At 46.6% G+C, this 71,043-nt stretch overlaps 1 protein-coding gene and 2 long non-coding RNA genes across 3 annotated transcripts; all 3 read right to left on the bottom strand.

Moving 5' to 3' along the window:
* Positions 1-13,265: 13,265 nt before the first annotated feature.
* Positions 13,266-49,756, bottom strand: LOC136290045 (uncharacterized). Its single transcript, XR_010720940.1, has 6 exons — positions 49,669-49,756; positions 40,895-41,049; positions 33,735-33,859; positions 26,517-26,588; positions 25,472-25,712; positions 13,266-17,734 (listed from the first exon to the last, which is right to left on the bottom strand). It is a non-coding gene; the product is annotated as an uncharacterized lncRNA (long non-coding RNA).
* A 2,528-nt stretch (positions 49,757-52,284) lies between these two features.
* Positions 52,285-56,438, bottom strand: CDKN1B (cyclin dependent kinase inhibitor 1B). Its single transcript, XM_066184487.1, has 3 exons — positions 55,519-56,438; positions 54,872-55,002; positions 52,285-53,511 (listed from the first exon to the last, which is right to left on the bottom strand). Exons 1-2 carry the CDS (start codon positions 55,991-55,993, stop codon positions 54,881-54,883), a joined length of 597 nt encoding a protein of 198 aa, XP_066040584.1. The 5' UTR covers positions 55,994-56,438; the 3' UTR covers positions 52,285-53,511; positions 54,872-54,880.
* Positions 56,439-57,733: 1,295 nt separating this feature from the next.
* LOC136290043 (uncharacterized) lies at positions 57,734-60,243 on the bottom strand. Its single transcript, XR_010720939.1, has 2 exons — positions 60,001-60,243; positions 57,734-59,571 (listed from the first exon to the last, which is right to left on the bottom strand). It is a non-coding gene; the product is annotated as an uncharacterized lncRNA (long non-coding RNA).
* Between the last annotated feature and the right edge of the window lie 10,800 nt (positions 60,244-71,043).

Raw genomic sequence — 71,043 nt, 5'->3', positions numbered from 1 at the left:
AAGCAGTCCCCCACCCCCAGGCTGTCCCACTGGGTGATGCTGAGGTGAGTGGGAGCCATTTGCAGTGAAGGCAAGCCCTACCAGCACAAGGGGGTAATATACTGCTATGTGCTCCTAAAAAAGGAACAGAACTTAAAAAACACTAGGAAGCATGAGTGCAGCTTCCCTTTAAAAATCCGTATTTGCCTTTCCTCGCTTAAAAGTAATAATAATAATAACAACAACAATTAGGAAGGGAGACCTAGGAACACCTAGGGACTACAGCTGAGAAATTTCAGCTAGAAACCAAAGAAATGAGAGAAGGAATTAGCATGTCTTCCTATAGAATGGTTGGGGGTTTTTGGTGGGTTTTTTGGGTTTTGTTTGTTTGTTTGTTTGTTTGTTTTGGGTTGTTGGGCGTTTCTGTTTGTTTGTTTTTGTTGTTGTTTTGTTTGTTTGTTTTTTGTTTGTTTGGTTTGGTTGTGTTTTTCTTTTGGTAATGAAGTCATTGGTGTTATTATGTGGTTTTTAGTAGGCTGTCCTCCTAAAAATGCATAGGAATAAACACCGTATCTGGTAAGATCTCTGACTGTAACATGTAACACTGAGGCATCTATTTACAGCGTGAAGGGAGGGGAGGCAGTTTCATTTCCCAGAACAGCATGATGTCCTACAACCAAGGGTGGTGAAGGCTGGGAGAGGTACTGGGAGAAAAACATTCACAATTAACCGAAGAGTGAAAGAGAGTTTCAGGGCAGATATTTGCAGGACTCATCATCATCAACCCTGGGAAAAGGTTGAGAGACAAAGTGGTTGAATCGAGTCCTTGGGCCAGCAACATCCTGTCCTTCTGCTGCCATTTTCCCTGTAACTCTTCAGTGTCATCTGGTCTAGATGATCCAGCAGACTGGACAAAACTCAGTGTGGTTCTCAGATGCCCATGCTCCTTGCCAGGCTTTTTCCTTGCTTTTGGCCTCGGAATACCTCTCACCAGAAGCATTTGCAACCATCTGACAGCTCTTCCGCTCTCTGATTCCTTCACAGGTCGTGCAGATGGACCAGAAGCTGGATGACATCCTGAGCATGCTCCAGGCTCAGCTGGGGGATCAGCGCCAGGCACAGATGCCAGGGCCAGCCACCCCACCTGCCAGACATCCACAGAGAACCCCAGAGTCCCCCCCAGTGAACCAGAAAATGTGAAATCTAGTGCCCAGCCACATGTGACCCTCTCACTCTTTCATGTCTGGGTGTTTCTCAGCTTTGGTGTCCTCAGCTGTGTCGTGAGTGAAATGAAATATTTGGCAGTAGTAGATTAATGAGGCAAAAAAAAAAAAAAAAAAAAAAAAAAAAAAAAAAGAAAAAAAAAGAGAGAAGAAACAGCAAGGAGCCAGTCACGACCTTAAGAGAGCACATAAGTTTTGCACCTGTTTTATTTTAGCCATTGTTAGCTAAACTCTGCCAGCCCGGCAGCCGTGATCCCACCCCCCCTGCCCGTTCGGGCTGAGCACACAGGCACACGGCACGCTGTCGAGGGAAGCATCCCAGCCAGGGTTAGGATGACCCATTTGTGGGCACGGAAAGGGGAAAGAACTGTTCTTTTGGCATTTAATCACCAAGTTTAATGCTCACAGCATGCCAGAAAGGGGGAAAGGAGCCAGCATTTGAACATGAAACAAATGGAAATCAGTGAACAGGAAAATTAAACAGCATGTTTTGACTTCTCCCAAGCAGTGAGGATCATAAGAAGGGCAGATTTATACGCTAGTGCGAATGACAAAGTAAAGACAACAGGCTACTGATTAAAAATATGGAAGTGTACACAGGCTGGTTGGCATATGAAAGGCTGAAGCAGAGGCTTCAGCTAATTAAAAGAAAGGGTTGCCAGTGAGATGAGATGCATGTTGGAACAGACAGGCAGGAGAGATAGGATCTGCGTAGGCTTACTTTACCAGAACACTGTAATAGGTATCAGCTACGCTGATGACTGTTATGCAAAATATTCTCAAGCCTTTACTTTCATTCAGCAGCGGTTGTTGACTCCAGTTGCCTTAATTTTAACATAAGAAACCTGTATGGTAATTGGCTGTGAACTACTTGTGAAGCTGAGTTCAAGCCACCGAATAGCAGGGTGCTGCAGGAGGGCTGCAGCTGTGATTGAGTGGCAGAGTTCCTTAAAGAAAACAGAAATGCACACACTGTTGATGAAAGTTGATGGCTGTTTAAATAAACTGCTGTATATAATTTTAAACGCTGGATTTTGTTGGTGGGTGTTTGGGGGGTTTTTTTGTTGTTGTTGTTTGTTTTGGGTTTTTTTTTGTTTTGTTTTTGGTTTTGTTTTTTCCTTGTAATCTGGCTGTAAATCGAGTGCACATGCCGACTGATGTGCTGCTGTTGAGGAACACATCTAGTGCAGGTAGCTGGGCTGGTAAACTGCTGATGGAAATACAGGTTGAAATGCAGATTTAAATGCAGACTGTAGTACAGGCTGAGCCCTGGGTGGGAGCCCAGGACAAGAGGGTGAACTGCTGACCTTTGGGATGACAAATGACACAAAGACAGGTGACATCCAGCCAGGTGAATGGACACTGAGACACAGCAGCAAGAAGGGAGATGAAAACGAGTGATGCCATTGAGGTGGATGGACATGGATATGGGGGCAGGAAGACTCGGGAGGAAGAGCAAGACTGGCCACGGGGAGACTGTGATGGGATAAAATCCCAGGGCTTCCTTTGCTGGGGTTCCTCCTTGGAAGCACCGGCTGGGGCTGTTTCTGTGTTACTGCCCCAGGAATAAATGGCTTTATGGGATGAGACATCTGGGACTCTGCCACCTCTACCTGGCAAAGCTGGTGTGATGTGAGTGGGGTGTGAAGCAAGCCAGGTGGGGACCCATCAGTCACTGGAGCCAAGGAAGGGCCTTCAGTCCCAGAAAGTCTCTGACCTTGGGCGTGCCCCTGTCAGAGAGTCCTGGGAATGGTCTGACTGGGGAGTTTCCTCAACACTGCCACCGTGAAATGGATCTTACCTGGCACTTCAGAAAAGGGACAATACAGCACTGTTGCTAAAGACCTAAATAATAAACCAAGCTAAAATGGGTGCAATGTTACTTACTCGAGTCTTTTTAATATATTTGCATAACCAACAATTTGAATGAGCAGAAGACTGCAGAGCAAAGACATGATTCCTGGGAAATTCTAAATATATTCTATTCCCACTCATATCCATGAAAGCCAAGCCTGCATTGCATTTAAAAGCAACCTGAAAGACTGGTCCCTTAATAAGCATTTATTTGGACAAATGAGTGGTCCATTTCAATGTAATCAAATTAGTTTCTAACTATTACCTGTCCTTTTAAAACTCTTTCCCAGGTTTGTGTGTCTGGGAATTCAAGCTTGGAAAGAGCACAATGAGACTGATTCCAATCTTTAGATTGCAGGCGCGTCTTAGACAGCATATTAATGATGTGTGAGAGGGTATAAAAAAAAAAAGAAACAATGTGGTTTTAATTAAATCAGCTGACAAGCTGTTCCATCTTGTCTGATTATTACAGAGTTACTGAACATGACCAAATACAGCCTGTAACATGGGAAAAACAGTACATAATCATTGCCAGAGCATTGAGTTGCTCCTGGCTTTCAGTTCAGGGTCATGAGCTTCTGAAGTGGTACTTCATAAAACCTCCCTGACTCTGGCCAGCCAGAGCTAAATGGGCAACTGGACACCAAATAAGGGTTAAGACCTAATTTGTATAGCACCAGCCACAGGTAAAAGAAAATAAATCTGCTTGGAGATCCCTTTGCCACAGAGGTTCTTAAGAGGGGCAGGGCAGCTTTCAGCAGAAGAGCTCAGGGACAGCTGTGGCCAGCACAAGGTGACACTTCCCTCTGCAACACTGCAGATATTTGTGTGAGGGATATCCTGATCACTTGGTGGACCAAGTAATGCAACAGTGTTTTACTTACTATTCAGCCACAACAGAAGTGTTTAGGCACTATATATATAGCAACACCTACTACTCTGAAGTGCCTGGAAAATCCAGCTAAATAGAATACAAGAGGTCACAGCTATGCTGAGTGTCAGAAGGGATGAGTGGGTGGGAGGAAAAGATAAAGAGGCACGCAGTGGCCCCTCCAGAAAAACAGAATGTGTGCCAGAGTGTCTGTATGCATGATGTGTATGTGCACATGTGTCTTTTTTAAACTCGAGCCAGGGTTTCCCCAGCAAGTCTTGAGTGAGGCCAGAGCCTGAACCTGCACAAGTTTTAAAATCCAGCAGTGCTGGCCATACATCCACTTTACAGATGGCACTGTGGACACCACAGTGTGGCAGGACCTATGACCACGACACTCCTCATTGCTAGAACGGAGAGATGAGGGTGTGGCTTGAGCAAATTGCAGGGAGGAAGGAAGAAGCCTGATGAGAGACACCCATTTTCACACCATATGAAGAGATTAATGGTAAAAAAATTCAAGCAACATAGAAAAGCCATGCTTAAGAAAATCTCCACAGCTAAGAGAGAAGTTGCCATCCAGCAAAATCTTTCTGATTGTTTAGGGCAAAAAGTACACAGAATTAGCACTGATGTGACCGTGTGGTGACACTTCCTGACCCTTCCTCTGACCAAAGATGGTTTAGTACAGGTATACAAACTCTATATTAATACATTTGCACTTGGCCTTGTTGAACTTGATGTGGTTCTCATGGGCCCACTTCTCAGGCCTGTCTAGGGCCCTCTGGATGGCATCTCTTCCTTCAAGCCCATCCATGCCTAGCTCAGCTTGCTGTCACTTGCAAACCTAATGAGGGGGCACTCCCTCCCACAGATGGGAGCACTGAGGAAGATATTAAATACTGTTTTTCCCAATACAGACCCTTGAGGCATGTCACTCATTGATGGTTTCCATTTTGACATGGATCTGTTAACTGAAACTCTTTGGATACAACCATGCAGACAACTCCTTGTCCATCTAACTTTCCATCCATATCTCTCCAATTCTGAACTAACAATGTCAAGAGGGAGGCTATCAAAGGCCCTAAAGAAGTCCAGGTAGTTGATCTCAGTTGTCACTGTTGTAGAAGGTAAGTAGATTAGTCAGACATGACTGCACTTGCTGAAGTCATGTTCAGTCTCATTAATCTCCTCCTTGTCTTCCATATAATTCAACAGGATTTCTAGCAGAATCTGTCCCATGATCTTATTGGGCACTAAGGTGAGGGGGACTGGTCAGCAGTCCCAGAGTCCTGCTTGTTCCCCCTTGTAAAAACATGTGTCACCATGTGTTCCCCCTTGGAAGTGGCTCTAACACAAGCCAAAATTACAGAAAGCGTTCCCAGGGAAGTCCATGTATGTGTTTTTATCTCCATTTGTACTGACACTGGTACACTGGTGTTCACCCTATTCATTTCTGCTGGGTGAGAGTGCAGCTGCTGAGCAGGGAGCACTCAGCAAGGTCACTCCTGCAGCACCTCCTCTCACACCAGTGGAACAGTGACAGTGCCATGAATGGACATGGCCCATGAAGTTGTCAGCACTGTGCAGCCACATCTGCAGTGGTCCCATATTGCCTTTGGACTCAGAACAGAGGCACAGTCCAGGCAGTAAAAGTCTCCCACAGCCACAGGATCAGCAGGGGCAGCTGTCAGGAGTGCATTTTACCAGTGCATCAAAAGACAAGAGTGCAGGAGATCAAGTAAAGATGAGATACTTTTTTTCCAAAAGATCACATGGTTTTCTACCTGATCCAATTTCACTGTGGAAGATACATGGTGTCCTCCCTTATCAGAGACATTGACACCAACCCAAACAAGATTTTCCACATTCTTTCTAATAATGCATGGCATCCTGAAGTCTGCTGTCTGCCTGTGATGATGCAAGATGCTCAGAAGTCATTACAACAAAGCCCAAGGGGATTGTTTTCCCATTTCCATAATTACACAGTCAGTAATAATATCACAAACCAATCTTATCTCAAAAGGTGTACTCAGATTTTAATGATGATATTTCTTAATTGATGTGTGGGATTAAAGTCCTGTGTATATTCAGGCTGCGGCAGTGAAGGAGATAAAAGTTCAGCTTCCATCAGATGGGGGCTTTAATTACTGAGAAAAGTAACTATGCCCCCAGAACAGATGATATGGGTGACAAATCACAAATTTGCTGCTTCATCTGGAACACTCTCTTCATCTCTGGAGAGTAAAATTGAGAAAAGATCCTCCAGGCACAGCTGCCCATTTCAGAAGTAGACCTGTCTAGTAGCCCTGGATGTTTTCCATCCCACTGCCTTGATGTGGTATCACCAGAGGAACCTGTGCTGGAAGTCCTTCCAATCTCTGTAGGACCAGGACAGCTACATTCCCAGCTCAATAGCTATGGTGAATAAGCAGGGTTATTTGGTGCCTCTTTTCTCAGTAGCTCAAGCAGTTTTCTCTTCTCACTCATGTTTCCAACCTAAGCCCTGAAGGGTCTGGACTGACAATACATTTAGGATGTGTTATAGCTCATACAGCCCTAAACAGCAGAGCCCATTCAGCATTCTTCTGAACAATCTGAACAATGTGTCTAAAAAGAAAACCATGGTTTAGGGAGTAAAGAATCCCAAACATCAAAACTGCCTTATTCAGTATTCTGAAGGAGTACCTGCTAGAATCGTTGTAATAGCAAAGGAAAAGCCTGGTGAAGGGCCCAGGGCAGATCTTCCTCAGACATCATTTCTAGCTGCAGCATAGCCCAGTCAGCAGAACTAAAGAAGATGGTACTGTGCCACCTCCATGGTAGGAAAAGTTTTGAGTCCCTCTCAACCAGCCTGAAGAGCAACCTCTCTTCTCAGTTAAAGCAGCCTCTGCTTAGTCAAAAAACACTCCAAGGTAGCTGGAAATATTAGACACCAAAAGGGAGAAAAAAAGTCTAATTAACTAATGGTCATTATCCCTTTTGCCACATCTTTTTCTAACCTCTAGAGGATCCTAAGCTCTGGACTGGATTTGTGTTACTGGCGCTGGGGATGTGCTCCCTGCAGCTCCCTCCCTGTCATCCAGAAAACAGTGCCTTGTCAGACAGGAAAGAAACAGCAAAGAGCATCCTCCGTACAAGGAGCTGTTTTGTCAAAACATTTACTACTTTGTGTTTAGCCCTCATTGTGGGTTACAGTGGCTCCCAAATGACTCTGTAAAACTACAGTGTCTCTGCTTAGATTCCTGGCTGAACACACATTCCTCTCAGGGCTTGGATTTGGCACACGTGGGTTTATGAACAGAATTTTAACTCATCTTCATTATGTTGTTTGATCTCCCCCTGGGGTGGGTGGAACTGCGTGCAAGGGACTGACCTGACATAAGCAGTGAGGGGAAGAGAATTTTTGAACTCCATGATTAATGGAACTGCTGTGTCCTGTCTGGCCAATCAGACATGCAAAGGTTGTTCTTTGTTTAACCAAAGAATCATAATTTTCAACAACAATGCCTTGAAGCGTTTGCCTGAGACTCACCTCAGCCTTACAGGGGAAAACTGACATTTCAAAAATACCTGTTGAGCATTACTTATGCTCAGCTAAAACGCAGCTTTTCTTCTTTAGTGCTGTGTACCTTGGGTTGTCACACCTCTTGTTAGCACCCTGGTCACCAAGACCCCTCAAGCAGCCAGTGTTCGTGGTGTAGTGGCTGGGGTTTAGATCATCAACCTGAGGGGGAAGGGGGACCACTTGTGCACAGTTACTGTAGCAGAAGAACGATTGCCTGTTTCAGTGTCCTCATTCCCTTTGTTTTCTTTGTTGAGAATTTTCCCCTTTCTGAAACACTAAACAGCTCATTTCTTCCAACCTAAACAAATTATCCTGCCAGCTGCTGATTTGTCCCTCCTTTCTATTTCTAATGGTTGGTATTGTAAGTACAAGTTTCCATTTGTTTGATAGCAAGTCAGGAGGCCAAGAAGTGCGAGGGACAGCTCCTGTTACACATCAATGCTGTGCCAAACTCTTCAGTTTGGCCACACCATGAGTGTCATCACTCTTGGACTCCATCAACCCCACTGGCCAACTCCCAGGGAGCTGCTGCTTTGGCTGGAGACAGGCAGAGTGCAGTAAGAGAGAAACAGTCTCCATCCTCAGAGCCATGTGTGTCCCTTTTACTGAGCTGGTGCATTCTCCCCACCGTGTTGCCATGTTATTCCCCACACCAAAGTCCATTTAAGCCAGTCCTCCAGATAAGGAAGGCTATTGCTTAGGAAAGCTGGCAATGAACTTCAGCATTAACCCAGAACTAGTCCAAAGGGCTGCAGCTGACAGGCTACAGCCATTCCTTCCCATGGAAGAGCATCAGGGAAAAGAGGGAATATTTCTGCAGATGAAGGCCACTGAGGGGTTTTGTACTTGATGGGTTTGTGCTCAAAGCCGGTGAAATTCAATGCAGACATGAACCTACTGGAGTCATAGACTTACACTATGCATGAATTTGGCTTGAGCTCTCTTCCCACCTGTCTGAAAAAGCAGTTGGTAGGTTTAAAAAAGCCCCTGGTTTCACTAACCTTACTGGAGCTCTGAATTGGAGTAAAAATTTCCCAGTGACCTTCAAACCCACATATTACATGGCAGACAGTAGTTTTCATTCCATGGAAGACCTGAGTTTGAACACAAATAAAGACAGGCATCACAGAGGTGCCTAGTGACTGTGATCCATTTTGTGAATGGCACTACTCTGAGTGGGTTCTCAGATCCCTAAGCTTCCCTCTGAGTTTAACGTATGAAGGAACCCAAAGCAAAAAAAAAAAAAAAAAAAAGAAAAGAAAAAGGCAACTGCAGCAGAATCTGCACATTCTGCCTGACTTGGATCAATGTGTGACAAAGCTGCTGTGTGTTCAGTGCTGAATTAAGATGGCAAGTTATTGAAAATATGTCATTAATTATAAGGTGGGGGAAAACTCCCAGATTATTTGGGCCTCACCCATGTACCCATTTTGCAAAAACAACATAATTTTCACTGGCAACGTTTTGTGTGAGGTGAAAATAAGGTGACAGTGAAAGTGTTGAGTAAGCATAAAGCCAGCTTATCCCTTCAAGCATAAACAGCTGTAGGAGTGGTTTGTGGCAGGAATCACCTATGACAATCATGCTCTTTCATGTTCTGGGACGGAGCTGTTGTGTGTGCTCCCCCCTCCACCCAACCTGCTCTCCAGTTTGGGTGAAATAACATTTTTGGCCTTCAACAGGCAGCCCTGTTTGAAATGACAGCTGTGGAGAGCCTGGAGCCACAGGCTGGTGGAAATAAAGAGCAGGCTGAGCTTGCACAGCTCCTTCTGGCTGCTCCTGGCATAAGCTGGAGCAGGGAGTGAGGGATATGAGGGCTGACGAGGTAACGAGGCCAGCAGAGACCAGGGCGTCACTGACAGGGACCCAGTCCCACTGGACTAAATCCAGGCTCAAGCTATTCATATTCCCTGCAGGAAAGAAAAGCTTAAAACAAAAGGAGTAGAAAAGTAGCTGAAAACTTGGCAAAATGCATACAAAAGAGTCAGGGAAACTGGATGAATAAAATGCCCCCCACTCCCAGGTGCCAGCAGTGTAAACATTGGAAATGCTGGAGTGCCCAAATGGCTTTGCTTTCATAAAGTGCCTTTTTTTTTCCCCCAGACTTTTTTGGTTCTGTTTTTCCTCTTTATCTCTCCCCAGCAGTGGCTGACAGATGACCTTTAAAGCCCTGGAGAGCCGCCCCAGCAGGTGATTTACTAACAGTTGTGCCAGTCAGCAAACTGGAGGGGCAGAGGTCAGGGCTGCCCAGCCAGTTCAGGGTGGGATTTAATTAAGGAAAGATGCATTACACTTTTTATTGATTTGTGTGCATGCACATGCAGGCCTTTTCTTCCTTTTTCTTTTTTTTTTGTTTATATCCCTTCTCCATGCACCTGGACATTTTATCCTGTCTGTGTCAGCCTTGCTGCCTCACCCCCCAAGGACACTGCTTCCTGAAATCCCATCTCACACTTCCAGAGGGGCTGGGAAAAAGTGGGGAGGAGGCAAGTGGAGGGGAACCCAGCAAGTAACAGCACATGACATCCTTGCTTTCCCCTCGGTATCCATGGGGTGCTGGATGGGTATTTGAGGGATGCTGGTTTTCCTTTCTCTCTCCCCTTGTGGTAAAACTCTGCCATTCTTCTATCTTCCAGATGATCCGTTGGGAGAGGGGGAAGAAAGGCATTAAAAGGACAAGTTTTTCCTTTTCATCTAGGATTGAAGGCTTTTCCACTAAAGACAGTGGGCATTTTTGGAGCAGCAAAATGCACTGTAAAAAGGCAGAATAAAAATTCTGTGACTGTATTCACACACCAGTGTAGTTCATTACTTTCACTCATGCACCTAATCCCCTTTTTTTGCTAACTCGGACTTTTACTATTACTATTATTCTGCTGTTATTTTAATCAGATTTTTAAAATATATAATATTCACATATAAACAAACTTCAATTCAACTTGTGTGTGAGTTTAAAAAGTGCAGTGATCATCATGTCTGGCTAAGTCTGCAGCTTGGAGAAAAGCTTTTGATTTGCTGTCAAATCTTTCGGTGATGAACAATCCACTGTTCTAGTGGTGACATTAATCCTTCACAAAATAAATAAGATTTTGTGACCAAGTTTTTACAAAGGCATTTTTCAGTCACAGAGTCTTACAGGGAGGAGTCAGATAAATTAAGAGTAAATCATCTTGCTTTTTCTCAGAAGTCACTGTCCTGACAGATGTTTCTACCAAATCACTTCGCAGTCTTCCCTTGAGTAAAATACATGGAGCTTCTGATGAATCCCAACACAGGGCAGATTTCATAGGCTCCCGATCCCTTGGTGAGCTTTTTTCTGAGCCCTTTCCAATTTTCCCAGCTCTCTTCTTGGCCCTGTTGGTCTCTTTCCAAGGCATGGTGGTTGTCATTAGCCTCGAAGTCCCTGTGACAGGTGAGGTTTCTATGGACTGAGATGCTCCATGCACAGCTGCCAGATTTCCCTTAAAATGACCCCTACAGCTCACCAGCCTGGGCTCAGGTACCAATTTGTGACACATCCAAGCCTTGGTTGGGTTCACACGGCTTCTGAAGAGGCAAGAAGGGGCAGCCACCTGTTCCAAAGACAAAGGAGGTTTCAGAGTAGTTGAGGATCTGAGGGTTCCCCTTTTCCCTCTCACTCTGGTTTCTACCATTATAGTTTTACACCCATGCACTGACAGCAGCCTTTGTCTGTAGGTTAGAATTCTACAGCCCTAACTTGAGGCAAACTCTTTCCAAAAATGGATGCTTTTGGTGTAGCAGACTTGCCTGGAATGTCTACACATAAACTAACTACACATCTGCCACAGACCTCCCATCATCCCGCCAAAACTGGGATGCCCGTGTTCGGCTGAGCCTTTCAACACCACCAAGGCATCTGCACGTCCAATTCCCTTTAAAATGCATGGGAAATAAATACCCAGCATCACTATGTGACTTTGAAAATGCCCCTGCAATCTCCAACCCTCACTTCCCATCTGTAAAACAGGAATAACTGCAATTCCTACCCCATATCTGCTTTATCAGTCTTGTCTATGCAGACCACAAATTCTGAGACACGAACTGGCTGCTACTAAATATAGGTACAATGTCTAGCACAGTTTTTATTAGAGCCCCTAGGCACTACAGTTCCATAAATATCCATGTTGACTTTTTCCGGATTAAGAACACATCAATGAGAGCTTTGCTCAAGTAAGAACTGCAGGATCTGGCACTGGTGCTCTTAAACCCTAATAGGAATGAGAGAGTCTGAAGCTTCTTCCAGGCTCATTCACTGGTATCAATGCTTTTAATACCAAGTCAGCTGTTGTGACATAAAGGGTATGTTTCTCTTGGTGCTGTTTCTTGGAACTGAAGAGCCCTCCTGAAGTTTTAATTTTCTTTACTGAAAAGCCCTGCTATGGTAAATCATCAACTCACCAAATTTATAGGAGGCACAGCGCTTAGTATGTCATGCCTCTGAGCCCAGCCTACTGATTCATTTACTTAAGCTTTTGTTCTTTTGCTTTGTAGCTCTCTTGATTTCTGCAACTGTCTATCATTTTCATGTGGGTTGCTGGCTAGAATGCCCCCTACTATTCCAGTAATCATTGCCCTGCTAGAGTGTTTATTACTGACTGAATGGCTGCACAGACTGGTAAAATGACCTGAGCTGTTTGAATTTTCCCTCAGGTTTCTGGGGCCTCACAATTCTTGAAAGAATTTAAAGGAAGGGGGGAAAAAAAAGAGAGTTTAGTTATGGGGAAGGGTCAAAGTCAAGTTTCTCTGCAATAGCAGATTTCTTCACTGCCTTCGGTGCCTCTGACACTGAGCACTCACCACATCACCTTCAATACTCAGGGAGCAGCTGTGAATTTGCCATCAGATGAGAACTGAGCCAGGTAACCTTGGGCAGCCCACTGTGCATCAGTGCATCAGGAGACTGCTGCTTCAATCCTGTGTGCTCCTCCCTTCCAAAACATCCCCCCTGGATGGCAGCCCAGCACACTGGGGGCTGCCTGGGTGTTTGGGGTGTATTTGAGTTGAGGTTTGTGGTAGGTGCACTGTAAAAACAAAACAAAACAAAACAAAACAAAACAAAACAAAACAAAACAAAACAAAACAGAAACAAACCACACATACACATACAAAAAAACCCAGTGACCAATAAAAAATAATACACAGACGTGTAAATAACTGTGGGTAGGTTTCCAAAACACAGACTCTGTCTAACTTTTATCAGTGGTTTGTTTCCCTTCGGGCTGAGACTCTCAAAAGTGGGTGCCTAAAATTAGTCTCCCCTGGGTGAAAGCTTCAAAAGCATTTTAATAACATAGGAATCTAAGTGCCTCATATAGCACTTCTTAAAGGCTCTGGAAAATCTCAGCCTTCCATACACATCCTTAGTGATATGATTTTTATATGCCCAGAGGTCATGGTAGCTGCTGTGGCAGCTGAGGGTGAGGATTCTTCCAAGGAAGTGGGATATCCATCACACTTTGTCTGCTGGCCTGATCCTGCTCAAAGAATCACACCTAATATGGATTCCCACGTCTAACATGACTCTAAACTTAAAACAGTTTTTAAAGCCTGGAGTCAGTTTCTGTGCCATGGATCCCACACCAGAGCATTTGCAGTTATGAATCAGACCACAAATGCTGTTGTTTTGGGGAAGATTTCACAGCACTGTTATTCCCATATCCACAGCTCATCATTGCTGTCAGATGTGCTAGCTCTAGGCCATAGGGGGTATAAAGGGCACCAAATAAACAAGCACAATTTCTTCCCTCATGCGAATTTTATTACAGTTATATGGGAGACTGTAAAAGATTTCTGTGTTTAGCTGCTTCTTATGGAAAGGGGATTTTTTCCACAGTATTAAAACAAAAACAAAGAAAACAAAAACCAAATTACACCCTGAAAGAAAGGCCAAAGGACTCCTGGCACAGCTATATCAGAGTAAGCTGTTCCACAGTCCTAATTCTGCAAGAGCTCCCCATGGAAAACATGGAACAAAAAGCAGTTTTTCCTTCTAGGAGAGTTTCAGTTACTGAGCAGACCAGCATGAGCAGCAGAAATCAATCAGCAGAGGAACACCAAGGTCTTTCCTATGTAACTCTGAGTATGTGTGTGCAGGATCCTGATCTCTGCGATCTAATGGCACCCAGGGGAGCATCCCATCATGGAATACACACTTCAAAAATAGAGGGGGCAGCCTTTGCCATTCCTAGCTGTCTCTCTCACAAGGACAGAGAGACACAGCTGAAGGAAACCCAGGCCAAAGACTGGAAGGGACCAATACAGCCACAGAATCCCTGGCAGATGCCAAGGGAGGAGAGTCTTCAGAAGCCTTCCTCAACCACGGTCCCAAATCACTGTTGATCGTGGGAAGGGAAACTCTGCTGCTGACCAAGAAATCGAAGAGAAGCAGTGAAAAAACAGCCAGGGCAAACCTTAAGTCAGTGGAAAACCTCTTTGTTACAGCTAGATCTCCGCCATAATTTTACTCCCTGAACTTACCCTTGCTCTTGTTTCTATATGGGTCACCTAGAGGTTATGGCTTCCTAATCTTATGTATCGATCTTATGTCTGAGCTGTTTTCAGGACATATCATATGTCTCTGCACTGCTTGTTGAGCATTTGTTATGATATCAGAATTCATGCCATGCCAGTCGGCCTCACCACACACAGGGTCACACACAGTGCAACATCTGAAGTCTCCAAATGTGGTTTTCTGATTAAATAAAAATCTTTATTCACAAGGTGAAAATCTTCCATGCAAGTCGTCTCTATCATTAACATTTCTTTTTGCTATTAATATTGTTGCCAGTGAGCTATTCACTGGGGATTAAGTACAATGAAGGAGAAGCACTGGAAGGTCAGAAGGAATCAATATTAATGAAAAGTAAACATACAAGTCAGGAAGGAATCACAAACCCAGTTTGAAGCTAATTTGGTTTTTTATTCCAGCAAATATGCATGGTGGCTTTTGCATTGTATTCACAAAGTTCTTGTTTGGAAGTGTTGTTAGGAACTTTTGAACTCGCTTCAGTTCCTCAGCTGCTGCACTGTCAGCCAAACATTTCTCATTCAACCGGGGCCCCAGTGCAGGCTTAATTCAAGAAAATAGCAAATTTTCCTTTGGTGTCCACAGGGGAGCTCCTGATGAGCAGTCCCCTAAGGGCCTTAGAAAAGACACCAGCCATGTTTCCAGCAGCATCAGAAGCCCTTTTCCAAGCTCTCCTTCTGCTTGGATGTAGAGCAAATCCTCCACATACGGCTGTGCTTCACGCTAAATATGGAGCAGCAATCAAACATCTGTGGAGAGTTCATATTTGGCATGTTTACATGAGTATTTATTCCTCCTTTGTCTTCAGGCAGCAACTACTTCATAGTGTATTTGGTATGATTAATTGTGGGAATGTTGTTCATCCCAGCATAGCATGACATCTCCAATTACACAACATCTTTCTCTCATTTATAAGGGAAGAAGTGATTTCTGTATCTTGACATGTTTATCATTGTTAGGGTGAGCTAGTTATCCTATATGGGCCTGCTCCTGGGTTCTCAGGGCTGACAGATTATGGTTTCACATTAAAATCACATATGCCTTGTTATTGCAGCTGCATCTTGAAAGGAAAGCAAATAGAGGAATCTCCACCACACAAGAGCTGTAAGATGATGTTTTGTTCAACAAGCCAGTGGTTTGCAAGGTTGTTCTAGGCTATTATCATTTATACAGTCATTGGGTATTTGATTTTCCCAGGTTTGTTTTTTTTTTTTAATCTCAACAATGGAAAATGTAACACACATTTCCATAGCCTTGCACAAGCTTCAACTGATCACAAACCTTCCCTGTGGGTAGGATTTGCCTCACCTATTTTGAGCCATCTATTTAAAAGCTGGGCATCTGCTCTAAATCAAGCACTCTGTCATCAGTGACAGACAGATGCTTCTTTAGAGATGATTTGTCCCACCTGGTTTCAACATAAAATTTCGAATATGAGCAAAGTCGAAGTATTCCAAATTTTTGCCCAATTATTAGTTAAAAAAAAAAAAAAAGAGTAATACATCTTTGTAGCTCTGCTTCAAAAGTTACAAAACCTTTTATCTTCAGCATTTTTCAAATGCATTAATGCAAAGATGTATTCAAAAATCTCTCAAGAAAGCTGTGAGACCCAGGGTAAAATTCTCATGCTGGTGGACTCCAGAGAACTTTGTACAAAATTCAAGATACCAGGTAGCATGAGAAAACTGGGCATCTCTAGATTTCACGTTGTGAATGGACAATTTAGCTACTGAAGCACTTGTCATGCAGTTTTAGCTGGGGCCAAGCATCAGAAGGATGTAGAGGACCAACCACCCAGTCATGGAAAGAGGAAAATAAGCCTTAATCATTGGATACGCAGAACATTCCTTTCAGTTCCTTGCAGTAGAACTCCAGACAATATAAATGTATTTTATTTAAAGCAAGGTGCCGCTTGCCTGCCCTGGAGTTTGCAAACTTAAGGGGTGAATGCAAAGGTCCATGTGCAGTTTAGTTCATCCACTAATGAACTAAATGAAAATCAGAGCTAATGAAAATCTGCTCAGCAACTTGCATGCCAACCTAAATTGTCTCAGGAATGTAAAACTTAGTATTTTAAAGAAAACTTAAGAATCAGATATTTGGGAAAACATGGAAGTCCAACACGATGGTCTGAGAAAAGTTTCAGCAATGAACAAGAGGGCTTCTGGTGTCCTGATAATTTTGCTGTTTGTTGTAGATGTTCTATTGCCTCTGAGCAGAAGGAGTGACCCTCTGCACACATTCAAATAAGATCCAAACATGGGAATGGTTTCTTCTAGAGGTGCCTGAACAGGAAAACAGCTCCACAAAGAAACTGAGGGATAGGTGTTGCTATTTACAAGCACATCAGCATTTTCCCTCACCCAACTCATTCCAAAGTTGCTTTTATTGGTGAAGGCAGAGCTGCAGAGGCCAAGATCAAGTGAACATTCACTTCAGTAGTAGCTGAATTCCTCAATCTTGAAACTGTATTCTGTAAGCAAGGGCAATGGACTGCATGAAACCTCTTTCTATCTCTGCAGAACACAATCTACTGGAAGCACGACCTTGTGTTTTTCATTAGAGTTACTGGTATGATAATTACTTTGTTATTAACACTTAATGCAAATTCTTGCAAACTGTTTCAGCTGCAGTGCTTCTGCTTTGTTTCTGCTGTTGTGGGAATGAGAGGGAAGAATTGGTAGTCCTTCCTTTCAAAAGATGGGTCTGTATAAATTATATTCCAGTATATAATTCTTTGTTGAACTACCCACAGGGTTGGAAGACCAAGTCTCGAATTTTCCATTAACCTGCATTTGCCACTGGTAAGTGTGCAGTTTCTTGAGTTAATGATTTTTGTATAGACACAAAAAGGCAAGACACACACACAAACAGAGCACTAATGTCCAAGGCAGCAGCAGCAGCAGCAGCAATATAGATAAGTTTTCTCTTCCATAGCTTACAATTAAGGGTTATCATTAATGGACCTGGAGAAATTCCTAAAAGGACTAATTAGTGTTTTAATTGGTTCTCTCACCATCATATTTTTGTTACCCATACCCAGAGGATCTCCAGCTGTGTTAAGCAGTTTTTCAATTAATAACGCATTTGAACTTAATGGCCCAGTTTTTCTGACTCAGACATTTTTCTGCCTGGTTTATTTAGCTGACTTACAGCATGTAATTTCCACATATTTCTCAGCAGCTGGAACCCACTGAATGCTGCCACTGTCCCTGGGCAAGTGCTGCCTGGCACCTTCCATGTCCTCTGTGGGAGTCCTGGTAGCCGTCTTGCCAGATGGAGAAATGCCTTTGTAAAGGTCCACTGCTGCATTTGTGGTTTCTCTCAAAGCTTCATGGCCAGCCCCTCCTAGTCCTCCCATTCTTGTAGGTTTTTGGTTGGGTTGGGTTTTGGGGTTTTTTTGCAGCAATGACTCAGCTGTTTATTTTCCTCTTCCAGCTTCTTTCACTCTGTGACCGAGCTTTTTTCACCTGCTGGGCAATAAGAGGAAGGTGAGGGACTCCTTTTTCTTGTACAAGCAGGAGAGGCCAGGGCATGACTGATAACATAAGAGAGAGAAAGGTAAAAAAACAGCCTGTATCCCCAAGCTTCTTCCTTCTAGCCCTAAGAAGAGTCCTTTAGGAGAGTTGATCTCATTGGCCTTGCTGCATTGCCTTCTCATTCAGTGCTCTCTGTGCATCATCTGCTCTCAGCTGGTGGTGGAAGAAAAACCAAAAAATATCACAAAAGAGGCAAGTCTCATGGCTGAAACAAAGAAGTATGCAACCCAAAATAAAGGATGAAACTGCTCAGATACACTCTTGAACCAACCCAGCTGTCAAACCAGTCCTTCCTCACTTAACTGGAAGAAGATGCCAGGAATCTTTAACCAACCATTTCGCATGTCCTGAGGAGATGAAGGTTACCCCAACCTAAAATAAGGGATGTCATGAAGCAAAATAATGCATGGGAACATGAACCACAAAAAAAAAAAAAATCTATATCTATATCTATATCAACAAGCACAGTGGCTCCAGCACACCTGTTTCAACTTCCACTGGAGTAGAACTGCACAGAGATGAGCTTTGCAAACCCCTGCACAAAAGCTGCTCTGTCCAATTCCATCACCTGGATCAAAATAACATGTGAGGGAGCCTTGCAAGTGAGCACCAGGCGGATGGGCAGATCTCAGCTCAGAGCCCACTGCCAGCCTAGCAAAGCACAGTTAAGAGACACCCTGTTCACTTCTCTCCACAGTAGCTCTTGGCATGTCTAAGAAAAGAAGATGCTTCAACACAGCAGCAAAAAGTAGGACTAAAAAGAACTCTTGTGTGCTAAATCATCAGGAAAAAACCAATTATTATCATTTTCTTTTTTGTGTTTTGTTTTCCTGCCAAATACCAGAGAGAATAAAATAACAGGTTTTTTGCTATGCAAGGCAAACTTGTAAAATCAGAGGGAAGAGAAATCCTGAGCAAATAACTCAAAGCAAATAGCTGGAGGAAGTGAGGGTGGGGTGGTAGGCAGTGGGAGGACCAGCTGATACATTTTCAGAGTTTGCTGTATTAAGCCTTGAAGGAGGAAGATAAACAATGAATGGACATCTCCACAATCAAGAAATGCCCCGCTTTGTTTGGTGAGAAACAAAATGCTCAGAGTTACATCCCAAGCCTAGCAGCTCCACACTCTCATGGGGCCCTCACACCAAAACACCCACAGAACTGGATCTGACTGGAGAGGAGAACTTGTGCTTAGAGCGCAGTTCAGGATCTTATGTTGTAAACCTTCGAGACAGAGGAGCATGTGCAGCCAGGTGGCCAGCAGAGTCAGTAGTGGGAGCAGAGAGCCTGGGCATGTTCCTGAATCCCCAGGATTACCTGATGCTGCTGGTTTCTGAGCAGCAAAGCTGAGGGCTCCCCACAGCACTGAGGCCATGCTAGGAGGGAGGGAAGGCGAGGGGCAAGCAGCTCTTTTGGCATCATTGCCTCACCCCCTCTGGCCAGGACAGTGCTCTGGCCCTCAGTGTCACATGGGGAGCAGAGGCAAGCCATATTTTCTATCCCTGCACACATTCCTCTGCAGGACAAACCCCCTGAGGCTGAGCCAAGCCAGCTGCTCTTTTTTGTGGACTCTCCCACCATATTGGACTCTTTATCAGGGTCTCCTTTCCCTCTTTATTAATTCCTAATTTGAAAACTGAGTTCAAATCCCCACCTACTGGCACACAAAGGAACCTTTCTCTTTCTCCTTAACCTTGCTGTGACCACAACAGTTCTTACAACACAGAAGTACCTACACACCATGTGAGTCTGTTTTCCTACTCTTTCCTTAAAAAAAAAAAAAAAAAAAAAGTCTTCCCATGCAGCAAACTGAAAATCCTGCCTGTTTAAAACACAAAACAGCAGCAAACTGAAAGAGACCTGGAGAGGCCACTGCCTGCCATAATAGGATTAAGGGCTATATCTCAGGCAATGCTTTTGGAATCAGCTGTTGCTTATCTGAGCTTCTTTGTAGAAGCTACGATCTCTTTGTACCAGACTCAGTTACTGGGCTACCTAACAAATGCCTTTTTTTGGCTGAGTCTACAAAGCCCGTATATAAAACCTGAGTTTCTTGTCACTGAATAGCCAAAATGCAGGTGCTTTAACTGGTGAAATATCTGCAATAGCCTTTGCTAGGGAGGCTGTCTCAAAGAGCAGATTGCACTTTCTCCCAGCTCCTTTACACCACACACTGAATATTACTTGTTTTTACCACAATTAAGTCTCTGAACTATTTTGAAATCTCACACAAAGACAGTCCTGTACAACAGGCATTATACACACAGGCTCCCACATGCCTCCTGTTTACTACCAGGCACAACTACGTAAACCAGTTTCCTGATAGTCTCTTGACACATCTCCTGTTTTCCATCTTCAGAAATTCTTACAGAAAATAGGCAAGTGGGCTACAAAACAGTGGCAAAAAAAAAGACTTCTGAGTGCTCTCCTCTCTTGCTTTCCCAGAAGAGCATTTCTCCTCCACTCAATAAAACATTCAGACAGCTAATGAGCTCCCTCTCATCCCTGCAATTCTGCCCTACTGGGATCTGCTGGTTTCCAGAAGGAGCAGTGGAGAAGACTCCTGGAAACATCCCTGCCTCTCCTGCTATCAGAGCTGAGCATGTTCCCATTTTACTGTCATCAATCCCTGGAGCCCAGTGCAGACCAGAAGAGATAATGATAAGAAAGCGCCAAGTTTTTCAGTTCCCCTTTTCTCTTCCTGCACTCCATGTTTAACCTAATTTTATCAACTCAGCTGGGTGACTTTCATAGGCAAAAGCTGCCTGCACAATGATTTCTATTCCACTCACTCTCAGCCCTTTTCTTCCACAAGTGAGAGACGATAACCATCACTTGCAATTCAATAGGCTTCATATTGTCCCCAGGAAATAATTGAATCCTTTGTGGCATTCGGAGCAACATTTTGGTATTTTCCCTGGCATCGAAACACTGCTGGGTTCTGTTTAAATGGAAGAGATGGCCAGTCTGCATTAGCTGGGCAAAGAGAAAGCTGAGAAGAAGACAAGTCAGCTGCCTGCAAATAAACAGGGTAAGCAGGGAAAAACCAACAGCTCCCAACAGGAAGGACCAGTTCTTTCACCATGTATTAACTGGCCTCCCTCTTTGCCTCACCCTAAAAAAAATAGGTGCACTGGGAGCCTGAGCCAAAATCTGTTATTTAAATGGGACCAGTCCCCCACTTCACCTGGTTCCAGAAAAACCTGACATGTTTCTGTTCTGGCATGGGTTTCCCCCTGCCCCTATTCACTACAGAGCACCACCACTACTACACTCCTGCAAAATGAGTCATTCCAGCTGGTATAGAAATCCCAGATGACATGCACTTTTAAAGGAGAAGCCAGTGGATGGAGCTGGCCAGGCTTAACATGATTCATGCCCAAAGTAAAATCAGCTATTTATTTTGTGCACTTGTCTGGTGCTCTCCAGTGACAGTTTGTTGGGTACAGAAGGTTCCTGGATACTGTCAGCCCTGTAAAATCTTTTGAGCAGACACAGCTCTTGAGGTGAAATCCTTTCATCCGAGCTGTCTAATGGGACACAGCTCTAATGGGACAGCCCCACCAGGGCTGTGTAGCATTACAACCACTGCAAAACCTCCAAACCCTTTCCTATGGTGGTATTCAAAGACATTCCTGCAGGGCTTTCACATGCCACATCCTTCTCCCAGTCTGCCATTGGTTTTGTGCCCTGTCTCCTTGCTCAGTGCCCATAGACTTCTGCTGGAAGCGTTAATGAGAGCAAACAAATGTGGAAAATAATCTCTAATGCTGCAGGGGCAGAGGCCAGCGGAAACCAGAGGATGTTTTCTGGCAAAACAGCAGCAATAAGAGCTGTTCTCTATATAAATAACATCTCGATGCAAACAAACTTAGCATTAGCAAAGAGACTTTGGGCTGAAGGCTCTAACCTGTATTTCTCACCCCTCTTCAGGGAGGCACTGGTGCACGAGCCCCTTTCATGAAGCCATACACCCAGGTGGGCACAGTCACCAAAGTACACTAAACTCACAAAATTTCAGGAGTCTTCACCCTTCCTGTTCTCCCTGCAAAAAAGGCTTCATCTGGCTATATAGTAATTGCTATCACCTCCATTTTATATAGGAGAGAACAGTCCTTCAGAAAGGTCACAGCTGAGATCCCCCTCACCATGAGTGTAGGAGATCAGAAGCACTGCAAAGCTGTGAGCCTGGCATGACTCCCCTTGTGAATAAAATCCTATATAAGCCTGACTTCCAGGCCATTTCCTTGGACACTCCTGGGGGACAAGTCCACGAGAAGGCCCAAGAGTGTCCTGCCCCACAAGGACAGCTCCTGCCCACTCCCTGAGCAGACTGGGCCCCAGGGGCATGCAGACATCACACCCCACAGGCTTCTTCTCCCTGTGCTCCAGCCCTTCAGCTCTGCCCAGGGCTCCTCAGGAGCCACAGGGGCTGCTCAGGGGCTACCACACCTTGCACAGAAATGTTGTGACAGTTGTCTGGGGATTGTTACCACTGTCTATCACACTCTCTGGGGCTGGAGAGGCAGAGGAAGCCAAGACCAGTGGCCCATTTGTTGCCTGTCCTGATAGACATCCTATTGATAGCTCCATCTCACACTGGCAGAGCCCTTTGTACCACTCTGGGACAGCTGCTCCGATGCCAAGAATTCCTCACAGGCTGGCCAGCCCTCGTGGTGCTACCAGGGAAGCTCCAGTTTCAGCAAAGAATTTGATGGTTGCCTGGCAAGTGTTTAATCATAAAAGTAGCTTTGTTCTGCAACACTTCAAACCTTCTGAGCTTTCTCCTATGGCTGCAGTTTGCTGGCACTTGCTGTTCAATTTCTATAAGCTAAGCTATGCAAACTCATCCCTTTCCAGCCTGTAGGCAGCCTGTTACACCACACAGGGATGCTGCCCCACTATTCTGAGCTGCATTTTGCTGACAGCAGGGCCTTTTTTTGAAAAGGTGCCTACTCCTTTCAGGATTTAATTTCACAGGAAACCCAGTGGAATCCAGGATTTTAAAACCGATTCATTTCAATAAAATCAAGAGGCTGCATCCAGGCAAGCCCTGTGCCCAGCAAAGGAGAGCAAAGCTCTCAGTTTTGCCCAAATCAGCTGCAGTCTAGAACAAGTTGCCTTACCCTGGAAGATGGGGAGGATGCAAGGCAGACAGGGACTGGGAATTTTCCAACCCGCAGGTTAAAAAATGGGCGTAAACAAAGAAGATTTCAGACACTTCACACTGGATTCACACAAATCTGTAGGCAAAGTGCTACTGTCCAAATAGCCCCTGAAAAAGTACACTGTGTGGATACAGGAAAAGACCCTGCTGTTCCTGTCTGCAGTGTGTGGCATTTATTGCCAGGCAGGGCACTGCCAGACCCGAGGCAAAGGCAGCATTTGGGGCTGTGGGTGCCTCCAGCAGAGAGGCAATGGGGGCAGAGGCTGCCTTAATGAGCCACGGTCCCACCCTTCCTCCCACCCCACAGCCAGGTGGGAAAGCAGCATTACGTGGGCAGGGAATGGGTGTATCCCACGACGGCTGGGCCTGGCTTTTATCTGCTGTGAATCTGCGCAGGGCCTTTGATGTTGCTGAGTTTGAGTGGTAGGCTGTTGCAGGAGCCTCGTGATAATCAGGTGAAGCCAGTGGAGCCTGCTTAGACACTCAGCTCATCTGAAAATCAGGATTTTATGGAGCTGCTGAGCAAGGAGAGCTTCTGTGGAGTGCTACGTGGGGCTATGCAGGTACCCAAGCCAGAGGCAGCTAATAAATGAGTGAGGAGGGACTGGAGAGAAAAAAGCTTCAGTTTTCAGCAAAACTTCTGAATTTCTTCCCAGTGTAAAGCACTGAGTTTTGTGCTTCTCCAGTCAAGCCTTTTACTCAATCTAGGTCAGGTATTTACAAACTGTTTTTAAAAAAAGACCAGGTAAATATATGGAATGTCAGGATGAGGGGTGCCCTTAAAAAAAAAAAAGAAAAAAAAAAAAGAAAAAAAAAAAAGAGTAAACATCAATCCAGGTTGCTCTTCCCACCTCAGCAGTTGCCCCACTGGACTCTCCCAAACCTGCAGGTTTGCCAGAGCTCCTTCGTGGGCTGTGATTTCCTCTCTGCCACTCCCAAGCAGAGCAGGCTGTGGCACAGACCTGCTACAGCTTTTCCTCACGGTGCTGAGGTGAGCTCAGGGAATCAGTCAGCACAGCTGGGGCAGTCTCAGGCTCTGGTAGGCAGACCAAGACCCCAGAAAACCCCCATGCTCGGCTCTCTGGCTGGTGGAAAGGACCTCAGGAGTAGCAGGACAAGTGCTGGCCATGAGTCTCTTTGGAAGTGATGGTTAAATGCCCTGTGGGCCACGAGAGTCCTGGGGCAGGACAATTTTATGAAGTACAACCTTATATCATAAAGGCCAAAGCAATCTGTGGGTGGGAGTGAAATGACAAAGGAGTATCTTTTGAGATCCCAGATGGAAAAATTTGGGTGGGAAGAGATGCATTTCAAGGCTCAGGCTATGTGTATGCATTTCTAGATGTGTCTCTATGTGTGTATGGATATCCATACACCTCTTTAGACTTTGGGATACACAAACATGCAGAATACACACCCACATCCACGTATCCATCCCTTGCCCCTTTGGTAAGCACGGAATTTAAAAGTTTTCATTTCACTTCCTCCCCTCATCTAGAGTCTCCCATACCTGACAGACCATTAAATGCTGTGTGCAAGGATGCACTGACACTGAAAGTTTCCCAGCTACAAATATCAACATGGACAGGCTGTTTCACACTTACCAAGGAAAAAGGTTTTTCCCTCGTTTATCCAGTATGTGAATGAGCTCTAACACCACTGAAAACCAGTCAAGTAACATCCTGAAGTAAATGAGATCTAAAGGGGCTTGGGACCTTAAAAGGGGCAGTTTAAGGACACAGAAAAACTTTAAAGCTAAGGAAAAGCTTAATGGGGGAGGCAGGGGAGGGTGGAAAAAAAACACCTACCTGCAGGCGATGAGAAATGTTTCCCACAGGAAATTAAAACTCGTAAGTCATGCATGCCCACCTAAGTCATGCCAGGAAGGAGAAATAAAAGACTGGGGAAGGGGAGGGAAGCAGCAATGAGAAGCAGCTGTAGCAGGAACAGTTTTCAATAACCAATGGCTTGGACTCAGATTTCCAAGCCTCAGGACATTATCTGATGTGGAAAGGGATGGGAAGACAGCACTGTGGCTGATGGAGCTTATGCCAGCAGTGTGGATCTATGCAAAATGTCTGGATGGGTGATGTCCCAGCTCAGCCTCCAAATCCCAGGGCAGAGGAGAGGGACAACGAGCTGTTGGCTTGCAGACACTCCTGCCTGTAGCTACAGACCCTCCTGCAAAGAGAGAGGGGAGGTAGCAGTCATCAAAAGGAGAGGATCAAGGGAAGACTGCATAAAGGAGAGTGGCCAAAACCATGCAGAAGACTCTTTGTGCATCAGTGGTGCCCTGCAGGAGGGCAGGGAGAGGTCAGGGAAGGCCTCAAGAAGGACAGACCCACTGCACTGCAGGAGAGGCCGTGTCCTGTGGTCAGTGAAGGGACTGTGCAGAGTAAAGATGCTCACATGCCTTAAAAAGGCCAAAGTGGGTTTCCCTAGGGGAAACCCCTGATTCTTCCCACAACCTTTCCCACCAGGGTTTTTTGCAGTTTTCTCATTTTTTAATTAATTTTTTTAACACCTTCCTGAAAGCCTTCCCTTTCTAATCAACACTGCATCACCACCAGATAACAGGACAAGGGTTTCAGGGCCCAGCCTTGTCCCAGGAAGAAATGCCTTTGCCCAGCTGCTGCTACTTCTCCAGTGTGGAAAACCAAGACTTGCAAGGAGCAGCCCTGTTAGGATGAGTGGTCACTCCATGGGATGGGTCAGGTCTGCACCTCAGGTCTGCATCTCTTTCATCCATCTCTCTGGAGGCAGCCCTGGACTGGGAGATGGATGTCTTCCCCGGGTGGCCCAGCCCAGCCAAGCCTGATTCCCTTGTCTGAGGATCATCTTTTCTCCATTTCTTCTGAAACCTTATAGTCCGCGGAGGTTATTTCTGGGCTTTCTTGTTGATGGCTGTATTTTTGTCCCAAATGTGAATCCTGTCACCGAAGCTCTCAGAGAAGTGCCACACTGCTGTGGAGAGGAAAAGGAGAGGTACCAACATCACTGTCATAAAGGAGATAAAAATATACCAATTGCTTTGGGATTTTCTGATTTTCTAACTGTCTGGTTATTTAATTAATCTCATGTTCACTTTCTAATTTTTCCATGTATTTTTTCCCCCTGTGTGTTGTGTTTCTCTGGGGAATGGTTTTTCCCCCAAGACCCCTAATGCCTGTAACCACATGGTTTGACTTTTCCTTCCTTTCTTGACCTAATTGGCTGAGTGCCAGCCATCCTCCCTGAGTGGAAGACTAGATAAGACCCCTGTACTTCCTTGTTCTTCCTCCTGCCCCCTGGAACCCTTTGAGAATAAACGTCTTGGAATAATCCTGGGGTAAAAGCCTCTTTTGGAACCTTTTGTCCTGTCCCTCTGAGATATCCCTCCAAGGCCTCTCAAGAGCTACTCCCGGGGAGGGCTGTGATGGTTTGAGGGTTTTTTTTTCTTTCCCCTTACAAACCTCCTCATGCTCCCAGCACACCTGCTCCATTGGCCCTCACCTGGAGGGAAGGGAATCAAACACTCCTTTGCCTTGTTCATGGCAGTGTTCATAGCTGCACTTCTCCAGATCAGGGGCAAAAACTCTGCCCTAATCACAGCAACTGCTAAGCCTCAAAAGCAGACAGAGGAAGCAGCATTTCTGCTGATCTTGACACAGCTAATTTCATCAGACATCTCACAAAGAAACTTTTTTTTTTTCCCCCCTCACAACTTAAAAATGGGGAAGTTGGTGCACTGGAGTCCCCCCAAGGCTGATGTTTACTCATCTGACATACCAGGCTGGCGTCAGAAGAAGGCAGACACAAGTGTGGTCTGACTCTCGTTTGGCACCACTGCTGCCTTCTGCACTGGAAAAGACATCCCCCAAAATACAAAGAAAGTCACTTTTAATGAAAAGGTAATCCTTCCATTTAATGAGTACAGGAAAAATATACCCAGCAGAAGATTTTTAAGTATTTTTTCTGGCTCACCAGCAAGGGGAGATATGTCTTGTCGAGATCAACAAGGAGCATCTACAAGCAGTACTCATGTTGAGGGCAAGTACCTGACACAGCACTGGCCCTGTGCTCTTCTTTCAGCATTACTCACTCATGCACACCAGAGAACTAAAAAGAAATTTCAAAGGTTTTGCTTGTGCTTTGGAAAATGCTTGAATAAAACAGATTTTTTTTTAATTGAAATAGAAAAGAGACTGCAACATATCACCACATCCCAAGGACTCTTAGACAATATTCTGCAGGGCCTCAGGAAGAATTAAGGTCTTTATTCTTAGGTTGGTGAGCTGGATTCAGTGAGGCAGGCCATATTCACAAAGCAGGGCAGCACATTCCAAATGTTTGCTGACTGCTGGGATTCACAGCCCTGAGTTACAGCCCTCATCACATTCACAAAGCTCAGGATTCCACAAAAGGATGGAGAAAGAGAGGAGAAAGTGAGAGGAGAAGAAAGCCAGCACCAGCAGCAGCTGAGTAGGTTGGGCACTCATCTAGGACTGAGACAACTGGCATCCATTTTCCAGAATGGAAACTGGCCAAGGCTGATGCAAAACTGCTTTGATTTCTGGGTCTGAGAAAAACCAGGCTTGAGCCCCCAAAAGCCCAGGTGTCACCACATCCACCAGGGAGAGAGAGACAGGCCAAAGTCCCTGGAGGCAGAAGAAAGACTGTGACAGCCTCCCAGGGAGGCTCTGGGATAAAGCATGAGAGGGCACTTCATGTTGGCAAAAAAAAAAAGGTCTGACATGTCCTGAAAGCCAAGTCACAGCAAACAAGATGGAAGAAAGTTGATTTAGTAGGAACAGGTAGGAATCCTCCCAGCCCTGGGCTGTGGGTATTGCACACCTCTAGCCATAGGACAAGTCTGGGATGTTACCAGCACAGACCTACTGTCAGTCTCCATGTAAAACACAAGTGTGAGGCTAAAATACATGGCCACCTGTGTCATTCTGCACTCTCTGTGTCCTCCTAGCAAACACCCAGCAGAAGAGATAGAAGAACAGTAAAAATCAAAGGTGGTGTACCACATATACTTATTTTTAAACATGGGAAAAGTTGTACCTCTCATCTGAAAGTAATATTTTAAAAAGCAAACATCCTCTGAATTCATCATCACAACTATATGTTTTATGCAGGAATTGCCACAATTGGAAAAATTCAAGCTCCAGCCTGTTCAATATCCAGAGGCTTTATTATGTGCACATTATGAGTATTAGTCTAGTCTTGGCTCTGATTTGTTACTTTCACTGCTTTCTGCATGGAGAACACCTTAAAATTTCTGCTTTTCCCAGGGTTGAGGTAATTTTCTATATTCTGGGGATTTAGCTTAAGTGTGGCTCAGAGTCATGAGGGTTTGGTTTTTTTTTTTTTTTTTTTTTTTTTACTGTATCTCAGCTTGGCTTTAGCCAGGACTCATCTGAGTACAAGTTGTATTTTATTATGTATTTTTGCTGCTAACTAATCAGGAGCAGTAATGGGTTGGGGCAAAACATGAAGGCAACAGCTTTGAAGACCTGTAATTTTGAATAGCCAATTTTACTGAATCAGGCCAACATATATAACTTATTTATAAGTAAACAACTAACAGCTGCTTGCTTGGTGAGGTTTTTTTACTACAGATGCAAGGTGGCAACAGGAACTGACAGGACCAGCTCACACTCATGCAATGACCTTCACAAGTAGTCTCCAGTCAAGCCAGAAGGCCTATTCCCCCTGAAGTCAATGAATACGTCCTTTCCCTTAGTCCTCTTTTCCCTTTACCTCTTCACCCATAAACCCAGGGCAAGGCTGAGCATTGAACAAGGCCCTGTTCACATCGTGCTTGAATGGGATGAGGGTTTGCACTGCACCCCCACACAGGTGCAAGACTGAGACCTTTGTGAGAACAAGAACTGCAGGATCAAGCCCCATAGACCCCAGCTGGCACATCCCATTTCTGGGCCACAGGAGCAGAAGCCTTAACCTCTCAGGAGTGTCTTCATAAACATGTGGTTTCTAACAAACACAGCAAAATGCTCAAGGACAGGATTTTGAAGTAATTGGGAAACACTGCTGAGGAGGAGAGGATTTTTTTTTCCTGGAGTTATTTTTTTTTTAACACACAAACAGCCAGGACTGTTTAAAAGACTTTTCCTTCTCCTTTCTCCTTACTGATGGATCCAGCCCTGCCTCATGGCTCAGCCATACATCTCACACTTGGGGCAACAGGCATAGTGAAGCAAAGTTCAGGAAGGCTCTGTAAAAACTCTGTTGGCCCTTACAGGGCAGCAGTGCTCTCTTTTCCATCAAGACCTTCCTTCACTCACAACTCTTTCATTACAAGCAGCCAACTCAAGCAGCCCCTATTGCAATTGGCACAAACTATCACACACAAGAACTGAAAGCCCTGTGGCTCAGAAATCTAATGTCTGTGTGTTGATGACTTAAAGAATAAGTCTGGAAGAATAAGAGCAATTTTCTGTTGTGGCTATTTTGGCTATATTTGCACCAAAAGGTACTGGTTCAGATGTGTCTTGTCCTCCACAAACCTATAGATAGGTGTTGGCTTGTACTGAAAAAGAGGGATATTCAGAAACAGAGACCTCCATGGAAACTGAACATTCTTCTGCCCTTTAAACACTCCTGCCCAATGTGAGGTGTCTGCCACCCTGCAAAGGCCACCCAGCTTGGCATGGCTGGATCCAACATAAATGTTATTTCTGTAGCAGGCCACTCCTCCTGAAATGAAGCCTCTCTCAGACCTGTGAATTAATTTAGTTGGAGTCCTTTCAACAGCACCTTCAGTCTGTTTAGGAGAAGGGGAAAAACAATAACAGAGTTCATTTTGCCCCTACCTTTGGCCTTTAGCAGAACCACATTGTAGTGTCAGCACTCTCATTACAATCTCTCATTATCAGACAACTGGAAGCTGAGAAGACAAATGGCCAGCTGTTGACAGGCCAAATGTGAGCCCCAGGTGAGCTCTATTATCCTGCACCTTCAGGACAGAATTGGCATCTGACTTCACCAAACCAACCTGTGCCCGGAGGAAGGGCAGGGGTGAGGGGGGAAATGGCAAACCTGCACTGATTGCAGAGAGCAGCCTCACAGGTCTGGTGGCCAGACACACAGTGACCTGTCTTTGTTAGGGCTTTCCACGCTCTGGAAATGCATTGTCCTCTTTCAGTGCACTCTGCAAGGGGGCCAGCCGTGGCCTGAAATCCCTATTGTGGTGTCAGGATTTCATCTGCAGCGACAGCAGCTGTGTGAATTTTATTAGCAAAGGCTTTTGGTCCTTAATAGTTTCCACCGAGAGAATGAAAAAAAAAAAAAAAACCCAAAAAAAAAAACCACCCCCAAAAAACCAGGCAAAAGAAAACAACAATGCTATGAAGTGGTTTGGTGCGTTCATGTTCTGCAGACCATATGTACACACGCTGGCAGGCAGCATAGCAGGCGGGGACTTTACTGCTGACGTGAGTTGTGGTCAACAAAGGAAGCTAAAAAAGGAACTCGGGGTTTCTCTCAATCGAATGGGGGCAGGGGGATGTCTGAGCTTACAGGAATCTAGGATGTGTTGTTGCAGATTTACACCCAGCACAGGAGATGTATGCCTTGGAGATATGTGGCAGATCAGCCAGAACCAGCAGTCCTGGAAACTGAACGCAGCTTCCAAGAAATGCTGAAGGTCCAAGCTGCTATTGCTCAACATTTCAAGGCAAAGGTGGAAGAACCACTCTTGCCTTCTTGCCTCTCTGGGATGTTCTGGGCATCACACACAGTTCCCTCAAGGGGGAACAAAGATAAAATCAACCAGTTGTGAGCTGACAGCATGGAGCAGTGGGGCCATGTGTCCACACATGACAGGGATCCTGCAGCCCAACTCCCTGGCTGAGGGGTTGCCTGATGCCCCCTTGAAGGTCTCAAGAGCTGGAAGAATGGAAAGTCCATTCCCTGGTTTAAGAAATGCCTTTCACCTCCCCCCAGCAGAATTAGGCTTTTCTTTAGGTACTAAGAAGACAGTCCATGGGGTTTTCCTGTTAATAAACATTTCATCATAATAACTTCCTCTTAACCTTCTTGTTGAGGTTAAAAGTTATCTCACTAATAGCTGGGAGAAAACAGCACAATTTCTCTTGGGGATAACTGTGTTTGGAGACTGTTTGGAGCAGCCCCCATTCTTTACAGCCACAACTCTCATCTTTGGAAATCCCCCTACATTTTCCTGAATTTGTTAGGAAAAAAAAAAAATAGTACAGCTGTTTCCAAGAGCTAGTGCCACTATCTGGAGGCTCCTCATGCTCTCTCAGCAACACAGCACTTCCTCCTTCATCAGAATAAGTCAGTGGCTCCTTCTCACAGCAGTTCCGTGGTTCATCCCAAACAAGCTGGTTGTTTCCTTAGGGATGGCAGTGAGCCTGGACGAGCTTTTCTTCTTTTTTTTTTTTCCTTTTTTTTTTTTTTTTTTAATTTTATTTAATAAGAGATCATTTGATGCTATTGTTCACCTTGAGAAGGAGTCCAGCTTCAAGAATGAATGCTGTCAGGCACAGCTAATCCTGAAGCTGATCAAAGTGATGTCAAATTTGTGATCAATATCAGCTACATTCATCTATCATTTGTACTTTGATATGAGTCACATGCACGAGTTAGGTTACAGATTTCACCACCCCCTCAGGTTAGCTACTGCCAAAACACACAATTTTTTTTTCCTCTGTGATGATCTTATAATCTTCATCACTAAGGGATCTTAAAATAACTGTGAAGGGTCAAAGATGGTCACCAAAGCAAAATTCTCCCCTCAGTTGGGTTTGGGACTGCTTATGAGTTAGGGATGCTACAAATCAACAGAGAAACCATAGTAGCTGTTCTCATAACTTCCACTTTAGGTTGACCAGGGCACCAGCTTGTCCCACACTAAATCCACTAGAACTTCAGCATCTTGAGCATTATCACCTCAAAACCCAAACTCAGCCCCTCACCTCTTAGGGTCTCAGCTGGGGTAAGGTTGAAGAGACACAGACCTAATGAAAAAAACCCTTATTCCTCTGTCCCTGCTGTTTCAGGCTGTACAGATCCAAGGTTCTGGTTTTGCCTTTATTTCTCTAATTATACGTGAAACAAAAGTCCAGGAAACCAGGGTTATTTCAGAAGAACATACCAACAGCTTCTCCGTGGCCCCTATGAAGTTAGAGAGGACCACTACCTCTTTCTATGATTTATGTTAAGGGAAATGGTTGACTCACACAATTGTCATGTACAAAAAATTAAAACCCCATTCCCCATGGATGGAGAGGGCAGAACATTCCTCATGACACTATGCATCCAGAAGAGTGACCTAACGCTGACTGTGTATGCTTTCCTTTACTGCAAATGATCATGTAACGGCACAAATGCAGATGTTTTATCCAATGTCCTGGCCAAACTCCAATAATTACATTCCCTCACCCTAATTTTCCTCTGCAGATGCAGCCAAGCACAATCATTAGGTCTCTTTTGCCAAAGTGTTCTCTTATGCAGTATGGAGCAGCTGCCATACTTCTCACCAGAAGCAGCTGCAGTGAAGTGCAAGGAGACTAGATTGCCTCACAGGATTGTGAGACTAAAGTGGGATCAGATCCCTCAAAGCAAGAGGTGATTTTGAAATGCAGGACTTTGAGATTTGTGCCTTTTCCACCGCGCTTAGTCCCCACTCAGTGTACCAAAATGGCCTGATGACTGTTGAACATGGGCAGGTTCCTGTCAGCTGGGTCAGAGCCAGGGACAGAAAGCACAAGGAATAGGATCAGGATGGAGAAGATCAAGGGCTCGACCCTCCACTGATGGGCAACAGAGATTTTTAGGTCTGAGCTGGCGTGGGTGGGAGGAGGAGACATGCACAGAATGCACCCTGTGAGCCTGGATACCAGGAAAGACAGCAGCAGCTGCAGGGAGCCGAGCTTGCTGGAGGTGATTTTCCAACAGGTGGCTCAGGAAACCACTGTGACTTAACAGCCAATTGTACAAAACGGGTCTGAAGTGCCTTCAGCATAGCCCGAGTCCTAACAGCACCCGAGCTGTCCCTGAAGCATCCCCTGACCCTGCTCTGCATTTAAAATGAATTCCAGGGAGCATTATATTCAGGACAAAGCAGAACAGAATTAGGTTTAGGAGACAGCAACTGAGGTGACTGCCCAGGGCCCAGAACCAGAGGGGAGCCCCACTAATCCACATCAGACAGCAGCAAAAGTCAGCCATTACAAGGGGGGCAAGGGAAGAGGTGACCAAGACCAGCCTTTGCCCTGTGCCCCAGAATTTGATGCCTACTGCGCAGCAAGAGAAGGTCAACATAAGCAGGGGAGGCGAGGAACAAAGACGCCACACAGGATAACAGAGATGTGACTTAAACATTTACACGCTCACTCCAAGCAGGGGGTGAGGAGATGTCAAGTTTTGTGCAAGAAGGCTGTAAATTTCCTGTTTAAATCTGTACACCGTGTTTCCCAGAAGCAAAGGCAGTGTTTTCAGAGCCCTCCGGACTGGGGTGCAGGGCAGCGTCTCAGCGATTGCAGCAGCGGGTGCTGCGGGGCTGCTTTCTGTGTTTGCAGGCGCTGCTCGGGGTGTCAGCCCTGCAGGGTTTGTGTGAGCGACTCTGATTGAACGAAACCGCCCTCCGAAACCTCACAGCATCAGAGCACGCCCATGAGTGCCTGGTACATCCCACCAAAGAGCCACAGGCGAGGAGGAGAGGGGGGTGGTCACATCCCGGCTCCCTGAGGTCCCCGATGTGCTCCATGGAACGGCATCTCTCCAGGAGGGATGCAGGAGCCCTGTCGCAAAACATGCCCTGGGATCGTGAGAGTGAGAGAGGAGAGCACTGAGAGCTGTAAGCAAAAGTGAAGACGTGCTGGTTTCAGTTCCAGCCACAAGAACTGGGTGAACCTGAATGTGACCCAAATTACGTGAAGAGATTTGCATCACAATGAAAACACGCTGCTATCGCAGCAGGGGTGGCTGATGCCCCACCCCCTTCCCACTTACCTGAAAGAAAGATTTCTACAGCGCAAGGGTTTTGCTCAACCCACCGTTTCCTCATTTGTTCCCGACTACTTCTCCATCCAGGGTTGTAAGGACTCAGTCTGAGCCACGGCTCCAGGATCCCGGCCCTGAGAAGAAAGGAAGGGCTCCAGTCTCCCACTTCCACTCTGCAGGGGAAGCTAAGGAGGGAGCTACTTCTCCCAATTAACCAAGGATGTAAACTGGCCGGACGATGAGGAAGCGTGTGAACTGCCCACGGGGAAAGGGCAAAAACCTTTTGCAAGGCTGCAAAAACTGGCTAACCCCAAACAGCTTCCCAGGAAGTTTGGCACCTTGTTCAGAACAGCTTGTAAAGGCACCAGCCACCCACACTCGCTTCCTCCCTCCCTACAGACTATCTTCTGGTCCTGCTAATTTGTTACTTCCCATGTAAAAGCCTTTTCTTCCTGAATTCTCCCCTTCCTCCAGAAAAGAATACAGGTTAGGTTTTTCCAGACCTCATCACCTGGGTTCTCTTGGCATGCACTTAACTTCCATGTCCTTCAAGGACTTGTCACCATGACCTCCTGGGGGAAAAAGTAACCTCATTATCATCCTTTTCCACATATAACACTTCACCCTCTTGCCCCCCGCCCAAGAGAGAAAGGAAATTATACTCAGAAATACTGGGCTTTCAGCAGTATAGGAAAACAAAATTCTCCCACAAACCTGGCTGATGTCCATCATTGCCCACGTGGTCTTCACACTGCATGCTACTCTAGTGACAATCTCAAGCTCATCAGTGATGTTTTTGTGGCAGTCCCTGTCTAATACTGCTCCCTTATTTTCTGAGGAAAATGGTGAGTGCTTTTCCCACGAGGTGGTTCATTGGACCTGAAGGTGAAATGTACCTACTGTCCCTGCAGAACCTGGTAGGGAGCACCTGCTGAGGAGAGCCAGGTCCCAGGGGCAGAGCAGAAGAAAAGTGAGATAAAGGTTCTCTGCTGCCCTGCTTCCAGGTGTGGCAGTGGTGGAGTTACTAAACCAGCTCACACCAGACCATGTCTGAGACCTGTGCTTACATGCCCAGCTTCTTGCACATATGAAAGAACAAAGAAGGGGCTATAGGTAAAACACCAGCCTAGGGCAGGTGAGACTGGCCTTCAAATCCTTGTCCAGCAACACATTTCTTCCAGGGCCTCAAAAATAACCTACAGGCAACAGGTCTTTGGCCCTCAGAGCAGGTCCCACACCACTGTGGCAGATGCCTGCCTTCTTCACCCCGCACAAGGCCACAGAGCACCTCTGAGTGCAGGCCACTCAAAGAACATCACTCATGGAGACATCTTAAATGCCTACACAGCCCTTGACACAGGTTTCACAGTTCCATACACACTTGCAGACCCAAGTCTGCAAGTGCGCGTGGAACATCCTTATAAATGACTTGGATGCAGGATTGGAAGGGATACTGAGCAAGTTCACAGATTATACAGACCTGTGGGGAGCTGTTAACTCCCTCAATGTCAAGGAGGCCCTGCAGAGAGATCTCTAGAAATGTCGGGGCTGGACAGTCACCAACTGTGTGAAGTTCAACAAGGGACAGTGCTGGACTCTGCACCTGGGATGGGGCAGCCCTGGATGCACGGACAGACTGGGAATGAGAGGCTGGAATGCAGTGCCAAGGAAAGGAACTTGGGGTCCTGGTCAGTGGCCAGTTGGACATGAGGCTGCAGTAGAGCCAGGAGGGACATCCCTGTCCTGGGGACACCAGGCCCAGCATCACCAGCCAGGCCAGGAAGGGATTGTCCTGCTCTGCTCTGGGCTGGGGCAGCCTCACCTGGAATATTGTGTGAAGTTTTGGGGGCCACAATATCAGAGAGACATTAAACTATTAGAGAGTGTCCAAAGGAGGGCATGAGGATGGTGAAGGGCCTTGATGGGAAGCCGTGTGAGGAGCAGCTGAGGACACTTGGTCTGTTCAGCTGGAGGAGACTGAGGGGAGACATGGCAGTCACAGTTTCTCTTGAGGGGAAGAGGAGGGGCAGGCCCTGAGTTCTGCGCTCTGGGACCAGGGACAGACCTGAGGGAATGGCTGGAGCTGTGTCAGAGGAGGTTTAGGCTGGATATCAGGGAAAGGTTCTTCCCCCAGTGGGTGTCAGGCACTGAACAGGCTCCCCAGGGAATGATCACAGCCCCAAGGCTGCCAGAGCTGTGGGAGCATTTGGACAACATTCTCAGGGATGCACAGGGTGGGATTGTCAGGGTGTCTGTGCAGGGCCAGGAGTTGGACTCTATGATCCTTGTGGGTCCCTCCCAACTTAGGATATCCCATGATTCTGTGACATTAGGCCACACGTGCCAAGTGCAGGCCTGTACCTCCTGCCCCCAGCTCCCCTTCCCAGTCTTCTACACAGACAGGTTTTATCTAAGTGCCAGCACTGATAATGGATTGCAGTGATTTTGCTCTCTCAAATTTGCAGAAACAGCAAAATTTCTTTTTTCCATCCTTGTTACCAGTTTCACAGGCTTTGCTGACCAACATTCCCACAGCATTTGCTCCTTCCACTCTTCTTTCAAGGAAAGTAAAACAACAGGGTAGATTTCTTACATGGCTTGGCACAGACTGTTGCCCATAAGGTCTCAGTAGAGGTTTTGAAAAATAACATCCAGTGAGTCAGAGCCACATGACTTTGCCTGGTCTCCCATCCCCACCCCAGTGTTGTCCTCCAGTCTTGTGTGCCACAGCGTCATCTCCGAGGCCACAAGAAATGTCTACAGCAACATTAGTGGTGGCAGCAGCAGCAGTAATTTCCTAGCTCAGGAAGCACATACTTATGGGCTTTTTTTCATCGTAAACAGCTGCTTCCTTACTTGTGCTGAGAGAAAGTCCTTCAAAAGCTTTTCTTTTTAACTTCTGTAGCAAAGCAAAATGAAAAACAGAGACAAATGTGTAAGGCTGCCTTTGATTTTCTGCAGTGGCAGTGACCAACCAAGAAAAGCAAAAAAAAAGAAAAAAGAAAATAAAAAGGATAAAACCCAGCATGGACTATACTGTTCCTCCAGGCAGAGAATAATGCTGGAGGTGGTATATGCCAGGATGACATCAAGGGAATGATGCAACAGATCTGGAGCCAGGAATCCTGTGCAGCAGGGAGCTATGCAGCTCTAGGTATATAGAGAAGGGTGTACATTTTTACACATCAAACTTGCAGTTCAGAGCACACAGACCCAACATGAGGAGCAGAGAGTGTGCTGCACACTTTGTCTGTGTGTCTTATGTAGGTGGGGCAAGGAACTCTGCATATCAGAGGTCACCCAACACTTCTCCATGAGAAGAATGTGTTTCAGTTTGGGTTCAACTTTGCCAGATTTCAGCTGTTTGGGCTGGATTTTTTCCACGCTTGCTGCGTGCCCCAGACTAAGTGGTTTTTGGGAAAGCTTCCACAAAATGGTTCAGTTGCTTCTCAGCAGAAGGCTGGGGAAAAAAACCCACATCTTGACCCTGTTACAGACCATATGTATGAAAAGAGCTGTTCGGAGGATTCTGTGATGGCTCCACACACTGGCAAAGGAATATGGCATTTGTGCCACCAATACCAGACTTCCTGCAACCCCTGTGTGATTTTTCCCAAATCAGCCACATAAGCTTTCCAGAAACCTCAGTCTGTGCAGGCTCAGGGGAGAGTTTTTAGGGTTTGAAGACTCCACCTGTGTGCTTTGTCCATGAGCCTGGATCATGGTGGAAAGAAGGAAGTCTCATTTGAATAAGGGGATGCAGGGAAACGATGGACAAATGATGAGGGGCCTGTCTTCCCAAGTTCTGGGCTCTCCAAAAGCTAATGGCTCACAAAAGGTGAGTGGCTGCCAACCAGTCATTCCCCAGAAGAGAAGCAATGCCCACTCACATGCTCAGCCTCTACTTTGTCAAGCACTGTACAGCTGATCTTCCATTAGGAGTGGTTAACCATTGCCACAAGAAAACAAAAGGACCAGGACTGTCCCACTGGAGTGAAACTGGTTCCTTGAATCTCATCTCCACTGAGAGCAAACCCTACCACAGCATGGGCTTCCTCCTAGGGATCTCTCCAGAGAGAGGCTAGCCAAGAGAAATATGCTCCTGATGACTCTGGCTGCCTTAGGAAAGATGTTCTGGGAAACTGGCTGAGCCTGGGACTCAGGAAGATCCTCCACATAACACAAACACAGAGACAGTTTGCTTTGGGGAGTTTGGTTTCTCTTTCGTTTTCTTCATTTTAAGAACACTCACGCTATATCAACAAAATCCTAAGCAGAAAGTAAAGGTGACAAACCAAGCCTGGAACAGTTAAACCAGCAGGAAAATGAGCTTGTGTTTGTCTCTCTTCCCCATGCACATTTAAAATGTGTTTTCATGTGACATGATCAGGTATCAATACCATGAAATATTGCTTGCACTCCTCTGGATGTTTTTTGCCCGAAAAGAAAAGAGAAGAGAAGAGAAGAGAAGAGAAGAGAAGAGAAGAGAAGAGAAGAAAAGAAAAGAAAAGAAAAGAAAAGAAAAGAAAAGAAAAGAAAAGAAAAGAAAAGAAAAGAAAAGAAAAGAAAAGAAAAGAAAAGAAAAGAAAAGAAAAGAAAAGAAAAGAAAAGAAAAGAAAAGAAAAGCCAAACTACACTGATAAGTATTATTATGGGACTATCTGTACAAGTGACATTGAGTTTCACAATTCAGTCCCAAATAACTCTACTTCAATAAGTAAATCAGTAGAATGAAAAATTAGTGCAAAGAGCTGAGCGAGGCAAAACTTGACATTAACTTGACAAAGAAATACCTAATTTATCAAAAATCATGATAAGAGCAGGAAGTATCCTGTCAATTCATTTAAATCACTCATTATCTCATCCTAATCCCATTCAAAATTAGAAGAATGCTCTAATTAGAATCTGCAAGGACTGAAGAGGCAAAGGATAATGAGATAGTTTTGTGAGAAGTCTTTTGGCATGGAAACATGTTACAAATCTGAGATGAAATTTTAAAAATATAATATCTTCCAGTAGTACATATATTCATTTTTGTGAAGAATTAATAAAACTGTCAATAGGCAGGAAGCAGAAATGGAAGTACACCTGGTGCTCCTGTGCATTTGCTGAAGAAAGAATTGATGTGAACACCTTAAACACCAGATTTTTTTCCTTCTGAATCCTCCTTCTGAAGGGTTTCCCCATCCAACATGAGTGGAAAAATATAAGCCAAGCTCTCTACTTCAAAAATCCATTAATTGGTAAAGAAAGGGGGAAAACATGTGCTATTGATTATGTAATTTATGTGTTATGATATCCCAGTGGGCTCACATGTTCAGTGGTGACCTTAGCCTTTGAAATGGTGGATTACATCGTATAAATCTCCTTCAAGGAGTAGTGGACATTTTTCAGAGAAAATCTTTCTATTAATACACCACAGCTTATGACTGCTGAATGTATTCTTGGTCTAACCTCGAAAGGGAAGAAAATGGGAGAACTTCTGTTATTCACGCACTAAAACAACAAGCCAAAATTCCTCAGTGGCATTTCTGCGGATGTTCCAGGCAGGGCAAATGTGGCCACTTTATCTTGACTCAAGTTAAAGTAAGTGATCATGTGGATTCCTTTCTGGAAGAAAAGATTTACACATTTGCAACTATGAAAGGTGTGCAAAGTAGAGAAGGCTGTGTGTTTTATGTATCTAAGCGAGACACTGTTTTTCTCTGACAAAAAATGCCTCCGATTTTCCTTTCCAGTTAACCATTTCTCTGGCCATGGCACTGCTGTTATCTACCCTTCCCTGCCTTTTGGGAACATTTGGGTAACCAAAGCCAGTGTTAATAACATCAGAATAACAAATCTCCTACAAACAGGTCCAATCCTCTGCAAAATTTCAGGCTTGTTTCCTGCAGAAATGAGCAATTATACAGCTTGAGGGTGGGTCCGTACTATTGGTTATCTGCCCTTCCCCTTCACCCCTCCAGTTTTTCAGCAGCCCAGAAAATTTCCATCAAATGCGCCAGCAGGGCAGTTGTATCCCAGGTTGTAGGAACCCCCACACTTTGTTCAAAGGAATAACAAAGGAAAGAAACACTAATGATGGACTCACTAAAACAGCAAAAAACCCCCACCTTGCCCCTAATTAGACATTAGAGACTTTACACAACATAGGGCAAGTAGGCTTATCTCCACCCATGGCAGAACAACTTGTTCAGCAGGACATTTCTATTTTTATTTTTAATACAAGGAAACCTGCGGTGAATGTTCTGATGGACATAGAGACGGATCAAGGAGAAAAAAAAACAACCAAACAAAACACACAGAAATGTTTGTGTGCTCCTTCAGCAACAACTGCACAGTTATCTAAGAAACAACAATCTTTTTACTCTTCATTCCATCCTCTCCTCAACTAATTTTGTTCTTTAATTATGACTCCTGGCAACCTGGAGTACAAATGAGGATTTTCCTCCTTTAGGTAATGCATGTTCTTGGCTCTGAGGAGGAGGCTTGTCTGTCAAAACATTAGCTGTCTCTTTCATATGTTAAGTATTAATTCTATTTATCTTCGAATTATTTTCAAATACTGGAGGCATTCTTCCCTGTATTGGAATGCAACAAGAGCTTAATTTCAGGTTTTCATGTTATTCTTCCTCAGATACAAGGCCAAAAGTGAGTAATTAAGTTCTCATTTAAACCCCATTTCCTTAAATACCTATTTTCTTAACACACACAGCCTCTTTACCAGCCCCACACTCTCCCACAGGAGGCAGGAGCAGGTGGCCCATGGGGACAGTTACAGCCACAACCTCATTTCAGATAGCCTGTAGCCACATTATTATTATTCCACCATTTACTGGGTAATACCAAGGCACGTCTTAATGTGTGGCAAAGGACTTATTGGTCCCTCAGCAGGGAAAGAATTTCTTGTCTCTGATGTAAAGGAAGGAGTTAACAGCTCACCACCACCTGACACAGAGGTCCTTTTCCCCTGCTAGGCAAGGCCAGTGACAGCCTGTACCCACACCTGGAGCCATGGCAGGTCTGTGCTTCCCTTCCAGCAGAAATAAAATCAAGGGTTGAATCTGGACTGGTACAAGGAAAACCAAGAGTCATGGGTGATTTATGCGCTCTGTGCACTCAGGACCAGAATTAGCACTGGTATTTTGGCAGTGTAGGACCACACTGACCTTGTGCCGGCTCTCCAACAGCTGCTGGCATCATTCTTCTCTTCTACTGAGGGCTTCTCCATGTGAGCCAAAGGAAGGGAGCTGCAGCATCTCTTGAGTCAAGATAAAGGCATCACTCCTTCATAAACTGGATGAAACCACCACTTGGTTTAGTTCTGCCAAAAGAAGAGACAGCAGAGGGAATGTGGCCACAACCAGCCTTCTCAAAACTCCCACAGAGACCACAGAAGATGCAACTTCAATGCTTTTAGCTACCCAAAAATACATTTAAGCCACTGCAAGATGAGGGTAAAACTTATGCAAGAGGCACAAAAATAGAGCCCTGTATCCACAGCAACACAAGCACACCAGAACTCCAGCATGTCCCTTTTTTGAGGCCACAGCAAAGCTCTCTCCCAGATGGATGCCCAAAGAGAAAAAAAGCATTTCAGAAACACTTTCCTGCCCCCTTTGGAAGGGGGAAGGCCTCCACACCTCCTGCCATGTGCCACCGTCCCATGTCCCCAAGGGCCATATGCCCTGCCAGGAGTGCAGCACCACGGCGATGAATCTGTGTTTTCCACTGCAAGGAGGAACATGACTCACAGTCCCCACCAGGACCCAGTGACTTGTGGTATCCAAAGCAAACACAGCCAGTGAAGCTTTTCAACAAACAGTCAACAATCTCCTGCTAGCTGTCCACCCCATGAAATGCCACAGCTTAAGGTTTTTTCCTCACTTTGTCCCTCGCCGTTGTCATTCCTCATTCTTTCTCAAAGAGGACGCTTATAAGCAGAGCCTGAACCTCGCTTTCCCACCCAAGATAAGCCTAGAAGAGTCTGAGGAGGCCTGAACAACATCCTCCTCAGCTTCTATCACATGTCCCACTGCCTGTTGGATGATGCTGCTAGGAATATCCAAAAAGAAACTAAATTCTCACCTCCTTCAGAAAACCGTTTGGATTTTAATGATTTTAGTGATTTCAGTAAAGCCTTCTCCCCTGTAGAACTAGGGAGGGAAACAGCTTTGCACAAGTCCCATAGTGAGCAATTTAGCAGCTCCTTGTTGTGCCAAAGAGGAGATTTAGGGCCTCAGCTCCAACATCTGGAAGCCACAAGTCCAGAGCCACCAGCTTCCTCCCATAGCCTTACAGTCTCCCTTGTCACTTGTCCTGAGTGACTCAGGAGTTTGGGACAAGGAAGAGGAGGACAGCAGGCAGTGACAGTCCTCTGGTCTGCAACACCAAGGATGGCAGACAGGTGAGTTCAGCATCCTCAGGCATCACTGGGAAGGGCACAGACACACATCCATCACCTACACAAGAGGACTTCAGGCCTTTCCCTCATCCCCACCAGCTCACCCACATGGCCAGCAGGCTACCACACACAGATTGTGGACAGTGGAATCAGCAAAGAATACTCTGCAATGAGTTTTTAACCTTTGCTGACATGATCTTCAAGAGTAGAATCTTGCTTTGCAGCACCTGCAAAAGGAGGTAGCGAGTGGGTCTGAAACTGCTTCATTTTGGCCATCAAACAGCAATCACATGTTAATGACTTTCAGTTTATTCCCTGTGGTACCTGGTTCAGATTTGGGAAACCAGGAATGCTTGCTAATATGTTTTCAGATTAAATGGACCTTTCCTTTTCTTAATGTATGTGCCTAAAAATAACAGGAATTGCACAGTCATGTCAAGAGATTAAATTACCTTAAAGTCTGGAGAGGGATTACAGCTGTCTGAAAACAATAGGTGCATACTTTATTGAACAATGGTGTGCTTAGTCGAGACAAATTTGAGTGGCCATGAAGACTGGTTTGTTTCTCTATCAGTGCTTGTGAAAAGCTGCATAAGAACACAGTGTTGTGAATGGCCTGACATCCACGACCAAGTCTTGTTTCAGCAATCACCCTGCACAAAGAAAACCCAAAAATCAATGAAGTCACCCAGCAGATTCCAGGTTTGTCTTCCCAAAGGGCTGCAAAGCATGTGATGTACAGCTATATACACCCATACCCACACCTGCTTGACAGTTTATGTTACAGAGCCATTATCCCACCAAACTAAGTCATAGAGTGACATTTTCCTTTACTGAATTCTCAGTCTTTGCCCTCCTGGTAATATTTGCATAGTTTGAATCAGGTGCCAGCATCTTCTCGGAGTAACAGATGGATACCCTCAGGAGGATCTCATGGCAGCAAGCCAGCCATGCTTAGTACTCCTGACCTTGACAGCAGCATCACATGTAAAGCAAGTACTGAGGAACCTGAGGCACCTTCAGATAGGGTGACAGACAACATGCAGTTTTGAGGACAGACATTTGGGGTTTAAGCATCTAACATGAAAAGTTAGGCTCTATCTCCAGTCTCTAATACATTAACCTGCTACCTCCCTCACAGCTAGAGGCAGCCACTTGGGTTGGTCCACATACCAGGTTCTCAGGAGAAACAGGGAATAGCTCTGAATATCAGCACAAACCACGAGCAAGACTGGGTTTGGATTCAGAGGTCAGAGGCAGATTGGAGAAGTGTAGAGAAAACAAGGACATATTGCAGAGAATGAAAAAACATAACTGGATATGGAAAAAACCACTAGGAACAAAAGGTAGCAGAAGGGTAATACAAAGACATTTGAGCATTTGCAGGACTCGGTGCTTCTCTGGAATGACTCAGCCCTACCCAGTAAGGCCTCTGTAACACAAACAAAACCTATGCAACACAGCACCCCATCCTGCTCTGCAGGCAGGTTATCCTGGACTTCAAACTCTGCATTTACCTGAGCTACAGATCAGCTCAGAAATGCAGCAAAAAGACTGAGGGCTCAGAGCCTCAATCCTGAGGACTTCAGGCCAGGAGGAGGCTTACATACAGCAGCTCTGTTGTGCCTCTGCTTCATCCCCACTTGTGTATTCTGAGCGAGAAGGGGCTGGTGGAGCAGCTGAACCTCAATCTTGCAAAGGCTTCTGTGAACACAATCCCCTCTGGGAAGGGAATTTGCTGCTGCCCATTTTCAGCCAAAATCTCAACCTCTCTGCCGATACTCATTTCCCCAGAAAAGTTCACTTCAAAGGCAACACCTGCTCTTCAAAGAGGCAACAAACTGTAGAGAAGTGGAGAACCAGTAGTGTCCTCAGCCTTGGTCACAGTTCCTGCAAATCCTTGGAGGGGCTTTGGTTCAAACTGCAGAGTAATCGCAGAGCAAAGAGGGAAGACACAGAGTGGACAGTTGCTTGCAGATTTTCTTAAAGAAGGAAAATTTACTTTTACCCTGTCTTTGGACAGGCCCATTTGTAATTTTTATCTGTTTCAGGGCAGATTGAAGATGCAGTGTTATCTACCTCCACTGAGATCCCATAAAAAACACCAATGGCCATTTGTCAGTTCTGAGTATTCCTGTAAAATTTCAGACATCCAGCTTCTGGTGGGGTACTAATAAAAGTGAAAAATGGTTATTTGCCCTTCATTTGACTGAAGAAATGCTGAAATTATTTGTGGCTAGTGCAAAAAGCAGAAAAAAAAATGTTCAGATTCTTCAACATTATCCTGGTGTCCTCAGTTTCTTTTGGTCTTTTGAGATTGCCCCCCTGGGGTACCATCAGATATTAGTGAAAGATCATGCATGACAATAAATTATCTATCTCCAGAGGGAGACTCGGGCAGCCTGAAAGAACTTCATCATCCTGTATGCTGCTTTATGTGTCATATATGAGAAAACTTTACACTTATCAGGCTTCAAAACCAACATAAACAAACAAAAACAAACAAAAATATTTACGTGTCATGGTTCCATAAAGCTTTTCTACCCTGTTTCTGTTCACTGACCCCTCAAAAAAATTTGTATTTGATCAAAGACTTCAAATTCAGATGGTCCCCCCGTTCTCTCTCCCTGTACTCTCCCACCCTTACAGAGTACCTAAAACAGTGGCTACTTTCCCTTATGGTTACTCACGTCCCATGTTCTGGAAGTAAATACCCTAATGAAAGTCCCATCACCATAGAGGTTCACAGAGTCTGTTCAAAGTACTGATCATCAGTGGGCCAATAGGAATGCACCCATTTTTGGTTTACAGAGCTTTTCCAAAGGAGCACAACAGCATCCTCAGCACTGAGGTTTGTACCAGGAATGGTCTAATAATGGCTGTCAGATTTCTGAATCACAGTTTCCCATCTCATCAGACAAAGCACTAATTTGTAGATCAGTTTTAGCCTCCATATTTTCTCCAGTTACAAAACACTGTTTCACCAAACAATATTTTAAGTCTTTTTAAAAAGGCACAAGGTATCCAGAGAAAGAGCAAATCAGTGCACTGAACTGTTCAGCCAGTGAAGAGACAAACTGAAGAGCAAGGACAAAATTCTTACTCAAAGGACTCTGACTCAAAGCAGGTACTCACAACAAGCCCTTCATTCGGGGCTTCTTGCAAAACTCATGCAGGACATCCAGAAACGGATTTTCTTCTTCCTCTTTTTTTTTTTTTTTTTTTTTTTTTTAGGATGAAGCAGCTCACAAGGACAGTAGCACCAGGCAGGCAAAGAATACAGCACCCAGAACATTCTCCAGAGAGAAGAGAAACTTGGTAAGAAGAGGTAATGAATGTCTGCAAATTAGTTGGTGCTGTCACCACTCAATGACTGGAAAAGGGGTACAGGTGAGAGAGGTGAAAGGAAAAGGTATAAAAGGTGGCTGCAGAGCAAATTTTTCTTTTGAAACAAAGCAAGTGCTTTTGCTACAGAGATCTGTTGGGAAAGGCACAGTGAGAGGATCCACTCCACCAGCCTGCAACTCCAGAAACCGCTGATGCATATTTCTCTGTCTTTTCATCCAGTGCACCATTTTTCCCACAAAAAATTAAAAACTGTGACTCAGCAGATCTCTCTGGAACAGCTCTGTGATTGAGATCCCCTGGCAAACAAGACAGAAACTTCAGGCCATCAACACCAACCTCTATTTCCCCAGCTAAGCAGCTCTCAGGTCATTTGTGGAGCAGACTTGTATGGCCAGGGATGTAAGAAGAAAGCTGGAAGGCAGAGCCTGATTGCCCAGTACCTTCCAGCAAGCCTCATAGCCATGAGATGGGCAGCACTTGTCCCACACAAGGCTTTAATTTTTGCTTTACTGTACGGAACAAGCAAGACACACCAGTTCCCAGGCTGTGATTTCACGGTAGTGCAGCCAGCTTGCTCCCTCCCATCCCACCCATTGTGCTGGCCAAGCTTTTGGTACCAACTGCATGAGGAGCAATGGAGCAGAAATGGATCCAGCAGGGGAGGAAAAAATATCAGTACACAAACCAACAACGAAGAAAGGAGGGTGGGAAATCTCTGCAAGATCCATTCCCTACTGCAGTTCCTGAACTAACTTCACCAGCAGTGACAGGGGCAGGAATGAGTGGGCTGGATAAAGAAGGAAGGGGATGAAGAGGATGCCTAAGCCAGCATTTCAGCAGTACTCAGAATCCCAGAATCCCAGGATGGGTCAAATTGGAAGGGACCACAGTGGCTCATCTGGTCCCATCTCTCTGCTCCAGCAGGGCCATCCTAGAGCACAGGGCACGGGATTGTGTCCAGATGGTTCTGGAATATCCCCAGTGAGGAGACTCCACACCCGCTCTGGACAATCTGTTCAGGGCTCAGTCACTGCCCAGGGAAGAAGTTCTGCCTCATGTCCAGGAGGTGGAACTTCCTGGGCATCAGTTCCTGCCCGTTCACCTGGTGCCATTGCTGAGTCCCACGGAGCAGAGCCTGGGCCCTGCTCTGAGCCCTCCCTGCTCACAGGAACACACAGGGCTGAGGGCCCCTCTCAGCTGGGGCTCCTCTCAAGACTGGACAACACCAGCTCCCTCACCTTTCCTCATAAGAGAGATGCTCCAGTCCCTTGATCAACTTTGTCAAACTGCCTCTGTTTCTTTCAGCCAGACTGGCAGCTCAGGACTTACAGGCCTTACATGACTGGCTCACCCAGCTCCACCTGTTTGCAAACACCAAGCCCTGTTTTGCATTACTTGTGCTCAGGTAAAGACAGGTTTGCTAGAAAAGCACACTATACATTAACTCTTCCCCAAACCAGGAATAGAAGCACCCAACTGATCATCATCCCCAGGTATGGTCCAGGTAGGAGTGAACAGCTATCCAGCTGACAGCAGAGGCAAGATGCTTAAGAACCCTGACCCACAAATGTTTTCTGAAGCCATCCTCATTGCAATGCTACAGAACCAGCATGGAGGAAGAACATGAAGAGAATAAAAGGCAACTGAAATCAATGGCATGGATGAAAACACCCAGCTGACTTGTCCTCCAGCACCAGTAACACTAACTCTTTGCTCTGCATCAGTGCCCAAGATACATCTCCTAAAGGAAATAAGCTACTTGATTTACTTCAACAAGGGCTGTCACAAATTCACGTGATAGCAACTGCAGCTGAGGGACGTCCCACATGCTGGATCTTTTCATGAGAAAACATGAAATGTTGCTTCTTAGCTGCCCTTGGCAAATGGCTGTGATGCAGGAGATTTCCCAAGTAGGTGAAGAGAAGGTGAGAGAGAGCTCGGCTGTGGTCAGTCAAGTGGCTCTGTGAGCTGAGCCAGTAGAGGTCTCTCTTCCACTAATAAAAATAAATAAATATCTATATTCATCTGTGTATGCAAGTGTCCTCACTTGGAATGCCCAGTCTCAAACTGGAACAAAATATATACATCCGGAAGCCAGCAGCTCAGATGGGAACAATCACTTTGTTCCAGTTTAAAAAAAGGAAGTTGATATGGTGTTCCAGGTTACCAAGCTCACAGTATCATCTTCAGGCTTCACACCTGGCAGGAAAAATTTACAGTATGGTCAATCCCAGACCTCCAGCTTCTCTCCCCAAAGCAAGTGAGGATCACAGCTGCAACTGTGCTTGCTAGGACACAGCCATCTGCTTGCAGAGCTCTTCCAGTCTGCCCAGGTAGTGGGGGAAAGGAGCTCTTTCTGCACTTGTAGGTAGGTGCCTGGTTTCACTCTAGGTAGGGCCAGTCATGACAGAAAGGCTTTACAAGGCAACAGTTGGATTTTTGGCCTCCATATAAAGGACTGCTGGGTCTTTGAGGGAGTAGCATCTGAAGCACACAAAATGGGGCGTCTGCCCACAACTGGAATCTTGCTTGAAGACTCAGATGTGAGGCCAAGGATAAAACTGGAATGAAACTAATCTTTCTGCCTGCCGTCTCCTCCAAACAGCTGCAGGCGGAGTAGGATGGCCAGGTATAAAATCTTGATCTGGCACAGTCCGTCTTTGCAGATGGGGAATGCTGAACCACAAGGTGTGCTGCTCCCTGCTTCCACCCAGAGCCCGCTGGCAGGTGCCAAAGCTGCTGGGAGGAGCAGGGCAGCCCCTGCCAACATAGCACAGCACAGCACAGAACAGCACAGCACAGCACAGAACAGAAAAACACAGCACAGAACAGAACAGAAAAACACAGCACAGAACAGCACAGCCTGCCCACAAGCACCCATCCAGGTCATCCCGGTCCAGCTGGACACAGACTGGTGTCCTCCACAGCAGTGACATCCCACAATGTGATAGCTGCAGCAGCAACCCTCCCCTTTTCCAAAAGCCAGAGCCAGGAAACTGCCCCCCAGAGACCTGAGAGTGGATCCTCCCGGATCCTACAACCCCTGAACAGCAAACAAACTGCCCATGGCTTGTGGAGAACCTGTGGATCAGTAGGTTAATTAAAATGGAGAAGGTACACACAGCCAAGCAGAGTTGGGAAATGGGGGGAATTCCAGAGGGGTTACAAAGCAGTGGTAGCTTTGTTTGCTCCAGGGAGAAGCAGGGAGTCTGATGCTAGTTTGTTTTTAGGCAGTTACACTTGCCATATTATCATTACATATTACACATTATTATTTTTATTATCTTTATTAATTTTATATTATAGGAAAATATGCATTTGCTTGCTTTTTAAGTGAAATGAATCAGGAATTATTTTTATTAGAAAGAAAAAAAAATAGAATAGAAAAACACATTCCCCTCTGTTTTTTTGCCTAATTTTGAGTCTTGCAATGACTGATGTGGGCAAGACAGAAAACAGGCAGGGAGAGGAAAGGCACACAAGCTGCCTGGATGAAGCACAGCAAACCACAAGTGCAGATACAACCTGCCCAGCAGGAAAAAACCACCTTTTTTCAGCTCCATAAGTAAATGCAACATCAGAGGTGGGGTGGGGTGAACAGTATTAAAAATGTACAGAAAGTCTTCAAGGTTTTTCCAGCAAAATGGAAGCAGAAGACATCTAATTTGGTGAAAGAGCAAAACAATTCATGCAATATAATCTTATTTTACTGCAGATTGAGCATTTTATTAAAGCCACTATACTGTGGCCTTTTTATTTTGGTGAGCATTTAAAAATAATAAATGAGGATAGCAAATTACTTTTCAAATAAAAATAAATAAAGACAAAATGCTGTAGGATATTGAAACAAAACATGTTGACGCTTCCTGAAGTGGAATGTTTTCTTCTGAAAATGAAATTCAGTTTCAGTTTTTTTCAGCTGAAGCTACTGAGAAGTACAAATGGGTATGAATGTGGGAAAACATCGCTTTCCAGCTAATTTCCCCATCTGAGGAAGACGAGGCTGGCACTGCAGCTGAAAAGCAGGTTCATATTAAGAACACTTTGTTACTACTTTCTCTTCCCGTCAAACGCCTCCAGTGAGAAACGGTCAGACCCACGTCCAAAATCCTCCTGTGCTAAGGAAGGGGTCAAATCTCCCTTCTCTGGCACGGGAACACGCGGCCGTGTGGAAGGGAATGTCAACCCTACCTGCAGTACGACCCTGCATGGAAGCCCTGAGAGGGGAAGCAGCGAGCAGACCGGGACGCGCACCCGGGCGCGGGGGATGGCAGGGACGGGAACCCGGGCGCTGGGGATGGCAGGGACGGGCAGCCGGGCGCGGGGGATGGCAGAGCGCCCGTCGGGGCGGCGGCTCCAGCCGGGGGAGACCCGCAGCCCCCGCAGCCCCCGCAGCCCCGGCTCAGCGGGGACACGCTGCCGTGTGAGCTCAGGTACGTGCGTGTGCACACGCGGGGGGAGCGCGCGTCCTCACGTACGTGAGGCCGCGGAGCGAGGGAGGGAGGGAGGGAGGGAGGGAAGAAGGAAGAGGAAAAGCACTCGGGGGAGGGCGGGCGCTGCGTGCGCACCCCGCGGGGCGGCCGTGCGGTTGCATCAGACGGGGCGGGTCCGGGCCACGCTCTGCCCTGCCCCTCCCCCGCCACGGCCCCTGCCCGGCCCCGCCCGGCCCGCCTAGAGCTGCCAGGCGCGCGAAAGTAGCGAGTCAATGTTGCCTCCAGCCGCCGGAGGAGGAAACGTTGCAGCGGAGAGGAGAAAGGGATAGGGCGAAATAAAATTTAAAAGATTCGTCTCCCGGCCGCGCGGGCCCGGCCCCGTCTCCAGCTCCCCGCGGGGCTGCGGCCGTGCAGGCGCCACCAGCAGCCCCCGCAGGAGCGGGTGCGGGTCGGGTCCGAGCAGTGGCCGCCCTGCCCCCCTTGCTCCGGGCGGGGCTGCGGGGGATGCTCCCCCCTCTGGCTCCGGCCCCGCGCATCCCCCGGGGGTCACCGGGGGAGGAGGACGTGGGGGCGGGCGCGGCGCTGCCCCGGCGCTGTTGCGATAGCGGCGGGCGCGGCCCCCGGTGGAAGCGGCGGTCGGGGCGGCCCTCGGCATCGAGGGAAGCGGCTTCGATCTGCCGCGGGAAAATAGCGACGAAAACAAACAAACAAAAAATTAATACCGGGGGGGTTGGTCAGAGGGCACATCCCAACCCTACGTGACGGAGAAGCTGGATGGGCCCCGCCCGCCGTCTCCCTCCCCGGCCCGAGGCTGCAGCGCCGACCCCCCCCGCCCTGCCCCCGTCCCCCGCCCGGCGAGGTTTGGCTTGCGCCGGCCGGGGGGATAGGCCGGTTCAGGGAGGCGCCGCTATTTATTCTCCACCGAGATCACTTTGTTTGTGTTAGGGCAAGGGGAAAAAAAAATAAAAAAATTTAAAAATCACGTAACTTTTTTTTTTCCCCTAAATCTTCGCGAGTGTCTTCCACGTATAGCGGGCTGGGTTGCGTAGCCCCGCCGAGGCGGCTGCAGTCCCTGTGCGTGGGGCAGGAGGGCGGGCACGGAGGGCGCCCGGGGCGGACTGCAGCGTGTCCAGCGATCCCTCGCAGCCGCAGCAGCCGTGCAAGGACAGCGTCAGCGCCCGCTGTGCTCGCTCCTGCCCCTCCGCCCCGCCCTGCCCGAGTCGGGGCCGACACCGAAGTGGGGCGGGCGGCCGCGGGCTCGCCCCCTCTCTCTCCCCGGCACAGCCCGGCGTTATCGGGGAGGTTTCGGAGCGAGGGCGAGCCCGGGTGCGCCCAGGATAAACAACGGGATCGCGTTGCACCGGGGAGTGGGGGAGAACCCCGTAGAGCCTCGCGGGGAGCTGTGCTCCCCCTCCGCCCCTGTTCTGTGTTCTTATACGTTCTTATTTTTTCCTCGCAAGCCCTGAGGCTGAGAACGTCGCTCCCCCGCATCCCCGGGCGGAGGGGGCCGCTCGCACCTTGGCGGGAGTGGCGGCCAGGGCCGGGCGGCCCCCGTCATCTGCCTGATAATACCCCGCGCCACGGGCATCCCCTGCTGCACCCTGCGGTGCCATCCCTCCCTGTGTCCAGCGCAGCCCGACCCTGCGCGTCCCCGCCGGTGCTGCAGGGCCGTCGAAGCGCGGCCGGTGCCTGGGCCAGCATCTGCCGGGCCTGGGGCGTGCGAGGCGCCATCTTTGATAGCCACGAGCGGCAGTCCGGGGAAGATGCCCTGGGGTTCTGGTCACCGGCAGCGAGGGACGGAGCGACAATCCCGGGAATCCCGGGGGTGAGCTAGCTCTCCGATGGCGGCCCGGGAGGTGCTCTTTTGGGCTCGAGTTTGAAGCCTTAGGAGCCAGAGGACTAAGCGCAAGAAATACCTCGAAATAATCTTCTCTTTAAAAACTAAACAACCCCACCCCAGACCCCAAAAACATTATGACACAGGAAATTCCACTCTTTCGCACCAAGACACGGCACATCATTCCCAATTATCACAGAGGCTCAGCAGCATTTATGTTGGAAAAGCCCTCTTTTGAATCCAGCTGTTAACCCAGCACTAAACGCTGTCCCCAAGTGCCACATCCACACGTCTTTGAAATCCCTCCCGGGATGGTCACTCCACCACTGCCCGGGGCAGCTCGTTCCAATGCCTGAGCACCTCTCCACGAGGAAATGGCATCGCTGCACTAAGGGTGCCGCATCCTTCCTTTACTTTCACCTGCGCCAGAGACCCGTGAAGAGGTGGATACTCAAAGGAAAACTGCTATTTCTTGCAGTCTTATTTCCTCCTGTGCCAGGCTGAGGGAGGTTGAAACACACACTAATGAAGACCATATTTCTTATATATGGCAGTTTTCTTTATTGATTGCTTGATGTGAAACAGTATCAATCTGGATTTTTCCCCCCACATATTACAAAAAAAAAAAAATTAAACTGGCTCAGTCTGCAATCTTTTAAGCACAGCCATATTAATTATGAGAAAAAGAAAAAAAAAAAACTAAAAAAACCCTCTAAAAAGTCTACCAAATAGAGCATTTACAAATGCACAAAAAAATGCCACTTTGGCTTTATGGGGAAAAAATAATGTCTCCTAGATTAAAAAAAAATCTTTTAACATAAATAAGTTAGTATAATTTCTCAGTGTCTTTACAGAGTTATGTACACAGGTACACTTCAAACTTTTTTTTTATTTTTACATACAGGTACACAGGCAACGTAGAAATACTGTTTAAAGATGTAGTATCCCTTTTCCTCTCACACACAAACACTTTGGGAAGTGGGTCAGATCAGAAAACAATACTCCAGATTCAGAGCAAAAGCCTTCCAGATTAGGTAAAAAAAAATAAAATAAATAAAAAATCAGGCAATGTAATCAGGTGGGATGATTTTACACAACTTTTTACAAGCTATCAGTTTTGGTATATGGATTGGGGGGGGGAACTTTTACTACTACATAACGGAATCATCACAGCTCCCACCTCTTCAGTTTAATGCCATAGAAAGAAATTTCACAATAATCTGCTCTGAACAGTTACCACAATGATACATTTAATAAATTCTAAACAAAAATTTTTAAAAGTTATAAAAACACTGTGGACCCACTTAAAGGGACAATACATCTTTAAGTAATAAAAAACCTACACTGCTTCTCTTCATAGATTTCATTGCTTGCTAGATTGTGAAAGCAAGTTCCAATCGGTCACCCTCTTCCAGTCCCTCCCCCCACCCAACAAGTTTTATGTGCTACATAAGGTAAAAACTATATACACAGGTAGTACAATGAAGCAAATAAGGAAACACCTAATTGCACAATGCTACATCCAATGCTTTTAGAGGCAGGTCTTTTAAGAGTGCCTAACATTTAGTGTTATTGTTTGCTTTTTGTTGCTGTTGTTTTGTTGCTGCTCTTTTTAAATTTTTTTTTCAGTGCTTGAACAGGACCTCCACCCCCCGGAGATCGGCGATATGTGTTTTTTTTCCTTTCCCACTACAACTTTACATCTTCCTCGCTTCATCGCCGCCCGCCGCACCCGATGAACGAGGACGAGGACATCCCTCCGCTCTGCAAATGGGAATAATGAAGAGGAAAAAAAAAAAAAAAAAAAAAAAGAGAGAAAGAAAGAAAAACAAAAAAAAAAAAAACAAAAAAAAAAAAAAACAAAAAAAAAAAAAAAAAAAACGGAAAAAAAAAAAAAGACGGGGGGGTGGGGGAAGCGATTAGAAAACATCGACAAGAAACGCGATCCGCGGCACAACCGGTTCAAACCGACACCGCATCCCCGGGGCGGGCGGGCCCAGCCCGGGCGGGGCCCCCGCCGCCCCCCCCCGCCGGGCCGGGCCGTGCTCCTCGCACCGCTGCCAGCGGCCCCAGCCCCTCCATCCCACGGCGGGGAACGCGGAGGGACATCCCCCCCCCCGTGCCCCCACCCCCAAAAGCGGGCGGGATTAGCGGAATTCGCATGGCCACGCTCGGCCACGGCTCACCCCAGCGGTACTAATTTGTTGCAACTTCTGCTTTACAGCTTAATCTCTCTCTCTGCACAATCGCAAATCATTGGGTTTTTTGGTTTGTTGTTTTTTGTTTTGTTTTTTTTTTTTTCCATAAACCTCGCTCCTAACCTCGGGTCCCAAACCGCCGGCTCAATTTTTACCAACTCTCCCCGCCCCAGCCCTCGCCTTAAAACTAAACAACAAAAAGAGGGTAGGGAAAAAAAAAAATTAAAAAAAGGAAAAAAAAAAAGCTGCACAGCCCAGGCTTTCATTAACCCGCTCTCTTCCCCCTGCCAGCCTCGAAAACCAAACCAAAACAACAGAAACAAAAAAAAGGGGGGGGGGGGGGGAACAAACAAAAACAAAACAACCTTGCATTGCTCGGATTATGAGAAAGTGCCCGGATTCCCCTTAAACCCAACTTCTTGACTTATTCCTCCCACAGTGGGAGGTGGCCGCGACATGCGACGGTAATGCTGACACTGGAGGTGAAAAAGCCCCCGGGGGGGGGAGGGGACGACGACGACAAGGGATCCCTTGGCATCTGACATGATGCATCAGCCGCGTTTCCAGCTCCGTCCCTGCACCCGCATGGACCATGGGAAAAGGCTCTCCGTGCCCCCGGTGCCCATCCCGCAGGAAGGCAGGGTCAGTCCCACTGCAGCCCCTGCCCCAGCCCCCTGACGCTGCCGAGCCCAGGCTGGGCTTGACTCCTTGTTTTGTTCTTTTCAAGCCCTGCACCTCCCACTCCCCACCCTCCAACACACCCATTCCCGAGCGCTCGGGGAAAGCCACCCTGCCTCGGAGAAAACACCCTCGACGAGCCTACAGGGGCTCGAAGCCCCCTCCTCACCCCCTTAGAGACGCGGGATAGACACTCGGTCACCTCTTTTTTCCCTTACTTGCATCCTAACGCCCTAAAGGGAACTGACCTAGACGCTTTACGTTTGATGTCTTCCCGGGCTTGATTTCTTGGGTGTTTGCTCCACTGAACTGGCACTGGGGGAGTCTTCTGAAACCTCTTCTTCTGTTGTGTTGGCTTTTTTATTTTGAGGAGAGGAATCTAGGAGGGGAAAATTGAAAACGAGGGGGGCGAGGGGGGGAGAAGATATTAAAATATTTTCCTTCCAGATGTTTGCTCGGCATCCAGGGGGGATAGATGGAGCCGAGGGGGAATATTCCCGGATCCCCATATCGGCTGCGTGAAGCGAGCAGGGGATGGGGAGACGGGCTTCTCCCTAGGTAGGAGATCCAAAAGATTCCCTCTTTTCGGCTAAAATCCACATTCGTCTTTTGCTGAGCACCTCCTCCCACCTGGGCAAGAGCCCGGGTGCCCCGAGCGGGGCGGCGAGGGGTCGGGGCATCTGACCCGCGTCTAAGGGCTCTTCCTTGTAAATCATCTACCGGCTCCCACTCCAGGCGGGCCTCCCGGGACTGCAAACACTACCCGGGCTTTTTTAAGGGGAAAGGGGCGGGGGGGGGAAACGCCGAGCCGGTGCCACGCGTGGCAGGGGCGGAGGGGCCGGAGCCCCGGCGCTAACACGAGAGGGACGCGGGGCAGAGCCGTGGGGTACGTTACCATCGACCGCGGGTCTTTTCCTCTGGGCAGTGCACTGCTCTGCTAAGTCCGTCTGATTTTCTGAAATATCAGTCTTTTGAGCTACACAGTGAGTGTCCTCTGAGATTCCCTGAGAACTGACAAAAACCACGGTTTGGCAATTCCCGTTTACATCCAAGCTCTGGCGGCCGGCGGACTTGCAGACGGCTTTCCGTAGCCGGGGGGGTCTGAAGTAGAAGTCGGGCGAGCTCCCCTTCTCCACGGCTTGCCACTCGTACCTGCCTTCCAGCGGCCTGTGATTCTGGAAATCGAAATTCCACTTCCTCCGGTACGCCTCCTCCATCTCCTGCAGGTGTTTATTCAAGTCCCTGTTGAGCTCTTCGTGGTTCACCGGCCCAAAGAGGTTCCTGCACGCTGACGGCTTCGGGTACTCCGATTGCCTGGCCTCCATGCGCTCCAGGGTAGGGCTCCCATTAGAAATGCGGACGTTTGACATCTCCCCGCACGCTGTGGCTCCGGGCGGCGGTTTGTTGTGCTCGCTGGCTCTCTCTGCGCCGCCGCCTCTCCGCCACCCTTTATTTCCCGGCGCCCGGCGGCTCCGCTCCGCGCCTCTGCTCCGCGCTGCCTCGCACTGCGGCCCCGCCTCGGCCCCGCTCGCCCTCGGCCCGCGGAGAAGGGGAGAGGAGGCGCCCTTGCATAAGCGCCGGCCCGGGGATGAGCCCCGAGAGCCCCCGCTGCCGCCGCCGGGGAGCCCCGGGCGGGTGAGGAGCGGAGCGCGGCGCTGCCCCCGCGGTGCCGGTCCGCCGCCGATGGTGATGGCGCTGGTGCCGATGATGCCCCTGCCGTTCGCACCGCCGCCGCGTAGTAAAAGCGAGACGGAAAAAAACAAGAGCAGACGAGCCCTTTTCTCAGTTCCCAATATGGCGATTGAGGGGAGGCTGACGAAGAAGAAAATGATTGACAGGACGAGTCTATTTAAACAGCCCGGCCGAGCGATTGGTTATGGCGACAGGCACCGCCCCGTCCGCCGGGCCTTGCCCCGCCGCCGCCGCCGGCTGTAAAGGTGGGACGGGGCGAGCCCGGCTGGGCTACGACGGGCCCAGCCTGGGGGCGAAGGGGAAAACGGGGCACAGCACCGCCGACCCCACTCTCTTCACCCCTGTGTAAAGCCCGCAAAGCCCGGCGGGGTTTCTGCTACCCCACAAAAACACCCACCCCATCCCGCTGCTCGTCCGAGCGGCCTGAGGAATGGTTACGGCTGGTTTTGGGTCAAAGCTGTGACAGCAGTGTCCCTACCGCTCTGGTTTGCTCAGGCTGGGCTCTAGCGACATGTCCCCGCCGAGGTCCTGGGTTGCGGACAAGCTCAGGGCTAGTGGGCAGGCTAACCACCGCCGGGCATGCTGCGGGGACCAGCACCCTGACCACACTGCCTGCGGAGATGGGCTGGTGGCTCCTAGTGCCGAGACGATCATCTCCTCCTGCCCTCTCGGCAGAGAAAGGGCTAGCTTGAGAAATGTCTCTAAAATAATCTCTGCTGGGATTTCAGATGTCAGGAACTCGGGGAAAGAAAAAAATAGCATTGGGGTTTGTCCTGTTTGTGTGTTCAAAAGATTAAATGAGCAAAGAATCACAGCCAGGGATTTTCTAAGCAACTTCCTCGGATAGTCAGAGCAGATGTGGTAGACATAAGAGCAATCATGCTCTCCTCTGACCACCTTTTCCACAGCCATCTTCCCTCATCAGGCAGGGTAGCCCCTTCAATGTGTGGTGTGACGCTACAGGTTCTCTCAGGCACTAAAGATTATGATGTTTCCAGGTGCCCAGATCCTGTGCCTGAATCTTTGGAGGGCCCTGAAGGCTCTTCACACCAATCCATCTGGCTAGGTCTCCTTTGCAAGCAGAGCAACCCTGTCCAAATTTCACAGTGGGAGGGTGAGGTGGGTACACAAGTAGCAAGCCATCTCAACAAGGCAGGGGTCAATACAGTTGGGTTTAACTGGCTGAGATGAGAGTCAGCAGGTTCGGCCTTGAAGACATGGGGATTTTACACACTGGAGAGAGGACACAACCTTCACACAGTGCTCAAGCCCAGGCCAGCACTTTGCTGGCCATCATCAGTCTCAAGGCCTCCAGATTCTGCTCACACCACTCAGCAGAGTAATCTCAGTATCATCAGACCCAAGTTAAAATAAAAAAAATGTATACAGGAAAAAAAAAAAGTCTAAAAACCACAAGGTTGAAATACATTATTAGCCACATTATTTTTATTATATGCTGGGGATTTTAGTATTTGGAAGTTGTTTTCCAAGTCTTCTCAGAAACCACAAGTTTCAGCAATTCACTTGCAGAAAATTAAGGCTGATATTCACATGTCTGCAGGACCTGAGATGCTCTTTTGAAGTTGCAAGTCCATGATAAAACTCCATCAGCTGGAAAAAGTGGGGCCTGCATCTGCTGTATTTGCAGGATTGCATCTTCATTCCTCTAGGCTTTCCTGTCTTTAACTTCCATTGCCACAAGCAAGGAAGCTCCATTTCAAACTTCATTTGCTTTGTCAGCTGTAGGGACACTGAGCTTGTTCTGTTGATCCACACAAGGAAGTTGTAACAAAGTGATAATACAGAAAATGTCTGAGGATGCCCAGGGCTTATCCTGCCGATGGGGACTTCCCTGCTGGTAACCTGCTGAGTGTCCCATCCCAGACTCCTTAGGTGAGAAGTTCCCATCCTTTGCTCCCTGGCAGTCTCTGCTTGTCTCCCTAATCCACAAGGGAAAGGCAACCCTCTTGTCTGTGAGATTATGACAGTGTACCATAGTATAAAATGTGGGGAGTGTGGGTTTCCAAATACTGGAAAAGACTCCATACCCCACGAGTAAAGCAGCAGCAACATGACGGCAGTGCAGGAGAGAGCATTGAAGCTCTTTGGGAAGAAAAAAAAAAAAAGAAAAGTTACTGTAGGACAAGAACCTTCTGGTTTTTTGGGGGTTTTTTTTGATTGTTGTTCTGTTTATACTTCCCTTAGCACAAGGGTCTGAGACTGAGTCCCTGGATGCTGTACAAGTATATTGAGCACGAATAATTAAATCCAAAGAGGCGGAGGCGGGGGGGGGGGGGGGGCGGTTGAGGGAGGAGAAGAGGGGCACGAATAATTTAAGCCGCTGATGGAAGCAACGGAGAAAATGAAAGAGGAGTGGACTGCCCCTCGGTTTATCCCTCTGTCCCTTCTCCTCTATCACCCTCCCTCGCTCTCAGAGGGGTTGGGGAGAGGCAAAGGGGTGTACCCCCGCAGCCGCGGTAGCTGCGCGTCTTTCTGGGGGCAGCACAGCCCGCAACCCGCGCCGCCGGAAACGTTGGGATCGCGCTGGGACAAATCATCAGGAAAGGGGGTAAAATTAAGGAGAAAAATTAAAAAAAAAAAAAATCAGAGTGTCTCCCTCAGGGTGGGAGCACCCGCATCCCCGGAGCATCTGCGGCCGTGCTTGGGGATCGGGGTTGGTCCTCGCCGCTCTTTTCGGCTCTCTCGGCTCGTCCCCACTCCTCTTCCATGCGATCTCGGCAATCCACCTTAAATCGCGGCGGCTGCAGTGGAAAAAAACAAAACAAAACAAAACAAAACAAAAAAAAACAAACCAAAAAAAAAAAAAACCAACAACAACAACAACAAAAAAAAACCAAAACCACAACCAAAAAAAAAACCAAACAAAAAAAAACCCAAACCCCCCCAAAACAACAACAACAACAACAAACAGGCTGTGTCTGCACCGACCTTGCCATGATCTAAAGTGTATTGTTTACAGTCAGGCACCCCCGATGGCTGCAGCAAATCGGGACAGAGGCAGGCACTCGCCCGTAGTAGCAGTGAAATACAGGAAAAAATATACTCGAAAGTCCCGGAGTGAAGCTGTGGAAAGATCTGAGCGCCATCGTCTTGCAAAAGAGGGGCACAGCAGTGGGGCTGCGGGGAAGGCGGTGCGGGGTGGGGACGGGGGCGAGAGCGGAGCCTCCCCCGCGGAGCTCCAACCTCTCCCAGTCGGTCCTGCCCCGCTCCGGGGCGTCTCAGCTGAAGATGCGGCCTGTCAAAGATCGGAGAGGAGGATTAGAGAAAGAAAAGGAAAACAAACAACATCACGAAACCCCAAACCCCAAACAAATCTTGGAGGAGTGAAGCAGGAAGGAGGGAGGAGTGTTTATAGGGAGGTCTGGGCGAAGAATGTCCTGGCTTCTCTAGCAGGCTGTGGACACCCTGTCCCCTCTCTTCCCACTACCCCTCTCCTTGCTCTTGTTTGGGCTTTTCCACTGGCAGAGCTTCTCGCTGTTTTTCTTTCCTCCAGAATCGCTTAGGGAAGCCTCCTGTCTTCTTTTTGGCCACCCTGCCTCCCCAGCACTTTATAAGGCTGTCCAGTGAACCATCAAAGCCCATCTGAACCACACACACAAAGCATCTGGGTTGCTTGGGATTTTATATATTCCCTTGCAAATAATGGGGAAATTGGGAATCATACCTGAGCTCCTCCACCAGGATCTGTCCTCCAGAGCTGAGGATGAAGAAAGCAGGGATATGGCATGACCCATCTGGAGGTTTGCTCCTACCCCGCGTCAGCTGTTACTGAGTTTTCTGGCCACGTGCTGTTTTCTCTCCAGTTTTTCTGGCCAAGTGCTGATTTCAAGAGATGTGGGGCGAGTCTGCCATGATCTGAGGTGCAAGCCCCAAGTATTCACCATAAAATATTCACTTAACAGGAGCCCTTCCCTTGTGGGCATGATTAGGGCCCAGTGAGGTTCAGCAGCAGGGACTGTCCGGAAGGAAAGAGCCACTTCAGTGTACAAAGGCTCTGGAACATAACCCAGCAGTGCCCAGGACCAGAGCACTGCCTAGAGGGGCGAGGAGGTGCCACCCTCGTGTGCAAGTGGCGTTTGAGACCTTTTGCTTATTTGCTGTAAACTCTAGAGGGAGCCTAAGGACAGAGATCAGGCCAGGACCTGGCCTCGCTGCTGGCGGCATCCCCAGTGCCCGCCTGGGCTGGCCCTGAGCACGTCCCGCTCCTGTCCCCGCTCCCGTCCCTGCTGCGGGCTTTGCTCCCACTCCCCTCTCAGAACGTGGGGGACAGGAATGCTCTGGGGTCCCGGCCCTGTCACCACCTGGGTGGGCTCAAGTGCCAGCACCAGCCCAGGGGATTTTGAGCCCTTGTGAGTGTGCTGGCTGCAGGTACAGCTTGGGGATGTCCTTAATGGGATTTGAGGGTGTCCTTAATGGGATTGGTTTTAAAAGGCAGGTACTGTGTCAGAAATGCCTTCTCTGTGCTATAACCATAGGGCAGGTTATGTCTGCAGAAGATACAGGTTAAACTATTAGCACTGAAAGTACTCATTCCTCTCTCTTTGGAGCTCTCTGCTTGTCACCAGCTTCCCTTGACTTGCTGAAGGAGCAGTCTTTCCAAAATACCCTGAGTTTGTCTCAGGGAAGACTGTTCTGGTCTGGCTCAAACAATTTTATTTTTGTTTTTCATTTTGTTTTAAGTGCAAAATAGGAGCAAGCTTAAAACTGCCCTTGAAGCACAGGTGAAGCCAGGAGTGTCCTACAGCCAGCAGTGATGGATGCACTTCTCTGGGTGACAAACTTCTCTTTTTTCAAACCAGGAACAAGAAAGATATTAATATGCAGTCCCTAAAAATAAATACACACACTCACATGTGATTATGTTGAGTTATCCCAGCAAACACTACTGTTGTAGAGGTGAGGCTTAAGTCAGTAAATTGATTACTTGCTGTGGACTGACCTAATTTCCCTGAAGAAAACACACCATACCAAAAAAAAAAAAAAAAAAAAAAAAAAAAAAAATATTCAATCCAGTCTAACTCCATGTCTTTAAGGCTTCCCATTTAATACATCACATAACCCACACTACTTTGTTAGAATAGCAAATCTGTGACATAAGAGTCTTAACTAGGGGCTTCTTATGGCAGCTAAAGTTCATTTCCCTTTCCGTGTTCCTACTACTCCCTTCTGGTCCTCTCTCCTTTCCCTTCCTCTTCCCCTTCCCCTTCCCCTTTCCCTTCCGTTTCCTTCTCCCTCTACCCCTCTCCCTCTCCCTTTTCAGGGTGTGGAGAGGATTAACCTGCTCCATATTTATAAAGTTCTGCGTATCGAAAGCCCAAGGCAAGAGCTGAACACCAACAATAACCAGGAGCTGTTATTGTCACTATGAGGTTAGACAGTCTTCCAGCCCCTTGCTCCGCCAGCTATGCCTTTAAGAAAGTTTCCCAACAGAAGAATTATGTGCAGTGGAAATGAGTTGCCCTGATTTTCTGCAAAGCCCGAAGTGAACCTTTCTGGGAAGGGAATGATATTTTGTAGCAATGTTTTCTCAAGTACAATTCTTTAGGTTCCCGAGTGATGACACATTGTACAGCAACGCTCTTGGCACAAGGTGTTCATCTGTGAGAAGGGATGCTGGCCCCATTTCTTACAGCCATTCATTAAATAAAAACACCCTGTGTCATATGTTATGTTCCTCTGAAATGTTTAACGTTTTTAGTGCATGCAATTATATGGTGCCCGGATAATTTTTTTTTTTCCCAGAACACAGCACTAACCTCCAAGTCAGTTACTGACCATTGTTGGAAGAACTTGTTATTTTTCATTACTGTTGTGTTTTGTTTTCATTTGGTAGGAACCCAACTTAATGCAATAGGCTTTTTCAGAAATACAGAACTATGTAAATATGATCCTTACTGCTGACCACAATGAGGCCGCTCACCAAAAAAATACCCCAACATAAAAACATCTACATCGGTTAGAATTTTAGGCATTCTATGTGCTGTTTACATGAGAATCTAGCCCAGTTCTATTTTTTACTTTTATTTTTCTATTTCCTTTCTTTTTCCTTTTTCTTCTTTTCTTGTTTTTCCTTCTTTTTCCTTTCGTCTTCTTTTTTTTAGGGTTTTTTTTTTCTTTTTTTTTTTTCCCTTTCCCCAGTGGGCCATATTAATTGCCTTAAGATCAAGAGGTCTACAAACATCTTCCTTATATAAACAGAGGAACTGGTCTGGCTACTTTCTAAACCCTTTAAGGGAGATGACCCATCTCACATACCAAAATGATGGCATTAAGTAACAGATTACTATCAGGGCTTGGGATCTCAGTTCTGGTTCTGGCTTCCCTTTGCCATGTAACTGCACATTGGTGCAACTCTTGGCACCTCCATTTCTTCCCTTTTCCTAATCTGCTTAGACTTTTAGCTGTTGGAAACACTGTGTTTGTACAGTACTACATCTTGTTTGTGTTAACCAACCTAGCAAGAGAATTGTACAACTCCAGGATGCAAAAGCCAGGGCATTAACCTACAGTAATGGGATGTTATTACAGAGGAAGATTGAAAGTGGATTCTGCAAGCATCTGGCAATGAGAAAATTGTTATGAGGTAGGTGACAGGCATTTCAGAGAATCACAGAATCAAAGATTGGCTTGGGTTGGAAGGGATCTTAAAGGTCATCCAATTTTCTACCCCCCTGCCATGGGCAGGGACACCTTCCACTATCCCAGCTTGCTCAGAGCCCCATCCAACCTGGCCTTGGACACTTCCAGAGATGGGGCAGCCACAGCTTCTCTGAGCAACCTGTGTCAGGGCCTCACCACCCTCACGGGGAAGAATTTCTTCCTAATACCCAATCTAAACCTGCTCTCTGTCAGTGTGAAGCCATTCCCCCTTGTCCTGTCACTCCAGGCCCTTGTAAAAAGAAGTGCTCCCCACCATCCTTCCAGCCAGAATGGTTCTGCCTGGACAAGAGCCTCCTGAACCCAGTTACCAATGGGCTGCATCAGTGCTCCTGACCCAGTTCATGACTGATCTAAACCAGCCAAGCCTAAAAAAATTGAGCAAGCTGGCAAGTCAAAAAGCAAACATTCTTTCACTGAAGCCAGTCTATTGCAAAATGCACTGTGGCTATGATTTCAGTGGCTTATGAAAAAGATGGAAGAAGAGAGGCCTTTCATTTACCAGTACTTGTTCTGGGCTTCCCTCCTAAGAAATTAAATGTTTCTCTAAGCAGAGGCCTAATCTGCTGTGGCTTTGACTCTCACAGGCTGCTTGGTTACTCCCTTTGTTCTTGCTGCCAGCAGCTAAACTGGGACATCTATTCAAAGAGGAGTATCTGAAAGCATCACTTTAGAGGATTTGTCACCTTGTTATCTCTAGTTTGAAAGGCTTTTGGAGAATAGCTTCCACTCAAGATGTTTGCAAAGGACAAAGTTATCATTGCAAATATTGTGGTTTATATTTAATAACGGACTTGAATGACAGACATGAAACATAGCTAATACTATGAGAGGTCCTGACAATTCTCCTTTTCTTCTGTTGCCCCCATCCCACGCCTGCAGAAGACAGGTGGGAAATCATAAAAGCAGCAAAAGCTATGGTCTGACTCAAGAACTGTTCCTTGGATCTCTGTAACAATGTCCTTAAAGAAGTTCTTCCACTCCTGGTGGTCTCCAGCAATCTCAAGCTATGGTCAACCTCTCAGAACTCCTTTGCCCTTCAAAACCAATGAAAACTACCAAAAATTAGTCCAAGCCCTCGTCTATCCTTGTGTGTGTCTTTTTGAGCCTACAGCACCCTGTTGTTTCAAGAGGGACTGAAGAACCTGAGCTCAGCCAGAGCTTCCCAGGCCAGTAGGGAGCCCTTCCTTGCAAGTCTTCAGAGCAGACTGCGAGACCTTGCTAGATCCTACCTTGGGATTGCCTCGCTCTGGTGTGGTTGGTTTACTCAGCCCCAGAGTTAGAAACAAAAACCCCAACTCTCAGCATGCAGAAGAGGCTGGTCAGCCCCCCAACAGGCTGAGTTAAGTCTGCTGAGAAGTCAGGGCCAGCTCCTCCAAGGCATTCAGGTATGTAAGCACCTTTGAAAACCTGTCTCTAATGCTCTATAGAGGGTGGTTGGCAAGAAGGCTTCTCAGAGTGCCTGGTGGGAAGGGGGAGGTCGGGATCTAATGGCTCTGAGGGTGCAAAGTTGCTTCAGGGATTTCATAATGCTGGGTATTCAAAAAAAAAAAAAATTTCTTCTGCTCTTTTGAGGCTTTCTCCTTACCCACAGGAACCAGAAGCTCATTCTGCTGTGAAGGAAAGATTCAAGGATTCTGGCAGTAGCATGGCTTCAGGACTGTAAGATTTAAGACAAAAGCTAATTGACACAGCAGAACAGTGGTAAGTGCTCACACCAGGAGCTGAGGTCCAGTTTGGCTACACAAGGGAGAAGTTGACTTCACCTCTGGACATATGATCTGGAGAAGTATTTGGAAAGACTTTCCAAAGCCTTATAGGTTAGGTTCAAAGCTACTGGAGTCCTGTTTTCAGCAGTGACTTTAGCACTAGGGCACCTCGACTTCATTACAGTTGTGCAGACCGCCAAAGTTACATTCTCAAAAGTAGTTATGTCAATATCATGTGACTACATAATTTTGCTGCCTATGAACAAAATGTCTGGATTTAATTGAAATGATTTGAAGTTGGTCCTACCACTTCTGTGAATGTTCCTAACAATGTTTTAAAATAGCCATTTAATTCTTCTTACTGCAGATTTTTGTAAGGGTGATTTGGTGGAATCTCTCCTTGCGAACAGCAGCATCTTCTTCAGCTTTCTCATCTCCCTGAGATGAGAATTCTTGGTAGAAAGAGCTGATGAAAATGCTAATAAACTGTTTTTCTTTTGTGCATTCAGATATTGGGTATCTGTAGCTTGAGTCCTGGGGGCTAGTTACTTCTGAGCAATTTTACAGAGTTTGTATTTAATTAATAAGTCATTTGATTGATTCTTTTCCTTTTTGACCTCTAACAAGTGATAACAGCCTATCTTTCAGAAAGTCAAGTACGAGGCTTTCTTTTGCCCAGTAAGTACTGAACTCCAGGCCTGGAAAAGGGCCAGAGCACACAGGGACAATGTTTCATAGTAACATTTTGTACTTCATTAAAAAAACAACAACAACAGCTGACTCTCACATTAAATAAAGCGTCTTTCTTTTCCTCCTCATTTTGTTTTACAAATATTAATTTATTCATTATACTTCCTGTAAAAATGCCTGCACACATGCACATTCACACTGGATTTCTCTGCTGAACAAATGATGTGTTAAGGTGTCTTTTATTATTTTTATGAATTTAATTTGGCTTACATCAAGCTACTGTGAAAAAGCCCCCATCTCAAGGTCTCTGTGACAAGGGATTTCTGGGTGACAAATGGTTTGGATTACTTCAGTTTGGGGGTTCTTCTCTTTAAAAAATCTGCAGAAACCTTTGCCCCTATGTTCTCTCATACTGAGTACCTTAAAGCTGAGAGACTGCTAAGTCACTCTGGAAAATATTGGCCTGGAAGACTTCACCAATCTGTGCAAATACACCACAATCCAATTAAACTGGCAGACTTTGCAATTATTTGCAGATTTCTACAATCTGGCAGCAGCAACCAGATAGAGCCTGTGTTGCCTAAGCGAGTTGTCGCAATCCCGTGTGCCCCACGGCCTGACAGAGCTCCCCAAAATCACGGAGGAGGAGTGGGCAATATGTTGAGTCCTGCAGATGGACACACACCAAAGGGATGGGCTTCAGTGCCAAAAGAAACCCCTAGCTGAGCTCCTGGCCCCAGAAGGGCAGGGTTAAACATTACCATTTGCTGCACCATCCCCTCCACAACTACAATGTCATAAAGCCAGTTTAAGAGGTTTCCATCCTTTTCCATCCTTCCCATCATTTTCCATACACTTATTCTTACCTCAGCTTTAAGCAAGGCCTTTAAAATTAAACTGAAATGTAAGAAAATAAATTAACAAAAGTAAAAGGATTATGCAAGGGAAATAATCCAGATGATTTTGCAGCACTGCTACGAACTGCTGTGCTTTCACCACTGAGGAAAAGGGAGGTCAAAAGGTGGCCTTTTCTGAGGAAGGAAAGAAGATGCTAAACTCAGTAGTAACCACAGGACTACTTCCCCAAACTATATCAGCCCAGAACCATGCTAATGTTTGTGGTAGCAGAGGGAGTGAGGGTTGGAGAAGAAGGAAGGTGAGCTGGATGATTTCTGTGGCAATGACCCATCCGAGTGTTCTTAGGGGATGGGATTCCCTTTGCCAGATAGATTGAGATACTCGAAGGCTTAAAAGTACTTTAAGTACTTTGAGTACTCAAAGATACTTTCAGTTCAAATAAGCAATGTGTTTGTATCTAACAGCTGATTTGAAACTAATCACATCAGTCCAAGCTTCTTAAAATTTAGGCCTAGAGTCTTGTAAAATGCCCACCAAAACAAAACTCTTAAGATCTTCACTGAAGTCACTTTTTCCACCGTCACCATTTCCAGCTGCACATTTTCATCCTGGTTTCACCTTCTCCCTCAGTGGAGTGGTCTTGGGCAAGGTTCTAGCTAGGCCTGGGAAGTGTCTCAGGTTAAATTAGTAATAAAGGAGGGATGGAGTGGGAGTTTGTTTAACACTCAGTGTAGCTCCCAGATCTGGCTCACAGCACAACCCCACCAACAGCAGTGTTGGCAGGACCCACAGGTCAGTAGATGGTAGGCACTGAATCTTGGCCTTGGATGCTCAGCCGTGAAAGGAATTCCCAGTCCTCAGCTGGTCCCTGCCAGCTGGTATTTCCATGCAACATGAGAGGGAGATTCCCCAAAGGAAATGAGATGTTTTCACAAGCTGTGATGTGGATGGATCCCACTGCCCCCCCCAGTGTGAGTGGATGAATGAGGAGCTGAAGCAGGACTTTGAGCAAGGATCCAAGTAGATGAGTAGTAGGAAAAGCTGAAGTGGGAAGCTCTGGACTGAGACTTCTCAAGACTTGCTCTAGTCACCACCCGTGGCTGCTACAGGCTCTTCTGGAAACCATGGAACTGCAAGGAACACCCAGCTCTGCACAAGCCCCAAAATCCACAGGAGAAGGGGATGAGGGGGTGAAACCTCTTTAAATTGTGATACCCAGCCTGTGTGGGCGACCCATCTCAGTTGGGTGACTGCACCATTGCAGCAGCCTTTCCTCTCAATATCTGTGGCCATAAGAAGCTCAAACTCTTCCTTTCCAGAAACGAGGAATCAATCCCTTCAGATCATGGCTGTGTCCTCTCCCAAAGCACAGAGCTCATCCAGCACCCCCCATTTCAGATCCCACCTGCACTCCAACCAACAAGCTCTCCCAGGTCATCCAGCCTGGGGATTCCTGCTTGTCATTTGGGGTTGTTTCAAGTTCAGAGCCTGAAACACAGGTCTTTTTAAAATGAATATATATGTTATTATTCTCTCTATTTCTTTTGTTCTGATATTTACTTTTGTCAAACTAAATGAAAATATTTCCCCAGAGGAGAACTAACAGGCTCTAAGATGAGCAGTTCAACAGTCTTCTCTGAACATCCATTTTAAAATGGTTTCAAGTAGCATGATGTTCTAGCCATGTAGTGTAGGCACCTTCATAGAAATAAGGGAGAAAATCGATGAAAAAGCAGCAAAGTTAAAAGAAACAGTTTCAGAGCATCATTGTCTACTTGGATACCACAGCTCAGGCTTTTTATCTTAAGGCTAGGATTTGTCTCCATTACTGCTGATAAATCCCCCTTTCCCCTTATTCCCATAGAATATCTTCTTGCCAGCTCCTGCATCACTTTCTGGGAAACTGAACTCTTCTGGCAAGCAGAAGATCTCCTAGTTTGTCAGCTTATAAATCCATGGAGGTGAAACAGCATTGGCTCATCTTTTCTGGAGCAGTTTCCAGTGGGCTATGAAAGTCACAGCTATCACAGAGCACAGGATTCCTGTCACCTTATTTTAGCTGCATAAAACGGGATTTCTCATCCAAACTACTCATTTTCCCACCGGATGGCACACCATCAGAAGGCAATTCATCCCTCTCCTCTGGTACACCAGCTGGGATAGGTGAATCACCCTCTGGATGTGCCTGTATCTGTTTGTGGGCTTTGGAGAGTACCAGCATGTCGAGCTCAGACTGGATGTGAACTTCTAGTCTGCCAAATTTAAGCGAGTCTTGTCCAGAGTGCTGGCATCTCCCCGAGGTTTCCATTTGCAGCAGCACTGTAACAGATGCTGAGAATACATTAAATGCTTTCCTAATGTCACATTCCCATGTCTGCAATCATGGTAATAGCCTCGGTGGAGTTTTGCAGTGGCAAACGAGCAGGAAGCCATCTGCAAAGGAATCTGTCTATTAAGATGTGCCCCCTACTCTGGAATTGCTTGAAAAGCCCCGGCAAATTTCTTGGGCTAAAGATAAAAATTTTAAAAAATAAATTTAAAAAAAAAAAGGTCAGACTCCTGCAGCAGGGTGGAAAGTATCCAGAATGCACTCCAGTGATGCAAGGAATAAACTGACTTTTGCTTTAGAACTGTGCTAATTAAATACTGCTAACTACATCTGAATAGAATCAAGTCTAATTTAAGGCCCTTTCTAAGCTCCAGGGCAATGTAGGCTTGTCCTAAAAAAAAGAAATTACCGACTGTTGACAACAAGTGTCAGCAACAGGAGTGACTGAACCAGGGCTGAATGTGAATTAGGTGCAAGTGTAGACAGGGACAAGCTAAGTTCAGCAGTGTTGCTGCAGCCATGATGAGACCTGGCTGGAAGCAGTATAAACCTGGGGAGCAGAGCAGGTATGAACCAGAGCAGTCAAGAGTGCAGCTGCCCTCATCAGTGTGTGCAGATAATCAGCACAGATCTCATTTTCTGTGGCATAGATAAGGTTTGTTTTAGGACCACAAATGCCAAAAGCAGCTTAGGTTCCCGTAGGAATTCTTGGGTGGCAGCCAAGGGGAATGTTTTGCAAGGAGCGCTGCGCTCCCTTCCTCTTACTGCTCCCCACCGCCCTGCAGGCCCCGGGAATTCCCCCAAGGAGGGATGAGGTGTTTTACTTCTCTTTTCCATGTGTATCCATATTAAATCGAGCAGGAAAGGTGCTACAAAGGCCTTGGACAAACCAGAGTAGCAGAGCACTGTTGGCCCCACCAGTCCTTTGCTGGCAGCTCTTTCTCTGCCATTTCCTGCCGGCTCCTGCCCTGTCTTTCTCATCGTGTTTCTTTAGCTAAATCCCATGTCTCTTCTTCTTCCCCCTTGCTCTTTTTAAGTATACATTTAAGATGGGGTTTTTTTCCATGCTTTTTCCCTTTAATTCATCCCATATGTGTATATGAGTCTTCCCATAAAAAGTTTTTGCCCACGTCTGTCTTTGTTTTTCATGTTTTGGCTTTTTTTTTTTTTCTGTCATGCTCTTTTTCTCCACTGCTTTCAAATCCAAGCCTGTTTAACCCTTCCAGCCTTCCTGAACTCCACAAGCACAAACGTTAGTTCTCTCTCCATGTAGTGTCATTCCCTCTCCATCAAGGAAGCAAGAAAAACAGGTTTGTGGTTGGTATTTGTTAACAGAACAAAAACAGTGGGTTAAAATTTCTCTGGGCTTGTTTTTGATTTGGTAAAAAGAAGGGGTAAGGGCAGGATTGAGAGCTGAGGACACACACCCAGGCTCCCACCTTAGCTAGTTGGAACACCTGCTCTTCCACAGGTATGGGGAGGGGAAAGGCAGCAAATCCGGACTTGGTGAAAGGAAGGGCAGTTTCATCTATTTCAAAAGAGTCACACCCACCCCACATTAACACCCCTGTTTTAATTTACCTTCATACCTCCTGTTAGAGTAATTTATCTTCCAAGTCACATTACAAAATGAAAGTTTTTCCAGGGGTTAAGGGTGTTGGACCAAGCTCACAGGCTCTCCCTGCTTTTAAGTATTCAGTGCTTTCACATAGGTTAGATTTTCTGCAAAGGAAGAAAAGAAAATTTCTGCTCCTGATTTGTGACAAAGCTGTATAGTGGATCCACACCTGTGCCCAGAATAAAAGCCTTTAATACTGTCTAAAGAAAAACAATTGTGTATATGCCCAGCTTTCCACTGTAGCAAAGTAGACTTATTGTGTTAGAAGGATGCGTGGGCTTAACGCTGCCTCCAGGAAGCTTAAAAAAGCAAATGAGAATTGCTGACAGTGGGCAGGAGCTGGGAGAGTCATTGCTGTCGTTGTAGAACTGCTGCAGCCATTTTTTGGACATCCCACCTCAGGAGGGTTTAACTACAGGACCTTTTCCATCTCCACCTTTATGAGCTGGGGATTTCTAAGTAAGGAGCATCAGAAAGATTTGCTGAGGGAACCAGGCTGTTGCTACAAAACCACTAGATTCTCCTGCTTTCCAATGGGATCTGCCAGGATAATCAGATAAAAAGCCCTCATTTGGAAAGGATGAGTCTGAACCCATCTGGGCCTGAACTCATGCAAATTGACCAAATATGTTTGTTGACTATAAGTCTAACAGCAGAAAACTTTTCTAAGGGAAGATGAGCCACTTGGACCTGAGAGATTACCTTCTATGCTGTATTTTACTCTATACTGTTGCTTTTTTTGTTTTGTTTTGTTTTGTTGTTTAAAAAAAATAAACAATGGCACCTCAAATAAATTAGGGTTATTATCAGAGGGAGTCCCACTGGCAATGTGTACCTTTGGGAACT

This window comes from Chamaea fasciata, unplaced genomic scaffold, assembly GCF_029207755.1.
Source record: "Chamaea fasciata isolate MVZ Bird 193981 ecotype frontalis unplaced genomic scaffold, bChaFas1.0.hap1 SCAF_5, whole genome shotgun sequence".
Taxonomy (NCBI): domain Eukaryota; kingdom Metazoa; phylum Chordata; class Aves; order Passeriformes; family Sylviidae; genus Chamaea; species Chamaea fasciata.
This window is presented reverse-complemented; position numbering and strand designations above follow the sequence as displayed.

Bases quoted from the DNA above. Each gene is read 5' to 3' on its own strand.
- CDKN1B (XM_066184487.1), bottom strand. From the start codon at position 55,993: ATGTCAAACGTCCGCATTTCTAATGGGAGCCCTACCCTGGAGCGCATG. The intron at 55,003-55,518 runs GTAACGTACCCC...TTCCCCTCCTAG, and splicing joins GAAAAGACCCGCGGTCGATG to ATTCCTCTCCTCAAAATAAA.